Source organism: Octopus sinensis, linkage group LG14 (genome assembly GCF_006345805.1).
Source record: "Octopus sinensis linkage group LG14, ASM634580v1, whole genome shotgun sequence".
NCBI lineage: Eukaryota > Metazoa > Mollusca > Cephalopoda > Octopoda > Octopodidae > Octopus > Octopus sinensis.
The window spans coordinates 25,448,994-25,521,082 of record NC_043010.1 but is presented as its reverse complement, the minus strand read 5'-3'; the positions used below and the strand labels follow the sequence as shown (position 1 = coordinate 25,521,082).

General features: G+C 38.3%; 2 protein-coding genes across 2 annotated transcripts in view; one reads left to right on the top strand and one right to left on the bottom strand.

The window, feature by feature from the left end:
- LOC115219079 (MORN repeat-containing protein 4) overlaps window positions 1–2,238 on the top strand; it is a 42,029-nt gene extending 39,791 nt beyond the window's left edge. Inside the window, exon 4 of the mRNA XM_029789145.2 lies at window positions 1,463–2,238. Within this exon, the coding sequence (XP_029645005.1) occupies window positions 1,463–1,611 (149 nt within the window). The 3' untranslated portion in view covers window positions 1,612–2,238. The remainder of the gene's footprint in view (window positions 1–1,462) is intronic.
- A 19,392-nt stretch (window positions 2,239–21,630) lies between these two features.
- On the bottom strand, window positions 21,631–70,274 carry LOC115219050 (coiled-coil domain-containing protein R3HCC1L). The gene is made up of 11 exons (XM_036508751.1): window positions 70,257–70,274; window positions 66,465–66,577; window positions 50,847–50,993; window positions 48,041–48,223; window positions 45,196–46,912; window positions 32,750–32,840; window positions 31,173–31,254; window positions 29,509–29,579; window positions 26,223–26,318; window positions 24,856–24,996; window positions 21,631–22,420 (listed from the first exon to the last, which is right to left on the bottom strand). Exons 3-11 carry the CDS (start codon window positions 50,852–50,854, stop codon window positions 22,335–22,337), a joined length of 2,475 nt encoding a protein of 824 aa, XP_036364644.1. The 5' UTR covers window positions 50,855–50,993; window positions 66,465–66,577; window positions 70,257–70,274; the 3' UTR covers window positions 21,631–22,334.
- Window positions 70,275–72,089: the final 1,815 nt, after the last annotated feature.

Sequence of the window (72,089 nt, the reverse complement as noted above, 5' to 3'; positions counted from 1 at the left end):
CTACTCTTGTGTACTTCCAGTCCTACCTTGAGGAATCCGTAAAGGTGTTGGTGGTGGTTGTTGGTGGTAGAATCCGTAAAGGTGTTGGTGGTGAGGAGGAGCATGAAATGTGTTCATAATTTTGAAGGGTTTCAATATAAAATATATAAACTAATTACTTGTAATTAATCAGCTCCATGTAACCATTCAGTTACATATAATATCTGTGCAAGCGGTTGGGTATACCACATACGTGCATACCCTTCACATAGTTCTGAAGGAGATTTGCCTTGACACCGAATGTGACAAAGCTGCCCCTTTGATTTTACAGTTGTGTCTCATTTTTTGCTGGCTGAGTTGACTGGAGCAATGTGAAATAAAGTGGCTTGCTCAGGGACACAGTGTGCCACTGAGAATTGAACTCATGACCTTACGACTGTGAGCTGAACACCCTAACCACTCAGCCACACACACTTTCACTTGATTTCATAAGCATGTCCATAAGTGGCAGAAATATAGTGAATTTAAAAAGGTGTCCAAAGTTGTTAGAAAGATGGTGGATAATGTTGTTTGGTCATGTTCAAAACATAACTGGACAGAAATATAGTTTAATATAAAAATAAATATAAAAGTTAGCTATTTAATTAACTGTTTCGCAGTCTCCGCATTGCATTTCATTTGAAATATGACTGTGAAAGGGTTAAATCAATTATTATAAAACAGTTATAACTGAAGACAACCTCATCACTTGAACCTCAAAAAGAAAAATCTAATAACACTTTTGCGACCAACCTGCCTGAAACTGGCGCTGTGATTCTGACTTCTTGTTTTAAAGTCATATGAATTAGAATTTTATATTAAGTTCCAAACAATCACCAGCTTAATCATGACAATTATCTTAGTAAATTCTTCATTATTTTCAGAATTAATTGTAACAAAGCCAGTGTAGTTTGATAAAAATATAGTAACAAAAAACCGGCTCTAGCTTTTCATAAGTTTTGAATTAAAATCTTCCGCCAAACCTTAGTCACAATTTATTTTCCTAACATTAGCTCAATGATAACTAAGTTATTTTACTAAATTCTTTGTTATATTTCAAATAATTGCAAGAAATACAGAGCATCTCAACAGAAATATAGTATTAACTAAATTCTCCATTATTTTCATAATTAATTTAATCAGAGGTAGAATAGTTTAATAGAAATATGGTAACAAATGGTTTAAGATTTTTTTTTCACCTCATTTTTTTAAGAAGATACATTTTGAAATCCTTAGAATTGATATTTACTTTACAAACTAAGATATTGCTTTGCAATGAAACTTTAAAAATATGTTGAATCTGGAATCCCTTGGTGCATTCTTCAACAATTTTCTTTTAATATGGTTAAAAAGTAACCTAATGAAATTTCTAATATTTTTGGTCAAATAACTTCAGGAAAATTTTTGGAATTAAATTCTTTTTTTTTTCTTTTTTTTTTTCCAGGTTTAGTAACATATGCTGATGGAACTAATGGCTTTCCGAAAAAGGAAGGTATCTTTGATAGAAATGTATGCAAAATGATATGCGACAGTTCTGACCATGTAGAAAAAGCAAAGTCAATAGCTCAAGCTGCTCAGCATATCCGAGTATAAGAAATGTGCTTTAAAACGCAAGTGTTTTCATTGATAATGAGACCATTACTGCACAAATATGATAATGTCACTCTCTCATATTATTATTAGATGAGATTTCTGCACTATTCCACATCTGTTTTGTAGTTTTGCACTAACAGCAGTAATCTTTGAAGAAGAAAAAGAAGAAGACAAAGGAGAAGAAGACAAAGACGAAGAAGAAGAAGAAGCTTTAAAACTATCTAATGTACAAAAACTTTGGCGATCAAACAGTCTTCATAAAATCACAGACCACTTCCTTTAATGACCTATATTGTTATGCAACCGTAATATGCCATAAACTATATTAAATGTTTTTATAAGTCAATGCCATGTTCTCCTGTGTTAGCAGCGCTATTACATCTCTTGTTAAGATTATTTTTACTGATATTCTACAGAAATTATTGCCAGCATTACGAAACATTATAACAAAACTCAGTCTGGCTATAATTTCTGTAGAATATCTGTAACTTTCTTTAATGATTAGTAATGGGAAATATTTCTTTCACATCACTTTAACACATATATTTAGGATGATCTCAGGAACTTGTTTTGAGTAAAACTGACCATAATAAGGAAGTGTGAGGGTGGGAGTTGGGGGTAAAAAAAAAAACAGACATAATTTTGAAGTTTATGCAGGGTTTGACAAAAAAGAACCCTCCCAGATTTACCATTCTTGGGTGTGTAAAATGTGGGAGGTTTTGCCAGATTTTTACCAGTTTAAGTGTGTGTGTGTGTGTTTGTGCATGTGTGCGTGTATGTATATATATATATATATATATATATATATATATATATATATCCATACATGCATATACATATGCATATATATATATATACATACATATATACATACATACATATATATACATGCATATACATATGCATATATATATACATATACATACATATATACATGCATATACATATGCATATATATATACATATACATACATATATACATACATATATATATGTGTGTGTGTGTGTAAGTATGTATGTATATACTTCCAGATAAAGAGAAAAATAAAGACTACTTGGAGAGCTGTGTTAATATTATTTAGAGATAAAAATTCCATTTTTTAAAAATTTACAACATTTATTGAATATATTTCTACAAATTATTGGTATACCCAAAAAGAAAATAAATAAATAAATAAATAATGAATTTGGGATTGATAAATCAAAATGAGATTTTAGTTTTTGTGAAAATAAATTTTTATGAAAAAAAATCTTTACATTTTGTATCATTGTTGTTTGTTATTCTACTCTTTTACTTGTTTCAGTCATGTGACTGTGGCCATGTTGGAGCACCGCCTTTAGTCGAGCAAATCAATGCCAGGACTTATTCCTTGTAAGCCTAGTACTTATTTTGTTGGTCTCTTTTACTGAACTGCTAAGTAACGGGGATGTAAACACACCAGCATTGGTTGTCAAGCGATGTTGGGGGACAAACACAGACACACAAACATATACACACACACACACATACATACACACACACATATACATGATAGCTTCTTTCAGTTTCCGTCTACCAAATCCACTCACAAGGATTTGGTTGGTCTAAGGCTATAGTAGAAGACACTTGCCCAAGGTGCCACACAATGGGACTGAACCTGGAACCATGTGGTTTGTAAGCAAGCTACTTTATTTCATAAATATTTGCCATGAAGGCATTACAAAGAGGGGACGAACAAGAACAGACAAACATAAAAGGGTGAAGTAGCTGTAGAGATTAAATATTTACAATTTAAAATTTACAATAATTTAATAAATATGTTTATAACTTTTGACTTAAGCGTTGCTCATTACAAATGAAATTTGTAATGGCTTCTCTGAAGGATAGGCATCCGACCACCAGGGTAGACCCCTTGCTTTTTCTTTCCTATTTTTGGCTTCCACTTACCTGGTGCCAAACACTCCCAGCTTCCTCGCCACAGGCTCCCATCTTCTCATGAATCTGTCTCGTGACAGGTACCTTTTCTCCACCCGACACTATGCCTCTCAGATGTGTCTTCCATACTGTTTCTTTCAGTATGGCTACTACGCAGAAAAAGCAAGTCTTCCTTTCCCTGTTAAAGGAAGGAGGTGGCACAATCTCAATGATAGATTCAGCTGATAGCTGTACTCTTCCCATCGATGACAACAGTTGCTCTGCGAAAACTATCAGTCCCGTTAATTCCGGACACTCCACAAATGGGTGCAAGACGGTTTCCCTGTCCTGCCCGCACCTTGGACATGTTGGCAAGACGGCACTTCCGTGCCTTGACAGTTTATCAAAAACAAGTAACACCGCACGGAAGCACTGCCAAGCCAGAGATTTCTGGTAATTGTCCAGATACCCCGGCCCGAAAGTTCTCCAGAACAGGTTGATTAACTGATTTTCATCATAGACCAGGGTCTCCCCCAAGGCATCTTCGGACTTAACCTCCATTAACCCACTATAGAAATCTGCGGTGAAACTCTTGTTGCCGGCATTGCCCACCCGAGAGAGTAGCTGATGTGCCTGGCGGCACTCCAATTGTCAGTCCCCCAGCCTAGGTCTCTGCTTGATCCAATTACCAATGTCCGTTAAGGACGTTAATTGCGGAAGGTAGAACCGAACGTGCGGTGACCACACCTGCTCTCCATCCAGGTAATGCCAGAGGTGCTTCAACCTTAACGCGAATTTTCGCATCCTCAGCCAAGGCATCCCTAGCCCACCCTTTAGCGGTTTCTGGCAGCAGACAGAGCAATTCCCGAGTGGCTTTCCTCCCTTCCACAAAAAGTGGAAAAGGATTTTCTCCAACTTGTTCTGTCACAAATCAGGGCAAGGCACCACGGTCAGACGGTAGGTGATAACCGATGCTATAAACAACTGCACCACCTCCGCCTTTCCTAGCAAGGATAACGCCCACCCAGACCAGGTCTGGGTTAGAGCAGTCACCTTACTGGCCACCGCACTCCAATTTTTCTCTATCTGGAGGTCTGGCCCGAACCAGACTCCGAGCAGCTTAACAGGACCTTCTGTCCAACACCCCACGACGTTATTGGACAGCATCGGCTTGCCCCTCCAGGTGCCGAGCTGCAAACCAATTGACTTGTCCTTGTTAACCTTTGCTCCTGCCACCGCCTCGTAACATTTGATAGCCTCTTCTACTACTGGAAGCTGGCCCTTATCCGTCACGATGATGGAGATGTCGTCCGCATACGCCGTAGCTCCTCTTCCACACCATAGATCATGCGGTGCACCCCCTAGTGCCTCCAACTTTCGCAATAATGGCTCGAGAGCCAGTACATACAAAAGCGGGGACAGGGGACACCCCTGATGCACTGATCGTTCGATCCTGAAAAGAAACCATTTACTTTTACAACGGACTCAATGTCGCTGTACAACACAGCAATCCAACCACAGAAGGTCGGGCCCAGGCCAGCCTTCTCGAAGACCGCCGCCAAGTACCAATGGTCGACCCTATCGAAAGCCTTAGACTGCTCTAAATGTACCAGTGCCCCCCCCCCTGCACCAGAAAGCTTCCCCACCCTCTCTAAGGAGTAGCGTATAAAGTGGAGATTGTCGTGAATCGTCCTGCCCAGGATAGCACACATTTGCGCTTCCCCGACAAGTTTGTTGACGACCCTTGCCAACCTTTACGCTAGCACCTTGGCCAAAATCTTTAACTCTGTGCTCAGCAGACTTATGGGCCTGAAGTTCCCTATCTCATCCCCCTTGCTCGGGTCCTTCCTGATCAACGTCACCATCCCCTGGCTCGCAGACATGGGAATTCTCCCATTCTGCTGCCAGTTGGCGTAGACGCTGGCCAGCAGGTGCCCGGACAAGTCTGGCATAGTTTTGTAGAATTCATAAGGCAGACCATCGAGACCCAGTGACTTCTCCCCGGGGCATTCGCCCAGTACCTCGATTACCTCTGCGGCCGTGATTGGTCCTTCACAGCACTCAGCCTCTTATGCCAAGAGACGCGGGCCACCAGACAGGAAGTCCCTAAGGGCCTCACCATGATCCAGTGCCCTGCCACTCCCAAACAACTTGGCAAAGTGCTTGTGAATCACAACATTAATTCCCTCATGGCCCAATGCGCGCACTTTAGCCTGAACTCTGCAACCCTTCATGTTTGGCTTTGAGGTGATGGTCCAAGGCCGTTCTCGCTGCCAAAATGTGAGATGCAGAGCCCAACCGCAACACCTCCTCTAGGTCCTTAACTAGTTGTCCTTCTACTCTGGCCTTATCTAGTCTTAGCTGATGGCTAAATTTAATAGACTCAAAACGAATGGCTCTCTTCAGGGCGAACCACCATCGGTTATTAACCGCCACGCCGGTTAACGCCCTCTATACTAATTCCTCAAACCAGCTACGGTATGCCTCACAAGTCAAAATAGACTTGTTCAGCTTCCAGTAGCCAGATCCTCTCTTAACTGTACTATCTATGTCCAGTCTACACTTAACCATACTATGGTCAGTGTATGCTACTTGGACAAGCTGTGGACAGCTAAAACTAGACTTATCTCCAGTTCTTATCTAAATAGAACTTGAGCCTTCCGTCGGCACTCATCCAGGTCCACTCTGGGACGTTCAGATGGTCAAGTCTGAGTAGATCCACGAGACATGAGTTTACTTTCCTATAGATTGAGCCAATGCTATTGATGCACACATCAACAATAGCGTTATAGTCACCTAACACCACTAATGTCTTCGACGTCACGAGAAAGTTCTCTAGGCACCGATAAAAATCAGTTTGAAATCCCGATCAACCTGAAGGCCTTACTGCTGTATGTCACGTCAAGGACGACCAGCCCACCTTCTGGGTCTATATAGACTGTACTTGTCTGCAGAGCCAAGCCTTTTCGAACCAGTACTACTACACCCCCTCACCCTCCGGTCCAGCTAGGAGACATGATTTTCTCATAGTCATTCAGGAGGGGCGAGAAGGCTTGTAGACTGTCCAGCTTGGTCTCTGTAGCAACTATCACATGCATATCGTGTGATCTGAGGTCGTCGAGGAAACAAGCTTGCTTCCACTTCGAGCTCAGACCACGCACATTCAAACACCCAAGGTTAAGTGCAGTCATTTAAAGCAAAAGAAAAGCAAGGGTTCTACTTACTCTTTGTTTTTTTCCTTTATTGGTGATGCTGGGGCTGGCCTCACCACACGTGAGGCAGTCCTTTCCTTCTGCTCCTTCAAAAACTCCTTCAAATACCATGGAAGGTCCGGGATGTTCGTGATGGTTCTCGGATGCCTACCCTTCATTTCTTTATACAGTTTTCCAATATCCACACACATCTCTCTTCCGTGCCTTGTGGTGCTTTTTTAAAATGTCTGTAATATATTTATCCCTGGTATCAAACTTTGTTTCGTCTTTGTTCTTTTTTATTTTTTCTTCTGGGACAGTGGAGCGGTATCTTTTTTCTCTGTGGTGTGCTGTTTTTCTTCTTTTTACTTTGTGGGGGATATGGATGGGGAAGGTGCAAGTGTTCACTTTTTTCTAGGTGTCTTGAACTCCCCCTCGGTCACATCCATGGTGTCCTCCAGAGGAGTTGCTACTTCAGAGGGGGTGGGTGTATTTGTTTCTGTCGGGACCGGTGTGTGCATGGCCTGGGGTTTTTGAGTGTTTTGTTTGGGAGCGCGTGCCACAGATGGTGGGGTGGGGGTATTTGTTTCTGTGGGGACTATTTTGTGTGCGGGTTTGGGGTCTTGTTCTGTAGTTGAAGGGCCTGATGTCTGCGCACTTATTTTCTTTTTTTTTCCATATTTCACAGTCTACACGAATGTGGCCTTTTTTGCCACATTCGAAACACATGGGCTTTTTTGCCCTCTACTTGAATCTTGAGGGCAATATCTTCCCCCAGGAGCACTCTTTCTGGCAACATCTCAATGTCTTGTTGCATTCCTTGAATAATCGCAGAGATGCTCTGCCCTTGCCAATTTTGTTGGTCAGTGCATGTAATTTGGAGGAAGGGGATTTTGTCCATCCTGTTATACAACAAGGTGGCCATCACCTCACTTGCCTCAATTTCTGGTGGTACATCGTTTATTCGGATGCGTGCTGTTCTCCTTCCCCTGTATGTTGGGAGCAGCACCCCCTCCTTCGTTTTTAGAGGACTCACTGAGTGCTCTTGGGCTTTTTCAGCCATCTCGAATCTGGCCTCAATTGTTCCATATGCCCGGCCCCTTGCTATGTATTTTATATCTTTCCATATAGGGGCCAGGCATTTTTCTATTTTGCACTTTTCGAAGTGCTTGAATTTCTTCGATGATGGACAGTACGTTTTGTAAACGAGTGTCCTTCTCTTCAGATTTTCAACACTAGGGGAGGGTGAGATCTTTATATCCCCACCCTCCTCTTTCATTCTCTCAAAAAGCTCGGAGAGCTTCTCCGTTTCAGTTGTAATACTTTTTGAAAACACAGCGGCTACTGCTGCAAACTTTTCTGCTGGCTCATGCAGCTGGTTCTTTTCTTGAATTATTTCAACCGACATATTCGATCGAAATAAATGAAACACAATTTAATCCCAGAAAAAGGGAAACCTATAATTTTTTTCTTTTTTTTTTTCTTCCTTTTAACGAGGACAACAATTCAAATCCCACCCCTGCTGGGGGGTGAGACATAGCAACAAAGCCTGCAACGTTCGAAATTAATTTTTTTTTTTTTTCACACAATAATATAATCTAGAATCCCAAAAAACGGAAAGCCTATAATATTTTTTTCCTCACAACGAGGACAATAGTTCAAATCTCGCCCACGCTTGTGGCAGATGCCATAATAGAGCCTACAATGGCTAAAATTTAATTTTTTTCAGCAATAATAAATTGTCTATCCAAAAAAATGGGTAACCTATAATTTTTTTCCCTCTTAATGAGAATAACAATTCAAATGCCACCCCCACTGGTGGTGGGGGAGGGGAGCACAACAATAAAGCCTACAACGGCTTTCATAAGTTTAATATTAATAATATTAATAAGTTCAATATTAATAATTTCAATATTTCAACAATTACTTTCTCCTGTCACCAGGAAAAAGCACAAAAATTTTAAAGTTCAACAATGTTTAAAATTTCGAAAATATTCAACAATAGACAACAATTCCAATAGAAAAAGTTATCCACATGCAACAAAACGTTTGACTCACCGCCAAAAGAAGACATCCCTCTACGACAAATGTAAGCAGGCTACTTACCACACAGCCACTCCTATGCCTATTCTCTTTATTTTTCGTACTAAGTCAGTAATTTTGAGGGAGGGGTGAATTATTTACATTGACACAAGTATTTGACTGGTATTTTATCTACCCAAAACGGATGAAAAGTAAAGTTATCCTTGGTGGGATTTGAACTCAGAATGTAAAAAGCCAGAGGAAATTCCAGATGTGCTAACAATTCTGCTGGCATTTTGGAGCTTTATTGCCTGTCTCCAGGACCGGTTTGAGACAATGGAATTCTTTTTATATTTCTTTTCTTTTTGTTAATTTTTTTTTTTTAGCATGACTTAGCCAGAGGAGGGAAAATAGAGCCTTCTGACCACGCATCAGACTGATTGGCCACAGCTGGACAAGCCATGCCCCATCTTTCTCTCTCATGTCATGTCTTTGGTCATCGTAAGCAACAACAGATGGAGTACAATAACAGAAAATCTAATTGTCATCAATGTTTAGCGTCCACCTGTCCATGCTCTCGTGGGTTGCATGAATTTCATCAATGCAGATTTTCTACAGGTCAATATCTTACTCCTGCCAACCTTCTCCTCGTTTCCAAGCATGCCAATATTTCCCTGTGGCTATAATACATTTTCATGGAAAATCTGAAACAAATGCCACCGCTTGTATGACATTGATGCTTGTTTACAGCTATTGTGCAATGTCAAGGCAAGGGGACACATGTACATGTGTGTGTGTGTGTGTGTTCACTCTAGAGACACACACACACAATATATATATATATACTGTGAACTTCAATCTCCCAAGTCCACCCACATGGCTTCAGAAATGAACTTTTCAGCTACACAGCTATGCTTGTACCTAATCAGAAATCTATATTTAGAACATGACTAATAACAAAGTTGAAGAACTTGTGTAAATATTGACCATATTTTTTTTTTAAATAATTTGGTCTAATTTCTTAATTTTAATTGTTGTTGATTATCTTAATTGGATTAAATCATTGCTTGAATATAAATTATAATAAGACTCTAATGAAAGAAGAAATATTCTGAGAATTTGAGGAAGTTAAACTAGCTATAACTAGTTTAACTTGCATCTAAATTTGTCTTCAGCTAAGAAGTGTGCCAATGGCAATGAATGTGGTTAAGGTGGACTTGACCTGCCATGGCATAACACACACACACTTGCTCTTAAGCTCCTTCCTTCCTATGCATTTCTTTAATCACAATATGTAACAAGCTGCTGATCAAAAGCTATGTTACATACTGCTCTATAGTTAGGTCAACTGGTGGTCTCACTGTATCTTGATTCATTACCTAATGCCAGAGATTTTGCAGAGTTGTTTTTAATCCTTTCGTTACCGACTCTGTAGTACAAATGTTTTGCTTTCATAAGTTTTGAATTAAAATCTTCCACCAGACCTTTTAGTCACAATTTATGTTCCTAACACGAGCTGAATGACGACTAATTTATTTTACAAAATTCTTTGTTGTATTTAAAAATGCTCTCATTGATTCAAATACACAATAATAGAATTGTATTGACACCCAGCTCTATTACAAAATACATCAATTCACAACGCATGAATTGGTGTCAACTATTTCTCTCGCAACACCTAATATGAATAATAGTAATAATGATAATAATGAAACTATTGTATACAGTGCTCAGGTGCACCACAACTTGTCAAAAAGTGCGTATAAAGTATATGCAGTAATGTACAAATGTCTGGAAAGCGAACAGTGTATGAGTCAGATACATGCTTGCGTGTGTATGGAGGGGAGAAAATCAGGTGTAGTGTTGGCGAATCTCAGAAAGCATGGAAGTTTTGAAGGATGCAGTGCTCCGACAACTAACAACTGATGCCAGCAGTTTGTTCCATGCTTCAGCAACACTCAGCGTGAAAAAATGTTTCCGAAAGTCATGGGAGGTGTGCTGTTTTCTGACTTTGTAAATATGTCCACGGGTGTTAGACAGGTGGAGTTTGAAAAGGTGCTCAGAGTTATTGTTTGTAAGATGGTTAATCATTTTATGGGTGTCTGCCAAGTCAGCTGCCAGACGTCGGAGTTTCAATGTGTCCATGCCCAGGGAAGTAAGGCGTTCAGAATATGGCAAATGCCTGATGGAGGGTATTCTTTTGGTCGCACGTCGCTGAACGGCTTCCAGACAATTAATATCCTGGGCAAGATAGGGGTTCCAGACTGGTGATGCAAATTCCAGGTGAAGTCTTACCATAGCTATATAAAGCCGCAGATAGATAGCCAGAGAGCAGCTCACAAAGGACTTGGTGAGTGATGCCAAGACACCCTCAGCCTTCTTGGCAATTTTAGCGATGTGTTTTGTCCAATGCAAATCACCGTCGACAATAACACCCAGGTCACGTTCATACGAAGACTTTTTGAGATTAGTGTTGTGGAGGGAGTAGGTAGACGCTGGGTTTTTCCTCCCAAAATGCATGGTGGTACATTTGTCCATAGCCAGCTTGAGTTGCCAGTCCATGATCCACTGCTGCATTGTTTCCAGGTCTGATTGCAATAGAGATCTATAGTGTACAGGATCTGAAGTAATACATTTCTGTTACTGCTTTCAGGCACTGCTCTGCGGCAATACTGGGGCAGCATCATTAGTTTTTGTCAAACACATCGATCTCAGTGTTTGCCTGATACTCATTCTGTGAAATGGTTACATCCTGTTAGAGAGTTACCTCCCTTTACATCGGTAATTCACCAACAAAATATTCAATGAATTTCAACAATTACCTTCAGCCAAATTTAAGCGCAAAGCATTTACCAACCGGAGGCCATGGTAAAAGACAATCGTCCAATGTACCGTATAGAAGGAAAGAACACGACACCATATGGTTAGAGTCTGAACTTCTTAACCATACTGCTACGATAAGGTTTCCATTAATATGATCAAAGGCTGAAATATTAGAATTTCTATACTAACATTATCCACCATTTTTCCAACTATAGCCCTACTTTTTAAATTCAATGCATATCTCAACACTCGCGGACACACTTATAAAATCAAAATACAGTACAGCACTCTTGATTGATGGAAACATTTTTCCATGCTCAGACTGTCAGAGTGTGGAATACCCAAGTCATTTGGTAGCTGTCTTTCAACTGCATCTTTCAAAAATTCTATGCGTCTCAAAATTCGTCAATTCTCCAGCCTGACACGCTGATGTCTTCTTCCTTCATTATGGTTCCTTTATTGTTCACTTTTCTGTCTTGTGTTTTATCCCATGTGCTTCTGGCTTTCATTATTGTCTTTCTTCATTTGGCTTATATCGCTGCTTTCTGTTTCCTCCTTTAGCCTTTTCTGATGGGTTGTAGGAAATTAATAGCATTTGAGTGAGATGTGGTCCTTAAACCATCCAAGAAGGCATTAACTACAAATAAGGGCCACAGCAGGCTGTTATGAAATGTTCTGCATCTGCTAAAAGGCAAATTATTAAAATTTGTAAGCTAAAACAATTTTAAGTGCACTAAGGAGAGTTGGGTTCTGATGTTCTGGAGTTGGAGGTCTTTCTTTAGGAAAGAAGTGGAGAGAACTAGATTGTAAACTTGTAACTACTTCTTGAAGAGTAGAATTAAAAAAAGGCAGGCAGGTGGCCCTAAAGTTGAAGTATAACTGAGCACAGTATTCATTAAGTTCATATATATTCGATTAAAGGTTATGTTAACCTCGTGAAGGGATGGTTTCATTCAAAGAAATACTGGTTCAATATTTGGGGGGAACTAATTTCCTTAAAATAATAGGTATATATAAGCATGTAGTTTATATTCATATAAAAGAAGAAAAAGAAAATGAAGATTGGGAAGTTAATAATTGTTTATTATTAACAGCAAATTAATCATCATCCCTTACAGCTGTTTCAATTAATACTCAGTAAATATTAAATTTATATGACCTAAGCATAATATCGTCAGAGAGGAAGAGATACCCTTGAGTATTTATGTGTTTATGGATTCCTATAATGAATCCATAAACACATAAATACTCAAGGGTATCTCTTTCTCTCTGACGATATTATGCTCAGGTCATATAAATTTAATATTTCCTGAGTATTAATTGAAACAGCTGTAGGGTTTGATGATTAATTTGCTGTTAATAATAAACAATTATTAACTTCCCAATCTCCATTTTCTTTTTCTTCTTTTATATATATTCTTTTATTTGTTTCAGTCATTTCACTGTAGCCATGCTGGAGCACTGCCTTTAGTCGAGCAAATCGACGCCAGGACGTATTCTCTGTAAGCCTAGTACTTTTTCTGTCGGTCACTTTTGCCAAACTGCTAAGTTACAGGCACGTAAACACACCAGCATCGGTCGCCAAGTGATGGTGGGGGAACAAACACAGACACACAAACATATACACACACACACACACATATATATATATATATATATATATATGTATATATATATATATATATATATGATGGGCTTCTTTCACTTTCCATCTACCAAATCCACTCACAAGACTTTGGTTGGCCCGAAGTTATAGTAGAAGATACTTGCCCAAGGTGCCACACAGTGGGACTGAACCTGGAATCATGTGGCTGGTAAGCAAAGTACTTACCACACACCTATATATATAAATAACAGTTGGAGGACAGGTGTCAAATCATTACAGCCGTCTCTAACGAATTTTTTTTAATTCACAAAATTATTACATTATATCATTCTAAAAAAACATTTTCTTCAGATGAATAGATGAACTTTACAATCAAGGACATGTCCTTGATTGTAAAGTTTGCGATATAATGTACTCATGAATTAAAAAATTCATTAGAAACAGCCATAACTTGTCCTTCAATTGTTATTTATTTATTTTTAATCCACCCATCTCAGAACCTTCCCCTTGCCTGTTCTGAAGTACATTATGGGTTGTATATTTAATGTCTGAATAATTCAAGAGCAAATTAGATGCTCAGTTGGGACAAATTGACTGCATACATCTCCCGAATAGCATTCTGCCAGCGCTTCTATACCAAGGTTGGTATTCATCTAAAAATTGTTCTGTGTGCATTTTATTCTGACCTAACTAGGTGCCTTATTCAACTGAATCTTGTTTATATAGATATATATAAATACAAAATGGGACAAGAACGCAAAACATTCAGATGATACAAAAAACATGGACGGGTCATTCGAAGCCTTCAATCTTCAGTCAAGAACCGGATCATCCTCACAATTTCGGCTGATTTTTCTCATGTGTCAAACTAATACACTTCCTTGGTGTTCATACACCTGCCTTCATCTTTTGTTTTCCTATTAATATCAACTCTCCCTATATTTTATATGCCACTGGTTGCTCTTACATAAAAAAACCTTCCAGTATTTTGAACTTTACATTGTCTTCCTTTGTATACACACACACATGTATATATATGTATATCTCTTCTCTCTATATATAAATGGCAGTTTGTCTGTCTGTGTGTCTGTCAGGTTGTACCCTTACCCTGACCACGGCTTTGAACCGATTCTGATGAAACTTGACACACACATAGCCCAATGCCATAATTCAAAACTAACGCAGCGAAAATTTTGAAAAGTTCCCCCAGTTCTGAAAAAAATCGATAAATTTGACATGGGGTCGAGAATCTAAGCTTTTTATATGCAACACATTTTCTGTTGTAGTTTTCGCAACTTGCAATCGATTTTAAACCAAACTCATGGTGAAGCTTAATGTTACCCTAAGAAACTTAATTCTGACGTTAGTTTTCCATGCAATACCTTACCATCAGGAAAAAAATCGATAAAATCATGTCATTTTGGGAAATCGCGTTCAAATTCAAGATGACATATTTTCAACAATATCTTTCACAAATTGGCAGGAATTTTTTTTTAAATTCACAGCAGGCATCATGTCTGCTCCAAGGAGCTATATGGTCTTTTTTATTCCAATAGGATACTTTATTACTGGAAAAAATCGGTTAATTAAATCATATGTGGCACACATAGCAAACCGATTTGTGTATTAAACACAAACAACAGACTGTCTAGGAGACGCAACTCGACCTTTTTAACTCTTGGAACACGTGGGGTAAGTATCCCAAAATGTATAAAAATGTACAAAAACGGCAAAAGAGCGGGCAGCAATGTGAGTGACAACAACGAAAAAGTCAAAAGTGACCAAACTGAACAAACGAATGGAAAAGGTTTTTTGGTGCACACGACAGAAGCGGTTTATAATAAACCAAGAGTTTGCAAGTAGCGTACGTCAAAAATTTAAGGTAAAACGTTTGGGGTGGTAGTTATAAAGAAAGTATTCGAATAACTTGCGGCTGCAGCAGCTACGAGGGGCGTTCAATAAGTAATGCCCCTGACCCACTTCCCATAGCAGTAGAGCAACGAAACTTGGAACAGTTATTAGTCTTTTTCTACATAGGAACCACTCAGAGTTATGCATTTCTCCCATCGTTTGATGCAGCTCTGAAGACCGTTTTTGTAGAAAACCCCAGCTTGGTCCTCCAACCACGACGTGACTTCAGAAATCAAGGCTGCATCATCTGGGAAACGCTTTCCTTTCAAAAACAACTTCATGGCTGGGAAGAGGTGAAAATCAGAGGGTGCAAGGTTAGGAGAGTAGGGGGGATGGGGGATGAGTTCATAGCCACACGCCTGTGCTTCTGATCTGGCGACACGCGAGTTGTGGATCGGAGCGTTGTCCTGCAGGAGGAGGATGCCTTTGATCTTGCCCCACCTCTTGATTTTGATAGCTTCTCTTAATTTCCTCAAAAGTGAAGCATAATAGACTCCTGTAATTGTGGCACCCTTTGCCAGGAAATCTGTCTTCACTACTCCGTCCTGGTCTCAGAAGACTGTAAGCATGACCTTGCCAGCGGAGGGCTGCACCCTTGCCTTCTTTGGAGGAGGTGAGTCACGGTGCTTCCACTGCATTGACTGGGCTTTGGTCTCTGGATCATAGTGATGGACCCAGGTTTTATCCTATGCAATCAGTCTTTTGAAAAATTTTGACTCATCTTCTTGGCACATCTCCAAATTTATCCTCGAGCAATCGACGCGTTCTTGCTTCTGGAAAGGTGTGAGCAACCTGGGAATCCATCTGGCAGACACCTTTTGCATATGCAAATGGTCATGAATGATAGTTTCCACAGACCCGGTACTAATCTTGACCTGATGGTCTATTTGGCGAATAGTTATGCGTCGATCTTCCAAAATGGCAGCCTCAACTTGACAGACAGATGCCTCATCAATGGCAGAAGGGGGCGACCAGATCTGGGAGCTGTTTCCACAGAGTTCCGACCATGTTTGAATTCACGATGCCAGCGTTTTACAAGGTCATATGATGGAGCATCATCACCATAAGTTACTTTCATTTCATAAAAAGTCTCCCGTGGTGTGCGTCCTTTCAAATACAAAAACCGGATCACTGCTCGACACTCAACATGCTCCATTTCACACTTGACTCAGTTCAAACACCTGTAAATCGGAAGCCACAATTAGTTCAGAGCTGTAATTTGCCACTTAATCTATAGAGATATAAATAATTGCACATGCAAAATTTCAGCTAGATCAAACAACTGCAAGTGGGTCAGGGGCATTTCTTATTGAACGCCCCTCGTATTAGCAGAAGTTGGTGTTGGGGGTAAAGTCTCGAATGTAATTTCCTCCTGGTAGGAATTGGTTGGGTTGAATTATCGATAGCTGTTTGATAGTTATTTGGGAGTGAAGAGAAGACATTGCAACCTACACATGCACCTTCGTTCCCTAGAGGGAAAGGACTAGATTGGGATTAGTCGTTGCCTACTAGGGACTCTTACATACCCGGGCAACGCCAGGCTATGCTGCTAGTATATGTATATATGTGATTCATATCAGTATGCATAGACAGAGATTCTTTTAACACACCAACTTTTCCTTTAGCTTTCTCTCTCTGGTTACTGATGTCCTACCCCCTGTGTAAAGCCAATCATCTCATCCAACCCCTTCATTTTTCACATGTACTTCTCATTTCTTCTTCAGAGACCAACCTTTCAGAAACAGGTCAAATCAGGATTTGCCACTTGTTACAGTGTACAAGCAGTTTTATTTTCAAATTGTATTGTGAGATAAAAAGGACCATTCAAGTGTGGTCCATGCCAGCACCTACCTCCTGACTGGCCCTCATACCGGTGGCATGTAAAAAGCACCCACTACACTCTTGGAGTTGTTGGCATTAGGAAGGGCATCCAGTTGTAGAAACCTTGCCAGATCAGATTGGAGCCTGGTGCAGCCTTCTGGCTTGCCAGTCCTCAGTCAAACTATCCAACCCATGCCAGCATGGAAAGCAGACATTAAATGATGATGATGAAGATGTATTGTGTTCAGGTTAATTTAAGTAACTGTCTTCTCACCTGAAAACCCAAAGCTGGAAAATAATTCTTTTCTCAGGTATATAGGCCACACATTTGGAGGAGGCAGTATGGTGGATTTAATCAACTCCAGTATTAAATTACTATTTTATTTTATCACCCTTTGAAGGATGAAAGAGAAATTTCAACCCCTGCATGATTGAACCCTTTAGCATTTAAACTGGCCATTTCTGACCCAAATATTCTACTTGTTTTATGTCAAACTGACCAGACCATGTCATTCTAAAAATATATACAAACACATCATTGAAATTTCAAAGCTATGAGATAATGCTTGATTAATTCAAACAATGTGAATAAATAAGCATTACATTTGACAGGATATTCTGAATGCTAAAGGGTTAAATTCAGGAAGCTAGTAATGAGTTGTTTGGGATCTGTTAAAAATCACCAGAGTTAAAAAGAAAATGACACCATAATGAGAGAGAGAGAGAAAGAGAGACAGACACACACAAAGTGAAAGAGATAAGTAAAAATCTGTATTTCAAGATAGAGACAAACAAAAAATATTCAGAAGAATCTACAAACCTTTTATTGCAGAAATGAAGGCTGCAATGTGAGGGAAAATAAGGTGCACTTGGCTGAGTTTAGCTTATGTGTATGTGTGCGTGTGTATTTATGTATGTATGTATTATATGTGTGCATTGTGTGTACATTTTGTATGAGAGAAAGAAAAATGTCGCAAAGTGTCGCTATACATAAAGCCATTTCTGAGAGAGAGTATTGTGTGTATGTATGTGTGTATGTATATGTGTGTGTGTGTGTGTTTGAATGTGTTTGTATCTAGATCTGAAATAGAGTGTAATTTACAAATTGACTGCCATTAGGGAAAAAAACAACTTTTGGTGCTGGAGGTGGTGATGGCAACAGTGGTGTAAAAGTAGTGATGGAAGAAAAAAAAACAAATAATAATAATAATAATAATAATAATAATAATAATAATAATAATAATAATAAAGAAATTTTATACAAAATAGGAAATAAAAAAAACCAGAGTCCAGAGAAAATAGTGCTGGTCTACATTGAGAAAAAAAATCCTCCTATAATAGAAATGACATGCCATGAGGAGATGCAGATCAACTGAGGTTTCAAAGGAAGTTCTTCTTTAGAAAAGGAAATAGTGAAAAGTTTACAACAGTACTTTGGGAATAAGTTAGGCAGTCAGATTTTATTCTAAACAGTTTGAAATCTTGTTCTCCGAAGAAGAAGTTTGCTCAAACGTCAGTACTTATGTCTGCCTCTTTGGCATGTCAAGTTAATTTGAATTTGTGAACTTTATACAAAATAGAGTTTGGGCTGCAGTTTAGTTAAAGTAAAGTCAGCAGTGTCCAAGTTAAGATGGCTGCCATCTCAGAAGCAAATAGGAGAGAGTGAGAGAGAGAGAGAGAGAGGGAGAGAGGAGATGCAGAGTGGTCAATGTGGATTAAGATCATGTGGCAAAAGAAGAAGGGATTATAATGTAATGGATTTAGTGGTTGTATGTGTGTGTGAGTAGGGGTCGTTTTGGATTGGATGTGTGTGTGTATGTGTAAAAAGAAGGTTAGGATAAAGTAAGAAGGTATGTGAAAGTGGAGTTTGAGGGGAGAGAAATCAGGAGAGTGTTGTAAGGGGGAGTAAGCACATGAGCGTTGAATGTGAAGGAGGGGAAAGAACAGGAATGATGGGTGCAAAGGAGAGAGGAGAAAGAGAGAGGAAGGAGAGAGAGAGAGAGCAGCATGTGAGTATTGGAGTTTAGGAAAAGAATGAGTGCTGAGCAAGAAAGGAGAAAAAACAAAGCATGTGAGTATTGAGTGAGAGAGAAAAAGCATGATTGCTAAGTGGGAGGAAAACATGCTGAGATTGAGACAGTAGGAGAAAGAAAAAGAAAGTATATTTTGTGAGAGTAAGGTAGACAAATGCTGAATGTAAAGATGAAAGCAGGTGAGAGGGGCAAAAAAAATGGCATGCATACATAAAGAGGAAGAAGAAGAGGGGAGAGAAAGAGACAGAGATGGAAAGAAAGAGTAGGCTTGAGAGGCATGTGAATGCTTTAAGAGCCAGCGTTATAGTGAAATTTGAAATTTAGAAATATGTATTTTACATTTAGCAGTAAAAAGTCATTAACCACACATCTTTTGGTCAGGAGTTCCAGGGACTGAAGGAGAAAAAATGGATAAAAAAGGGCAAATACAGCATTCCTTGAGATCCAAACCGAATAATACTCGTTGGTACCCTATATAAATATATATACATACACATACTATATTTCGGGAAGTACCAACATCATCCATAATATTTTTTTTTCCTTTGTGTCTTTTAACAGAGTGGCTTCTTGTATATGTAAATGCTGCAATGTCACAAATAGTTTCAACAATACCAAATGTTTGGTTCGATGGTTTTTCTTTTGCATTTTTTCTTTGTTGATTGTTTGTTGGTTGGAAGTAAAAAAAAAGATAGAAAAAAAAAAGCCAAACAAAAGCTCCGAGCAATAAATAGCATATAGCAGTGGTCAGCAACATGCAATGTTGGCTGCAGTTTGGCCGGAGACGTTATACTGTCAGTATTACTAGCTGCCAGAAACAGAGATAGCCTTCGTCACAGGATACCGATTTGTTGTTGTTGTCTTCTTTATTTTTCTCAAGGACTCCTCACAGACGGAAAAACATGTCACACTTTCAATTGAAGTTGTTTTGCCTCGTCCATGAGTTATCTGTCCTTTCTCCCTCTGGATGGAAAATAAAAAAACATTGTGCCATTTCAAACAGTGGCTATGTGAAAGGATGGGGGGAGGGGGGAGGAAGGTGATGGTATGAGATCTGAGATCCTCCATGAGTGATACTGGCTCATAAGGGCCAGTATCCCAGTTGCTGTGATGCATCTATATTAACCCCAGGATGGGATGCTAGTCCGTTGCATGGTTACTCATTTTTGCCAGCTGAGTGGACTGGAGCAAAGTGAAATGAAGTGTTTTGCTCAAAAACACTGCTTCACCTTGTCCAGGAATTGAAACTACAAACTTACGATCATGAGTTCAACACCCCTAACCACTAAGCCTCCACATAAGGGTATGAAGTGGAGGTGAATTATGTGTGCTACATGTATGGAAGACCAAAAAAAGTAATGGGCAAACATGGTAATTGGAAACCCTTTTTTTCTTTTGTGTTATATTCATTTTCACATATTACCCTTTAAAAATGATGTATAAACATAAGCACAAGGCCAGAAACCTGAAGGAAAGGGATGAGTTAATAAACCCTAGTACATGACTGGTACTTTATTTTATCAACCTTGGAGGGATGAAAGGCAAAGTTGACCTTGGCGAGATTTGAACTCAGAATGTAAAGAGCCATAACTAAATACCACAAAGCATTTTGTTTGACACTAACAATTCTGAAATTCCACAACTTCTTAATAATGGTTTCAAAGTTTGGCACAAGGCCAGTAATTTCGGGGAAGGGAGTAAGTCGATTACATCAACCCCAGTGTTCCACTGGTACTTAATTTATCGACCCCCAAAGGGATGAAAAGCGAAGTTGACCTTGGCAGAATTTGAACTCAGAACGTAAAGAGACAAAATGCTCCTAAGCATTTTGCCCAGTGCAGTAATGATTCTACAAGCTTGCCACCTTAGTGATGATGATTGTGATGGAGATGATGATGATTTCTAACATGGGCACAAAGCCACAGCTTCCAGATGAAGGAACAGTTATAAATATAAATCTATTTAACTTCTGATTTTATGATGAAGGAATGTTCCTCCTTCATTCCAATCAACTTCTAGCAATGAAACTGCCAACTACACATGCACACGATATATAAACACAAATGCATATATCTTATATGCATGTATGTATGTATACACACACACACACATATATATAAATATATATTTCTTGACCTTTGGGATTCATAAAGTCAGTTGTCCACAGTTTCCATTAAGTGACCAAGATCACAACATCCCTCCTGAACAGGACACCAATCTATCATAGGGTTCAAGCCAGCAATTCTGAGGGGAGGGGTCATATCCATTACATCGACCCTCATACTTAACTAGGACTTTACCAACACCAAAAGGATGAAAGGCAAAGATAACTTCAGTAGATTCTTCCTTAATAACCCTTGGTTTGCATATATATATATATGCATACACACACACACACATATAAATACATACTGACCAAAGTCTTGTGAGTGGATTTGGTAGACGGAAACTGAAAGAAGCCCATCGTATATATGTGTATATATATGTGAGTGTGTCTTTGTGTCTGTGTTTGTCCTTCCAGCTATCGCTTGACAACCAAAGCTGGTGTCTCTGTAACTCAGCGGTTCAGTAAAATAGAATAAGTACTAGGCTTACAAAGAATAAGTCCTGAGGTCAATTTCTTTGGCTAAAAAACCCTTTAAAGCTGTGCTCCAGCATGACCACAGTCAAATGACAGAAACAAGCGAAAGAATAAAAGAAAAGAATATACATATTCATATCATATATATATTATATATATCCAGGCATATATACATATTACACACACACACATATATATATATAAAATATGGGTGTTTAGTTCACAGGTGATCTAAATGACTAGGTATGCTAGGTAAGTGCCGAAATGGGCTCCAAGGTTATAAGCCGAGATGGTAGTTATGGAGCTATTGTAGATTTCCGATATAGCAGATATATAATTGTTAAAGAGGACAACAAACATTAAGGCAAGGCAAACATCTCAAGTCCCTCCTATGGGATATTCTGGAATATCCCAGAAACAGCTGTAAGACTGAATTTTTTTCCAATAATAATAATGTATATGACTTGAGATGTTTGCCTTGCCTTAACACTTGTTGTCCTCTTTAACAATATGCATGCACTGCAGATGTTTTCATGGAGAGGGACTAGTGTAATCTAGTTGTCTCTGGCTTCAATTGGCTGTAGCCAAGCAATGCCAACGTTATTAAATCTATTTAGTTGAGAGGATGATGATGATGATGATGATGATGATGATGATGAGGGTGAAGCTTGAAGTCATGGTGGGGAGGATGGTGGAAAGAGAGAGAATTGGGTGGGTGAGAGGTGAGTGAAGGGAACAGAGAGACAGACATCTAGGTCTCAAACTAATAGTCAGTGAGTTCCAACTGTTTTGCCATGGTAGACACTGTGGACACAGCGATAAGGGTTTCCAGTGAGACAGTTTAATTATCACCAGTGTCCATGGCACACTTTCCTATGTTCCCATCCCAGATGGAATTCTTTGTCAGTCGGTCCTGCCGTTTCTTTTCTGAAAAACAAAAGAAAAAAGAAATCTATTTTTAACAATGACCGATATAGACATAGGTTGTTTGGTGGGTTGTTTCGAAAATTATGCTTTACACCAGTGCTACTCAAAATGGTGGTCCATGGACTGGTGCCAGTCTGTGAGCCATCAGCTGCCGGTATTTGGTGAGTTTCCAGAAAAGAAAGAAACATTATAAAATGCTTATGTAATATTGTATTGTTTGCATGCATGCATCCATCCATCCATACATACATCATGAATTAGCTGTTATTTTCTCAGATGCAGGCCGAAGTTTTGTCAGTGAACAGGTCTCGGTTTCAAAATGATGAAAATATTTTGACACACATTAAATTTAAATGTTGAAGTGAATCTAATGGTTTTTTGTGTGTTTTTAAATGGCTTATAAACACCTCCTGTGTTGCAATAGTTTTTGTTTCGGCATATGATCTCAGATTAAGTCATCTCCATAATTATATATATTGTTTCCAGTATATATTAATATTACTAAGAAATATTATGGTCCCTGGCACATTGGAAAAAAAAAATGCTGGTACGCCTGAGAAGCACTACTTTACACCATATAAAAAAAGAGACAGGGCAAGAAAGACAGAAAGAGAGAGAGGGGAGAGAGAGTCAACATAAGAGGTACAGGATTACAGGATGATTTTACTTGGAATGTTCTGAACAAGAGGCACTTTTTTAATGAAATTTTGCAGAGGCAGTCTTTCAGTCATGTAGATTGCAATTATGTGGATAAAATTTTAAGAAACAATAACATACATCATATTTTTATTGCAAATATATAAATGAGAAGTTTTTTTTATTTATTTTAAGGTAAAGAATATTTTCCTTTTGAAACATCCAACCTATGCCAGCATGGAAAAAGAACATTCAATAATGATCAATATTTTATCAGTTTGTATAAACACCAAGAAATTTGATAAAAGTTAAAATATATTTATTATATGTATGACATATTTCCTGATACTACTGTAGCAAAAGTACTCTCCAATCTGGAACCATCTTGTCCAGAATATATATCCATCTACTGGAAGCTTTCCAGACACATACAACAACAAGACGAATACCTTCTGTCAGTCACTTACCATATCTTGTAGATATTGTTTCTCAGGGCATTAACACACTAAAGTTTCAACATCTAGCAGCTCATTGCAGAATCCCACAAGATTATCCACCATCTTTCCAACAACAACTTCGGCTGCCTTTTTGAATGCCATATCTCTAACACTCACAAACATGCGATATAAAATCAAAGAACAGCATAGTACCATGACTTAATGGAAACATTTTTTCATGCTCAGAAAAGTCAAAGCATAGGATAAACAACTTGCATCAGTTGTCAGCTGTCAGGACACTACGTTCTTCAAAGATTTTATGCTCCCCAAAATTCATCAACACTACTCCTGATGGGCTTTTGTACACTTTCCTCTTTATTACTATTTCATTATTCACTGCTACTGTTTTTTTTTTCAGTTTTTATCCTGTTTACTATGTATGGACTTTCCACTAGCATTGCTGTCTTTCTTAACTTGGCATATGTCTGTTCTCTGTCTTTAACCTTTTCCAATGAATTGTAATGCATCTGTGCACTGTATACAATAAGCTTATTATTATATTTTGAAAGTAACCTGCCATATATGATGGATAACATTCTAGTTATTAAAATAATTTACAACAGCTTCTAATCATAAATGTTGGCACAATGTGTATTGACTTCAGGTTAAAATACACCATCAATTTACAATACATGGTGAAAATTTGGTAGAGTGTTAGAGCAATGAATGAAATGTCTAGCAATATTTATTCCAGTTTCTTACATTCTGGTCTACTTGGTCTACTTGGGGGGTAAAGTTAACTTGTCACCGTTTCATACTTGGCACCTTTTTGTGGAGTCTACGGTTACAAGCATTTGGACCAGGTTTTCCGTTCAAGGCTGCCTCTCTCCATCCTGCCCACTAATCTTGGCAGCCTTATAATGGATCATGGGGCTTACCTTCTCTCCTGACTAAAAAAAGAAAAGAAACAATGCAACTCTAAACAGCTTCAAACATTATGGTGAAATACACATTACCACTGATAAACTGTTGTGCCATGACCAAGACTACCTTGGTTGTCTCTGCTGTGTTCACAAATTGAGGCATTCAGAAGTAGACTTGATGAGGGAGAGAGTACAACATATCTAAACTGTGTCACTGCACTCCATACAATTTTCCACTGTATATGGGAATGCCAGTATGGTCTTTAGTCAGATGGGAGTATTGTATATCTCGAAAAATGGACATATTGATAGAACCTAATAGTCAAAGTGGCTACCTACATGCCACAGGTCCATCTTATCAAAATTCACAACAGGCTAATCAACAACACCAGCACTTACAATAATGCTCAACATTAACACTTTGCTTAGTGAAACCTACCTCTAGCTTCTTTTAGTTGCTGGCGTTCTTGATCTCGTTTCTGTTTAGAAATATGAGGTGTAAGACCAAGAGCTCCTGTAACCATCCGGCGAGCTGTAATAGCTGATGTTTCTGGCCTTGGTTTATAAGGCTGTAGAAACTCTGAAAAATAAACAAAAACAATAAACACTTAAACTGTGTTTGGGTTGGAATGTTTTATATATAATTCAATACTTCAGAAAAAAATACTATTCTTTCTGGATTTCTTTCCATTTGTACAGTATTTGTACAAAACCTAAACTAGGTCGATATTCACAACTACCATCTTTCTTTCCCATCACAGTTCAGTCTCCTCTCTTGCACACAATACCCGATTCCTCTTAAATCCAGAATTTTATCTCAGCTCATTTGTGCTTCATAGTTCATATACGCTAACACCCCACATCCAGCGTAATTGTTTGCCTCATTTCTTCCCAGTCATCTCATGACCTCTATATTTAGGACCCAAGTTTTGCTGCTGTGACAACACTGTATTTTGTGTACAAATTTTATGTAATCTACACTTGGCAGGGGAATCCCTTCATTGCCAACAAAGGTAACAGCTTCTTGAAATTCTTTTTTACTTGTTCTTACTCTGGCTAGTCAGCTTTTCAGGTGGCCCCTCTTCACTGCTAATTTGATCACCCAGAGAAGAGTTGCTACCAAGCACTTTTAGGGAAACCTCTTAACATTTGAAATAATATATTTTACAGGTCCTATTACTTGCTACTCCTGTGCCTCTTTCACACAAAAAGACTGTCCCCTCTGTCCACCTGCTTGTGATCTCATTAACCCTCATGTGGACCCATAATTTAGACTGGTTACACTGTATGAAATTCCTGCCAAGAAAAAACCAAAGTAAATAGTGTTTAAGGGGGAAGGGGTTGTAGGAGAGACATGGGTGAAAGAGATATGATAACGATTTAGAACATGAGTGGAGTAAGAGGATAGAATTTTAGAGAAAGGTGAATGGGTGGAAAGAGGAAAGAGGAGAGTGAAAGAGAGAGAGGACAGGAAAGAGTTAGAGGAGTAGAGAGGGGGCGAAGGAGTTGGAGGAAGAGAGAGAGATAGGGAGGGAGGGAGGGAAGGAAGACAGAAAAGGAGTAATAAACAAAAAGAGAGAAAGTGAAAAAGGAAGGAAAAGAATGGATGACAAGAGGATAAAATTGTAAAAAGTGGGATGGCACTAAAGAGACATGGTAATGAAAGGTCTCAGCTGTAATGCCTTTAATCACAGATTGGCTTATTCAGGGCTGACCTAGCACCAAACAATAAAACAACAGTAAGAGAACTAAAGATAAATTTACTACAGAACTGACTCAGAATTTAAGAATTGGTGCCAAACTTACCAGTACAACGTTTAGCTTTCTGTTTAGACTTTTTAGAAGCTTCTGACATTGGCCGTACTTTCAAAAGTGGGTGATTTTGGGCCAAAGCATCATTAGCTGAAAATAAAATCATATATAGAACATTATACAGATTGGAAGAGAAGAATTTATCAGTAATTTTGATCTGTACATTCCTAACTGTTTCCTGACCACATTCTTAGCTGTGTTTCAATTAATGAGCTATGAGGTAAAGTAACGAGCTCTTCATACATTATTAGATTGCTGTTTAGAAGGCACATGGTTCAATGGTTGGAGCATCGGGCTCAGAATCATGAGGTAGTGAGTTTGATTCCTGGACCGGGCTGTGTGTTGTGTTCTTGAGCAAGACCCTTTATTTCACATTGCTCCAGTTCACTCATCTGTAGAAATGAGTTGCGATGTTACTGGTGCCAAGCTGTATCAGTCTTTGCGTTTCTCTTGGATAATATTAGTGGCATAGAGAGGAGAGGTTGGTTTGTGTGGACGACTGCTGGTCTTCCATAAACAACCTTGCCCGGACTACTGCCTAAGAGGGGAGCTTTCTAGGTGCAATCCCATAGTCATTCACGACTGAAGGGAGTCTTTACACTTTAACCTTTACCCCAGGGTAGTAGAATGGCAGAATTATTAGTGTCTTAGACAAACTGCTTAATAGTCTATGTTGTGGCCTGTTCTGGTACCATGTAAAATGCACTTGCACTAGTACCACATATAAAGCACTGGTACCATGTAAACAGCACTCAGAACACTCTGTAAAATAGTTGGCATTAGGAAGGGCATCCAGCCATAGAAACCATGCCAAACTAGACAATAGGAGCCTGATGCAGCTCTCCAGCTCCTGTCAAACCATCTCACTCATGCCAGCATAGAAAGCAAATGATGATGATGATGTTGTGGCCCTTTACATTGGGAATTCAAATTCTCGCAAAGGCAACGTTGTCTTACATCCTTCCAAGATCAATAAAAATAAAGTACCAATCAGGTAACGGAGTTAAAATAACTGACTGATCTCCTACCACCAAGTTTCTGGTCTTGTATTTATGTTAGGAATTATTAAAGAATTATAATGAAGCTAGCGTTTGAACATAACAAAAAGGTTTTTACATAAAATTATGATTATAATTTTTAATATGATCCATTTAAAACAGGCATGGGCAACCATTTTCAAGAAGTGGACCACATGAGACATTGTTCATCATGAATTAAGCTACACTACTAAAAAAAAATTGAAGGTAATTTTTTGTGAGGTGTGCCATTCATAAAACAAACAACTTTTGTATGAAAGAACCTTAAATAAGTTAGTAAGAAAAGGGTTAAACTGGTTTGTTACACATAAAATGTTCTACAGAGCAAACATAAAACTGGGATAAATAGAAAGAAAGCTAGGGAAAACAGTAAATGTATTTATTTCTCTACGTCTGAAATTTTAAAATTTATTGTTGTTAGCCTCAGGAAAACAACCACTGGCTCATGGACACGACGTCTCAACAAAATACCTTTCCTGTTGCTACTACAGTTGCTACTGTTCCTCAAAACTGGCTGGTTTAATTAATTCCACCTTCACTCAGGCACTAGCAACTCATTCATCTCTTCTCACCACCAATGATATTATTATCCATATCCAGACCCCATTCAATCCACAACACCCAGTTCCTACCTTCCCTAAATGTTAGCCAATTTACTTAGGTTTTTTTAAAGTGATTTTAAAACCTGTCTGTTTTCCAACAGAAACCAAATTTTAGATGTGTATATATATATATATATATAGGTATAAAAATTATATATAAAGAAACAAGAACGTGAAATACACAAAGGGACGAACACAGAAAATGGACGGTTATTCAAAGCCTTTAATCTTCAGTCAGAAACCGGATCATCATAGCAAATTTTGGCTGATTAATCCTGATATTGCTCCGATGCAGCCAGCCCCAATGAAAAACTAAGCTGCGAGCATTAGATTTCTTGGAAAAAGGAACGAATGTAAACGAAACAAGGACAGAAAAACGGACGAAGCCACACGAATATAAATACAAAAAACAAAAATAAAAATAAAAACAAGAATGGTAATAACAGGATAACAGCAGGTGTCTTACGACTTTAGACAAATTTAACTTATCTAGCAGGCGTGTTTGGAAAAATTGCCTTTTCGGCAGCGTTCACCAATGGCTGGTTATTCAGCAGGTCACATGAGGGTAGAGAGAGAGAGAGAGAAAGAGAGAGAAGGAATTAAAGATGGTGGAAGAAACAGAGGGCACCAAGGATTGACCAGGTCACGTGAGAGTAGGGAGAGAGAGAGACAGAAGGAATTAAAGAGGATGGAAGGAAGAGGGGGGAAGAGACAGAGCGCGTCAAAGATGGCTTAGCAACAGAAGCAATGGCGCACAGCGAGAAAGGCAGAGAAACGTGGGAGAGTGGGGGAAGAGGGGGGACCAAAGAATCAAGGCGAGAAAGAGAAAGACAGAAAGTGAGGTATAGAAAAAGTTTTTAGAAGTCGTACAAATGGATAGAATGTAAGCATACATAAGGGAACAAGGTGTACGTACGCCGCAATAATATAGGTATAAAAATTATATATAAAGAAACAAGAACGTGAAATACACAAAGGGACGAACACAGAAAACGGACGGGTCATTCGAAGCCTTTAATCTTCAGTCAGAAACTGGATCATCATAGCAAATTTCAGCTGATTAATTCTGATATTGCTCCGACGCGGCCAGCCCCAATGAAAAACTAAGCTGCGAGCATTAGATTTCTTGGAAAAAGGAACGAATGTAAATGAAACAAGGACAAAAAAACGGACGAAGCCACACGAATATAAATACAAAAAACGAAAATAAAAATAAAAATAAAAACATACATACATATATATATATACACTGAATTGCTGAGAAAGCCAGTTATACTAGTTTGGTTATACATTACATCACATGGCACATGATGCAATCTAACAGATGCCAACATGGAAAAACTAGACTTTAAAAAGATGGTGACCATGATTGAAACAGCAGGGAAAGACCTGAATTGTATATAATCTTACTGTGAAAATTCTTTGGAGATTAAACCCCAAATTGATGAGAACATATATCATCAATTGATGATGTCACCCCTGACCCAGTAGAGCAAGCCAGGTGTTCATTGATTAAAGTGTAGACACCTTATAAACATTATTGTGTCACATACTGAAGAGAAGAAGGAGAAAGGGATGGAGGAAGGAATGAAGGAAGCTGTACAGACAGGCAATTAAACAGACATTGAATATAATACTTACCAGCAACAGGGCTATTAAAAATTGCTAAAGCATGAGTATCATCAACCCATTTGATATCAAAACCCCGTTCCCTGGGAAGCAGAAAAGACAAAATACAACATTAATTAATAGCATAATGATTAATTAATTTCGTTTTGGGATTTGGTTTGCAAGATTCTTTATGTGAGTTTGTGTGTTGAAGCATATTCTGTTGTGTCTGGGGAGAGTCATTCTCTTTTAGTACCTTATTATTTAACACACTCACCGGTAAAATTTCCACTTATTTCTTTTTTATTTTTCTAAAGTGTGTTAAATTATAAGGCACTAAAAGAGAATGACTCTCCCCAGACACAAAAGATTAATTATTTGTATGAAAAGAATGAATTGCATAATAAAATAGAGATTTCTATTTAAACTTTGTTTTTAAAAGAATATTATAAAAAAATATTATCTCAGAAATTCTTGTGAATTGTTTTCATTTACAAAATCTGAAGAATTTAATTTCAACTCCACAGTTGTACCTTTATCCTAATGTTCGGAGTTCCAGTTTCTAGTGATGAAAGATGTTAACAATTTAAAACCATATTTACATTCATTTTTATCCTTATCATCATTCATTTGCCCATTCTTAAATGGGTAGAATTGAATCTATTGAGGTAGATTTTTTTTTTACAACCAGATGCTCTTCCAGTTGCCAACCCTTAGTTGCTTCTAAGCAAGTTAATATTCTTCCATGATGGGACATGTTTTCACAGAAGATTGGAAATGAATGACATCATTTATATGAGAGTGACACTCATTTACAACTATCACCCCACCCCCATCCCGACACACAGGATTCTTTCAGTTTCCATCTACTAATGCCACTTGCCTGGGATGCCATGCAGTGGGCTTGAACCTGAGACTGTATGGTTGGGAAGCAAACTTCTTAACCATACAATCACAACTGCAATTTAGTACATGCGCACACACACACACACACACACACACACACACACACACACACACACACACACACACACACATATAGACAAAAAGCACACATATGTGGTTGATGCCAGTGCTGTCTAACTGCCCTTATGCTGGTGGCACGTAAAAAGCCCCCACTATATTCTTGGAGTAGTTTGGCCTTAGTAAGGGCATCCAGCTGTAGAAACCTTGCCAGATCAGATTGGAGCCTGGTGGAGCCTCCTGGTTTGCCAGTCCCCAGTCAAACCATCCAACCCATGCCAGCATAGAAAGTGGACGTTAAATGATGATGATGATGATGATGATAATGACAACGACGATACCAGATGTCTTTCAGTTTCTGTCAACAAAATTCCACAGTTTTGGCCAGTTCAGAGAATATTAAAAGACACATGCCCAAGGTGCTGTGCAGTGGGACTGAACCTGGAACCATGTGGTTGGCAAGTGAATTTCTTAACCACATAGCAACGTCTGTGCCAACAGAAAGCAGCTGTAAAATGGTGATATTGAACCCCATCAGACTATTGTATATAAGCCACAAACCGAGTAAGCCTCTATATATTACTTTGTTCACAGCATCTTAATATTAATACATCGTTTTAGTTTGCTGGGGCATTTTTCTTTGTTTTTTTGTTTTTATTTTAATAGCATTTGTAATTTTTCTTTTAACTTTCTCCCAAACAACAATAATCAAACTGAATTGAATGTATACTTACTTAAAATTTGAAAACACACTAATTATATCTCGGGTTTGTAGCTCAGAAGAGAAATCAAAAACTTCAAGTACGTGATCATAAGCTGGAATAACAAATATACAAACAGCAGAATAAATATGCAATAAAAAAAAAAGTGACAAAATAATTATGGTAATAGTTGCAATAAGGCAACAATTCATTTACAATAAGAGCAACAGAGCCAAAGATGGGACTTGAACCATGAAATCATTGCTTTTCAGGCATTATTCATTATACTACAAGGTGCCAGTCTCTCTCTCTCTCTCTCTCTCTCTCTCTCTCTCTTGTAAGTTTTTAACTGTATACCACCTTGGGCAAGTGTCTCCTATCATAGTTCCAGGTTGACCAAAGCCCTACAAGGGGATCTGGTAGACAGAAACTGAAAGATGCCTGTCATGTATGTAAGTGTGTGTGTGGTTGTGTGTGTCTGCATGCACACGTGTTTGTGTGTCCTTGTCTTGATGTCATGCAATAGTTGTAAATAAGTGCTATAAATATATAAGTGATGACATTTGTTTCCAGTTTTCCATGAAAACATGCAAGGCCACTGGAGAAATATTACCTTGTTTGGAAACAGGTGAGGGTTGAACAGAAAGGGTGTCTAACAAGAGAAAATCTGCCTCAACAAAGGAATGTTGAACAATGATTTTCTCTCTCTCTCTCTCATATGTATATATATATATATATATATATATATATATTATATATATATATATATATATATACATACATACATACATACATACATACATACATACACACATACATACATACACACCACAAAATCATTATAGAACATCGGGCTCACAATCATGAGGTAGTGAGTTTGATTCCCAGACTGGGTCTGTGTTGTGTTCTTGAGCAAGAACTTTATCTCACATTGTTCTAGTTCACTCAGCTGTAGAAATGAGTTGTGACAGCACTGGTACCAAGCTGTATCAGCCTTTGTCTTTCCCTTGGGTAACATCGGTGGTGTGGAGAAGGGAGGCTGGTATGGATGAGAGACTGCTGGTCTTCCACAAACAAACTTGCCCGGACTTGTGCCTCACAGGGGAACTTACTAGGTGCAATCCCATGGTCATTCATGATCGAAAGGTGCCTTTTATCATTTGGTATTCACTTTCCATGATGGCACTGGTAGAGCAGTTGGGTCAGATGACCACATCCTCCAATCTCACAATTTGGCATGATTCATGTAGCTGGTTGTATTTTTTCAAAGTTCAAACACTACAGGTTTCCATGCTACCATAGCCCTGTGATATCACTTTTTGTACTGTTGACAAATTTATTTACTTGGTTTTTGTTTTATATCTTACCTTTAGGTTATAAAATTCTAAACAGCTAACCACAAGCTTACTGCATTTCCAAGGGGTCTGTGCATCAAGCAGAATAAACACCACAAGGCACTTCTATTCAAGCATTAGTCTTCTCACCAGTGTGCATCATTCCACACATATTTACAACGGGCGAGTCTCAAGTTGACTAAGAAAAAAAGTGGAGTAAGGGAGGTAACTGCAACAGCATAAAGAAACGTTATCCATTCTGACTTAAATTCTTACCTTTGTAATCTAATTCGGTATCTTTTGGTTGAAAGTCCAAATAATTAATTTTATTTTTCTGAATTTGCACCTTCCCAATGTTGGTTGTCAACTGCAAAATACACGAATAGTCGTTATCATCATCATTATTATTATTATTATTGATTTGACTCCGGTTCGATCTTATTCCTGGTAGGATTTATGTGGGTAGCAGGTTACTACCTGTAACCTTTACGAGAGTTAGTAAAAAAGTAATGCAATTTTGTTTAGGACCGGTATAATTACCAACACAGGAACATGTATCATATATCAAAATGAAGCTGGTCCTCTGTGGATCACATCTGTATTTCTCAGCATGGTCACGTTTCTCTCAATAGCAATGTTCCACCATCGAATGAGAGCATGTATCCATGCCCCATAAAATTCTGTTGACTGTTATTTGAGCCACTTCTTCACTACAGTTTTCACTTCCTCGTCACTAGAACAATGTTTGCCTCTCAAACCCTCTTTCACGGGGCCGAAGAGATGATAGTCTAGTGACGAGGAAGTGAAAACTGTAGTGAAGTGGCTCAAAGAATTATACCTGTCCTAAACAAAATGGCATTACCTTTCGATTCACCCTCGTACAATGAAATCCTACACTCAAGAGAGACATTTATCCAATCCCAGGCAAAATCAAAATCAACAATGTCTCCATTGTGATTTCATAGCAAAATTTATACCTGGATTGAAATTACATTCATGCATACCTCACAAATAGATGCAGCTTCTTTTATTTTAATTTTTTTTTAATTCTTTCCTTCAAACACTCATACACCAAAATTGAGAGTAACCATTATTATTATTATTATTATTATTATTATTATTATTATTATCCAATGTTTCTATTATTATATATATATATATATATATATATTATTATTATTATTATTATTATTATATTATATTATTATTCTTCTATTCTAGAAGACAACTGGAGGTTTCTAAGGGACAACCTGCTGAGAGCCACTGACCAGATCTGTGGTTGGTGCAAAGTCCCCTCAAGACCCAAAATAACGTGGTGGTGGAACAATGTTGATGACAGGGCTATTAGACAAAAGAAACAGGCTTGGAAGGACTGGAAGAACGGTGGTAGCAGGGAAGTGTATCAGACTGCCAGAAGGGAAGCTAGGAGGCAGGTGTATTTAGCCAGAGGGGAAGCAGATAAGAAAAAATTTGCCAATGTTCTGCGCCATGAGGGCAAAAGACTTGAGGTATTTCGTGTTGCAAGACAGTGTGTGAGAGAGAATCGTGATGTGGTAGGAGAGAAATGTGTTCACATGGATGATGGTTCACTTGCGCTAAATGAGGATGCAAAGAGAGTGGTTTGGAGACGCCACTATGAAAGGTTGCTGGATAAAGAAAATGCATGGGATAAAGAGAGTCTGCTGAATGTCGACCCAACAGAGGGACCAGCTATCCATGTTGACAGTTTCTTAGTAGTCAAGGCAATTAGAAGCATGAAGACAGGGAAAGCCCCAGGCCCATCAGGAATTACTGCAGAGATGCTCAAAATATCTGGCAGTGTTGGCTATACCCTAGTCACTGGTATAGTTAACCAGGTGATACACGAAGGAGTCATACCCAATGACTGGTGTAGCAGCATCATAGTTAACTGCTACAAAGGTAAAGGTGACACCCTAGATACAAATAATTACAGAGGTATCAAGCTTTTGGATCAGGTAATGAAGGTTACGGAGGGGGTTATAGCCCAACTTATTAGGGAGAGAGTCAACTTGGATGAGATGCAGTTTGGTTTCATGCCAGGGAAAAGCACCACTGATGCCATATTTCTGGTAAGACAGCTGCAGGAGAAATATCTGGCCAAAGATAAGCCCCTGTACCTGGCTTTCGTTGACAAGGAGAAAGCCTTTGACAGAGTCCCCCGATCCCTTATCTGGTGGTCAATGAGGAAACTAGGGATAGATGAATGGTTAGTGACAGCTGTGCAAGCCATGTACAGGGACGCTGCTAGTAAGGTGAGGGTTGGCAACGAGTACACTGAAGAATTCAAGGTTGAGGTTGGGGTCCACCAGGGTTCAGTCCTCAGCCCCCACCTATTTATCATAGTCCTCCAGGTAATAACGGAGGAATTCCAGACGGGATGCCTCTGGGAGCTCCTCTATGCTGATGACCTTGCTCTAATCGCTGAGTCGCTATCAGAACTAGAGAAGTTTCAAGTGTGGAAACAAGGATTAGAATCGAAGGGCCTTAGAATCAACCAAAGTCCTAATAAATAGGAAGGCAGGCAAACCACAAATCCCTTCAGGTAGATGGCCCTGCTCGATCTGTAGTAGAGGTGTAGGTAGAAACTCTATAAGATGTACCCTGTGTAAGCTATGGACACATAAGAGGTGCAGTAATGTCAAAGGAAGGCTAACTGGGAAGATAGTTTTTGTATGTGGCAGATGCTCAGGAGCGATAAACACTGAAAATGCGCAGAGACCAACTTCCGCCACATTCCAAGGAGAAAAACTAGAAGTAGTTGATAACTTCCGTTATCTAGGTGACCAAATCAGTAGCGGAGGAGGGTGCACCGAAAGTGTAGCTGCTAGAATAAGAATACCTTGCGCAAAGTTCAGAGAGCTCTAACCTCTGCTGGTGACAAAGAGCCTCTCCCTCAGAGTAAAAGGTAGACTGTATGATGCATGTGTGTGAACAGCCATGCTACATGGCAGTGAAACATGGGCTGTGACTGCTGAAGATATGTGTAAGCTCGCAAGGAATGAAGCCAGTATGATCCGATGGATGTGTAATGTCAGTTAGCATACTCAACAGAGTGTAAGCACCTTGAGAGAAAAGTTGGACCTAAGAAGCATTAGATGTGGTGTGCAAGAGAGACGACTGTGCTGGTATGGTCATGTGGTGAGAATGGATGAGGATAGTTGTGTGAAAAAGTGCCACACCCTAGCCGTTAATGGAACCTGTGGGAGATGTAGACCCAAGAAGACCTGGGATGAAGTGGTGAAATGACCTTCGAACATTAGGCCTCACCAAGGAAATGACTAGCAACCGAGACATTTGGAAATATGCTGTGCTCGAGAAGACCCCGGCAAGCCAGATGAAACCATAACCCGTGGCCTATGCCAGGAGCATAACCAGCCCGCTTATGCGTAGCTTTTCCTTCTTTGGTCACTAAACTTTGCTTGCGAAGACCTGTTGAGGCAAGTGAAATCAAAATCAAATCAAATCAAAATCAATTCAATGACTGGCATCTGTGCTAGTGGGGTGCAAAGAGCGCCATACGAGTGTGATCATTGACAGAGAGGCTATTTGAGTATGATCGTTACCAGCGTCGCTTTACTGGCACTTATGCGTGTGCTAGTAGGGTGCCAAGAATACTATCCGAGTGGGATTGTTGTGATAGTTGCCAGAGCAGCCAACTGTCTTCCATACTCGTGGCATGTAAAAGGGTACCATTCGAGCGTGATCGTTACCAATGTCGCTTCACTGGCACCTGTGTCGGTGGCACGTGTAAAAAGATTCGAGCGAGGTCATTGCCAGTACCGCCTGACTGGCCCCCATGCAGGTGGCACGTAAAAAGCACCCACTACACTCTCAGAGTGGTTGGTGTTAGGAAGGGCATCCAGCTGTAGAAACTCTGTCAGATCAAGACTGGAGCCTGGTGCAGCCATCTGGTTGCCAGCCCTCAGTCAAAACCGTCCAACCCATGCTAGCATGGAAAACGGACGTTAAATGATGATGATGATGTTTGACTTTTGCTTTACATTTGTACAAGTTGGCTCCAAGTCTCACCCAGAGACCTCAAGAGACAACAGGTTGGAAGTTCATGTTGTTGTTATGCCTAGTGTGCCATACATTTGGTTTTGTATTTAGTGTTGTACTAGTGAATGTCTAAAAAACCATACGAAAATTGTTTGTTTTAAAACTTGAGATTACATAGAAAGTATTTTGTGTAGAATATGAGCAGTTCCCATGAGCACTATCTTTTGAATTTCTGCCATTTTTGAGTTTCCTGGTATCTGAGTTAGGTAGCAATCAGCCCCTTTTGTTATCATTCCCAGGGCACCAATGACAACAGGTATTGTTTTAGTCTTCAGGTTCCACATTTTGCTGATTTCTATTTCAAGATCTTTATATTTGCTCAGTTTTTGGTAGGACTTGACAGATACATTTATATCGATTGGGACAGTCATATCAATGAGGAGGCATGTTCTTTGTCTGAAGTCATTCAATATGATGTCTGGCCTATTTGCATCTATCTTTCTGTCAGTTTGAATGGTGAAGTTCCAGAGGAGTGAGATGTGGTCATTGGAGGTGGTTTGTGTTCCCACCAGTTTTTTTCATGGGGCAAATCCAGGTTTTTGCAAATTACCCAGTGAATATATTGTGCAGCTCTATCATGCCTGTTGAGATAGTCTGTAGGCACTAGAAGACTGAACTTGGAGACAACATAATCAATGGTTTCATTTTGTTGTTGACATACAAGACATGTTGGGCTACTGCCGTTTTTTAATATGTTGGCCTGGTAGTTCCTTGTTGGTAGGCATTGATCTTGAGCTGCCATGATAAACCCTTCTGTTTCAGATTTTAAGCCAGAGGCCATTAGCCATTGATGGGTCAGGGCTTTGTCAACATCTGCACTATTCGCTCTCTTTGGGTATTTGCCATAGAGAGGTTTTTCTTGCCATTTATCATTCAAAATATCTAAAGCAGCAGTTTTAGCACGGGTTTTCATGCACTTAGCTTTTTCTGTGCTTGTTTCTTCTATGTCTAATTCCGAAATTTGTTGTATTCGGAATTCACTTAGATATTCTTTTGCCTGTTTTGTTACTGAGTATGATGTTTTCTTGTTTTCATGTTTTGAGACCAGTTTTAACATCCAGTCCTCAGAGTTTTTCAGGTCGGTGTCTAGGCCAATTGTAGCAATCTTCATTGTTATTGCCAGTTGTAAAAGTCCACGGCCTCCCTCTTTTCTTGGCAGATAAAGTCATTCTATATCTGCCTTAGGGTGGTGCATTCTATGCATTGTCAACAGTTTTCATATTTTTCTGTCAAGATTGCATGTTTCAGTAATTGAACAGTTAACGATATTGAAACTGTAAGGCACGACTGGTATGGCTAAAGCATTGATTGCTTCGATCCTGTTTCTCGCATTCAACTCTGTCTTGAGTATTGCTCTTACTCTGCGATAACATTCTCTCCTGATCCTTTCCTTCATCACTGATTGCCTTATTCTGTCCCCTTCAATTACCCCTAGGTACTTGTAGTTTTCCGCTGGGTCTAACTCTTTTATGACATTCTGCTGGTCAAGGTTAACGTTAGATGTTTCTGTCATTTTTTCTTTGATAAAGGTAGCTTTTGCACATTTATCGAGGCCAAATTGCATTCTGATGTCATCACTGAATTGTTTAACAATCGCTAGTAAGCCCTTGAGTTGTTGGTCATTTTTTGCAAAGAGCTTTAAATCATCCATGTAAATGAGATGATTTATATTTTTATCCAACATTTTATATCCGTACTGTGCGTCATTGAGCAATTTTGAGACAGGCATTAAGGCTAAACAAAAGAGGAGTGGTGATAGTGAGTCACCCTGGAAAATGCCACATGAAATTTTTACATCACCAGCATTTAGAGATTCAATGTCACTGTTCTAAGTCAGTGTGGTTCTCCATGATCTCATACTTATAGACAAAAGGTTTCGCAGAGTAGGTGCTATTTTATACATTTCCAGGCATTTCTTAATCCAGCTATGTGGTAGGCTATCAAAAGCCTTTTTATAGTCTATCCAGGCTATTGACAAATTTTTGTGTCATTTGTGACAATCTTCTAAGATCATCTTATTGATGAGTAGCTGATCTTTACAACCATAGGATCCACGTTTACATCCTTTCTGTTCATTAGGGAATATGCTGCTGTCTGTTAAAAAACTATAGGTATATTCCGTCAGGACAGATGTTAGCGTTTTATACATAGTTGTTAAGCAGGTTATGGGTCTATAGTTTTTTGGTTCATTTGTTTCTTCACTTTTTGGAAGCAGGAATGTTAACCCATTAACTAGCCAAGGAGGCATCCTACTAGGGTGTTGCAAAACATCATTGTAAAGTTCTGTTAGCAGTTCATGGCTCTCTGGGAAGGCATTCAACCAGAAGTTAGGAATTTTATCCTTTCCTGGAGACTTCCATTTGCTTGACCTCCTGAGAGCAGATCTTATATCTTCTACCTTGACACCCTCCCACTTTTGCTCTTCTAAGGAGTCCAGTTCTGTAGATATTCTATCAATCCAGGGGGCCTTTTCGTTGTGTGTTTTTTCTTCTGCCCAAATTTTATTCCCAAATCCCTGCACTTCTTCTTTTGCTGGTACAGACTTTACAGTAACTGGTGTTTTCCCTATCATCCTGTAAAAATTTTTGGGGTTATTTTTTAACATGTTGTTGTCCTTGAAGAATCTAACACGATTTTCATACCTCGCTATGCGGGCAGCTTTAGCAGATACCTTTTGCTTGATGGTTTCTATGGTGGCATCAATATCAAGTATAGTTTTCATATTATATTTTTTCTTTAATTTTTTGCATTTTGTAGGTTTGGTAGTCTTGTCAACCTTAAGGTTTTTCAAATATTCAATGTCAGAGCTAAGTAGTTTAATTTGTTGTTGGATACGCTCTTGCCAAGAAGGCTTTTTGTGGGAATGTTGCCGTTTTCTAATCTTTTCACCAGATAGAATCGTTGACATTTTCACGGATGCATAGTACAGGTGGTTGAGATCTGTGATATCGACATCATTAGCTGAAATTATCTCCTTAAGTGCAAGGCGGATTTTACCAATTATTTTCCTGTTTTGGTTAGAGTTGCGGATTTTAGGGAGTGTATCATGTCCATTCATACTGGCTTCTTTAATTTTCAACCATTCAATCATGATTTGATTCTTCAGCTCATGTAGTTCTGTTGGGTCAATATTTGTGTGACTTTCTTCATCTATTTGATGTTCATCTGTCTTAGTGGTTATGATTGATTCAGTTAGTATTTCACTTTGCCTATCAGTTATACTAACTCTTTCAATCCTTACTGCGTTTTTATCAGCCCTGGGCTGGTCTATAATTATTTCCTCTGTCTTATCTTCTTTAGCTGCAGCTTCGTTCATTTTATACGTTACTGCTTGTCTAATTTGGTCAATTTATTATTATTATTATTATTATTATTATTTGCAAGTTTTCGACAGCTATGCAATACTACTAGGAAGTGAACCTGACGTGTACATAGCTTCATATCTTCAATTGTGGGGATTGTTTTTGTTGTTTCTGGTATTGCTTCTGGTGTTTTGCTTGTTTGTTGGGTAAAGTAGATGTGTTAGTTACCATGTTATGCTAATGTTTACACTGATTGAGCAAAATGGGTTTTAACAAAGCTGTGAGGGTGCGTGGCCTCATGGTTAGAGTGTTGCACTCACGACTGCGTGATCGTGGTTTTGAAACCACGATTCTCAGACCAAGAGATGAATTGTATTGTCGAGCAAAGCACTTCATCTCACGTCGCTCTGCAATCAGACATCGGATGTATACCACAAGCAATATTGATTTGTTGATGTAGGGAGAGAGCGGAATGTAACACACAAATCACCTGTGCAGGTTATTCTTGCAAGAAACAGCGGAACCTTCGTCTGTCGTCTATGATAGGAGAGTCCATGTCCAGTTATGACCACCTCAACTTCAGGGTAGAATCTATGACTACATTACCCACTCTGCCTTTTAAGATAACAGAATTATTTGAAGGAGATTTGGTAGCTATTTCTAGCAGGTGTTGTGCAAGATGATTTATAGTGAAAGCATGTGACTTAGTGGTTAGGGCATTTGGCTCACGATTGTAAGGTTGTGAGTTCAATTCCCGGCGACGTGTTGTGTCCTTGCACAAGACACTTTATTTCATGTTGCTCCAGTCCACTCAGCTGGCAAAAATGAGTAGTACTTGTGTTTCAAAGGGCCGGCCTTGTCACACTCTGTGTCACGCCAAATCTCCTTGAGAACTATGTTAGGGGTATACATCATCATCATATATAATATAATAATAATAATAATAATAATAATAATGAAATTATTGTATACAGTGCTCAGGTGCACCATAACTTGTCGAAAGTGCAGATAAAGTATATGCAGTAATGTACAAATGTCTGGAAAGTGAACAGTGTATGAGTCAGATAGAAGGGAGAAAATCAAGTGTAGTGTTGGTGAATCTCAGGAAGCATGGAAGTTTTGAAGGATGCAGTGTCTGTGGATTGCTCAGTCACTTGCGCGTTAATTTCACGAGCAAGCTGTTCTGTTGATCATATCAGATGGGACCCTCGTTGTCGTAGCCGACGGAGTGCTTCCTTCCTGTGTGAGATGTTTTATACATTAGGTGATTATGTAGAATGTGTAGTGCTATACTGAGTAAAATATGTGCTGTGTGAGTTGTGTAATAGTATTAGCGAGTGACTGTGCATGTTGGTAGTGATTGTCTTGTACAGGCCCTATACAGAGAGGTTGTCAGCAAGGTTAGGATTGGCAACAAATATAGTGAAGAATTCCGGGTAGAAGTAGGGGTACACCAAGGCTCATCCCTCAGTCCCCTTTTATTCATCATAGTCCTCCAGGCAATAACAGAAGAATTCAAAACAGGTTGCCCCTGGGAGCTCCTCTATGCTGATGACCTGGCTCTCATAGCAGAATCACAACCGGAACTAGAAAAGAAATTTCGGGTGTGGAAGCAAGGGTTTAAATCAAAGGGCCTTAGAGTAAATGTAGCAAAGACCAAAGTTATAGTAAGCAGAAAGGCAAACTCAGCACACACACCCTCCAGCAGGTGGCCCTGCTCAATCTGTAGGAAAGGTGTAGGTAGAAACTCCATAAGATGTACCCAGTGTAAGCTATGGACGCATAAGAGGTGCAGCAACATCAAAGGAAAATTAACTGATAAGATAGCTTTCATGTGCGGCAGATGCACAGGGACAATAGACACCACAGATACTCAGAAAACAGATTCCATCACACTCCAGGGGGAGAAACTAGAAGTAGTTGATAGTTTCCGCTACCTGGGTGACCAAGTTAGTAGTGGAGGTGGATGCTCAGAGAGTGTCACCACTAGAATACGAATAGCCTGGGCAAAGTTTAGAAAGCTCCTACCCCTACTGGCGACAAAGGGTCTCTCGCTCAGAGTGAAAGGTAGATTGTATGATGCATGTGTGCGAACTGCCATGCTTCACAGTAGTGAAACATGGGCTGTGACTGCAGAGGACATGCGTAGACTTGAAAGAAATGAAGCTAGCATGATCCGCTGGATGTGTAATGTCAGTGTGCGCGCACGACAGAGGGTAAGCACCGTGAGAGAAATGCTGGAAATAAGAAGCATCAGATGTGGTGTGCAAGAGCGACACTTGCAATGGTATGGTCATGTACTGCGGATGGATGAGGAGAGATGTGTGAAGAAGTGCCGCTCCCAAACAGTTGAAGGTATCAGGGGGAGAGGTAGACCCAGGAAGACATGGGATGAAGTAGTCAAGCATGACCTCAGAGCGTTGGGCCTCACAGAGGCAATGACAAAGGACTGAGATCTCTGGAGATATGCTGTGACTGCAAAGACCCGGGCTGCTTTCTGCACCACTTCCGCATAGCCCCTGCCCATTCAAAGTACCTTGGATTTCAGAACATCTCGCTGTGCTTGAGGGGACCTATTGAGTCAAGTACATGAACATCGAAATAAATATCAATGGAAATAGTAGTTGTGATACCTGTGCCGGTGGCACATAAAAAGCACCATCCAAACGTGGCCGACGCCAGCGCCGCCTCGACTGGCTTCTGTGCCGGTGGCACGTAAAAAGCACCATTCGAACGTGGCCGATGCCAGCGCCGCCTTGACTGGCTTCCGTGCCGGTGGCACGTTAAAAGCACCAACCGATCGTGGCCGCTACCAGACTCCCCTGGCACCTGTGCCGGCGGCATGTAAAAAGCACCCACTATACTCACGGAGTGGTTGGCGTTAGGAAGGGCATCTAGCTGTAGAAACACTGCCAGATCAGACTGGAGCCTGGTGCAGCCCCTGGCTTCCCAGACCCCGATCGAACCGTCCAACCCGTGCTAGCGCGGAAAACGGACGTTAAACGATGATGATAATGATGATGATGATGTGGTGAGTTGTGTTGTTGATTAAAGGTATCCCAGCTACGACCATCCTTTCTTTTTAGAAGTGCTTCTAGAACCACATTATCCAAATGTCCTTTATTTTCCAAGATAGTTTCAATTCATTGCATTGATCACCGTAATCTCTGTGCTATATATTTTCTTAATCTCGAAAGGAAAGAAGGCAAATTGGAAGACTTAGTGTAAAGGGACATAATTCAGGTGGGCCTAAATTCAAGATATTTTTTGATGCCTTCACCGTGTTCAATCCATCCTATACATATTCACAGGCGTGCGCGGTGGTGGTGGTGGTGGTGGTGGTGGTAGTAGTAGTAGTAGTAGTAGTAGTAGTAGTAGTAGTAGTAGTAATAATAATAAATGAATCCTGTAATAATTTCAAACCAAATGAACCACTTATTCATAGAATCAGTGTATGAGTGGCTGAGTATTCCTAAAGCACATGTACTCTTAATGTAAATCTTACACAATCGTTGTAACATAACATATATCAAGGTTAGACCTTTGAATTACAGGCTCAGGCCATCCAATAGGCTTTACATCGCAGTTTCTATCGACTCAATCTCATTTGCAAGAGTTGGCTCAACTTGAAACTAAATTCTAACAACAGATTTATTTCTACTGTAAATCACTTACCAGGAGGTAAATAAACATTAAGGATCATACACACAGGAAAGAAAAAAATATTAAAAACAATGAAAAACAAAAGTATAGAAACAGCAGAACAACGGATTGATAAAATCAGTGGAGCATGAAATATCAGCGTTGTCGTTAGGTGTCTGCCATAGATCGACATTGACTGATTTGTTCAACTGAAACAAAATAGCTTTGAATGGTGAGTGAGGCAGTTGGCATGGCCCCCACCTCTGACTGGCTCTTTGGACCTCCACACCAAGTACCTAGTGGTGTGCAAGAGTGCAATGAGCATGGTTCACATAGAGACCCCCCCCCAGTAACAGTTCATTTGCTCGTTGACGCCCAACCATTGTCTGATGGTACAGATCTTCTGTTTGGCTGCAATAACCGTCAATCCAGTGGTCATGAAATATATTCTTTTCTATTCTAGGCACAAAGCCTGAAGTTTTTAGGGAAGGAGCAAGTCGATTTTGATCCCAGTATGCAACTGGTACTTAATTTATCGACCCTGAAAGGATGAAAGGCAAAGTCGACCTTGGTGGAATTTGAACTCAGAACGTAGAGACGGGTGAAATGCCGCTAAGCATTTTGTCCAGCGTGCTAACGATTCTGCTAGCTGAAATATATTGCCTTGTTGCACAAAGTGCAGCAGAAAAATCTCTCATATTTTATATGACCATTGTTGTGACACTAGTGAAATTAGGCAGGTGGTAACAGTGTCTTCAGTTAGGTAATGTCCTGCTGTTTTTTTAGGGTTTTTTGTTTCTAATCACTATCATTGTTTGCATTAGTGCACACTGTATTTGCTTTTGAAATGATCATCAACCTGTAAAATGTGGGAGGTTAGGGGCATATACCTATATCTGGTATCTTGAGTGCAAATCCAATCCACATCAACTGTGCTCTTTTGCCTTCCATGGTTGATAAATAAAAATAAAATCCCAGACAAAATGGTTATATCACCTAAAACCCCTTGGTATAGCACCGGCAGGGCCATGTTCCTGTGACTAAAGTAATGTTAAAAGAAGGAAAAGTAAATCACAGACTTCGGCTTAAGGTAGGAAGGCTTGCATAGCAATCACATGATCTTGGATTCAGTCCCACTGTGCAGCACTTGGCTAAGTGTCTTCTGCTATAGCCTCAGGCCGACCAGTGCCATGTGGATGAATTTGGTTGACAGAAACTGTACACAGGCGGCAAGCTGGCAGAAACGTTAGAATGCTGGGCGAAATGCTTAGCGGTATTTCGTCTGCCGTTACGTTCTGAGTTCAAATTCCGCCGAGGTCGACTTTGCCTTTCATCCTTTCGGGGTCAATAAATTAAGTACCAGTTACACACTGCGGTCGATCTAATCGACTTAATCCCTTTGTCTGTCCTTGTTTGTCCCCTCTGTGTTTAACCCCTTGTGGGCAATAAAGAAATAAGAACCTGTACAGAAGCCTGTCATGTGTATCTGTATCTGTTCCGCCCATTCCACTGCTTGATAACCAGTGTTGGTTTGTTAACAACTCCACAACTTAGCAGTTCAGCAAAAGAGACTGATAGAATAAGTACCAGACTTAAAAAGATGAGTACTGAGGTTGATTTACTCAACTGAACCTGTCAAAGCAGTGCTCCAGCATGGCTGTAGTTCAGTGACTGAAACAACTAAAAGATGTAACTTACCTCTTCCAAAGCTTGAGGTTCCAAACAATCTCCATTGTCATCATATAATGCCTCCCATGACTCATCATCAACAACTGCTGTAGACGTAGCCATCTGTGGAGAAAACTTCTCTGTTTTGGCTGTACTCTCTGACGAACAAGTCGAATCATTACTAGGTGTAGTTGTGGTCTTAGTGCTGCTTTTGAATTTAGAATTCATATCACCATCGCACTGATCTAATTTTGAGGAAGAAGGAGAAGATCTGTCCAAAGAGCTCTCACCTCCTGAACCAGTACAATCACAGTTTGTTGAGCAAGATAGTTCTGACTCCTGTTGTTGATCAGTTGTAGAAAGCTCACAAGCATTGCTATAACTTTCATTTATGCTAGTTTTAGAAGAATTACAGTCATGCTGTGAACTGTTCATATTTTCTAGGTGAGATTGAGAAAGGTCTGCTTCTGTTTCTGAACTTTCTTCCGATTCTGTTTGGTCACATGAAGGAGCATGGACATTTTCAGAGTTCGTCGAGTCAGAATGTTGTTTTGTGCTTAGAGAATTTGCGTTCGGCAGAGTTCTCTCCCTTGTCACACTAGCTGAACTCTCATTCCATTGATTTGGAACAGTTTTTCCAGCAGATGACCGATGGTCTTCATCTCCTTGAGCCAAGGTGAACGGCTCAAGAGGTGTATTGTCTTTACTGGGGACAAACAACGCATTCGGCAATTTGATGTCAGAGTCAGAATCACACGTAGATTCTGGAGAAAACGCACTCGACAGATCGGTTTTTGTATTCTGTAGAGTGTTGGGTGTTGGGGAAACTTCTTTTGAGTATTTTCGAGCAGACATTGAAGTGCTGTGATTGTGATTCGAAGTTTCTTGGCTAATGCCATCCCTACGCGACACTTTGTTGATAATGGCTCTTGTTTCAGGAGATCGAGTTCTTTGGATAGCAACAGCAGCAGCACCAGCAGCAGGTCTGTGGAATGAACTGCTTTCTCTGTCGTGGTTGCCAGCAACCGATTGAGATTTCAACGACAAAGGTGACAGCGAGTCTTTATCTGAATAGCCAAAATCTGCTGATGAGGAATTACAATGATATTCATAACGTTTACCTTTGCCACTCTTATGAGAAACGTTATTGGAAAAATTACAAGGAACTCCTGAGTTAGTGTCCTTAATTCCAGGAGAAAACCCTTCTAAACCATGATGTGATCTTGATAACTGAAAATATATATCACAACCAGCATCCTGGCATCTTGCAGATCTATTCATATTATTAATATTATTACTATTATTCACTGACAAAGATTCTATGTCGTAATCTTTCGATATCCTGTCTAAAGGTGAGGTGGGTTCCCGACAGTCTGCAGGAGGAATGCTCTTTGAACTGACGTCAAAACCTCCTCCTCCACTCTGTAACTGCATTTGGCGCTTGGCACGTGGCACATAGATTTCCACTTCACGCCGATTTTTTTTCAGGTTACATCCGTTTTTGGAAGTGTTTTTACGAGCAGGCAGTGACGACTGGCCAGTGTTGCATAGACTTGATGACAGTTCATGTTGGTAGGGAGCTTGACCACTTCGTATATCATCTTCCTCCTCAGTAGAGTACTGCAGCTGCTGCTGTTGCTGCTGCTGTTGCTGCTGTTGATAGTTGTCAGTATCCTGGTAAAGCTGCTGTTTTATACGACGAGGTCTTGGTATATAGAGCTGCTGTTCAGGCTTTTTCTGCTTTGCTCTACAACAAGCAACAGACGGGAAAAAAATAAATAAAAAGCGTTTTAACGTAGTCATCAACATCATAATTACTGGATTCACATCTAAATGGACATATTGTCATCCACAAAGTATATAAAGTAATAAAGAAAGAAAAAAACGAAAGAAAGAGGAAAGTGAATCAGCAGAAAATAAGTTGAAAAACTGTTTAACGCAAGTTCTATGCCTCAGGCGCATGGCTGTGGTTAGAGCATCAGGCTCACAATCATGAGGTAGTGAGTTTAATTCCTAGACTGGGCTGTGTGTTGTGTTCTTGAGCAAGGCACTTTATTCCATGTTGCTCCAGTTCACTCAGCTGGAGAAATAAGTTGTGACTTCACTGGTGCCAAGCTGTATTGGCCCCTTTGCCTTTCCCTTGGATAACATCAGTGACATGGAGAGGGGAGGCTGGTATGCATGGGTGACTGCTGGTCTTCTATAAACAGCCATGCCTGGACTTGAATCTCAGAGAAGAATGTTCTAGATGCAAACTCACTGATGACCGAAGGGGGTTTTTACCTTTTCATAAATATATATATATATCAATCTAGTGGTTAGGTGTTGTACTCACAATCACTGGATTGTTAGTTTGATTTCCGGACTGAGCAGCACTTTGTATCCTTGAGCAAAACATTTCATTTCACATTGCTCCAGTCCACTCAGCTGTAAATGTTACAGACTGGCCTTCTGACCAGGGAGAATTTGACCTGCTTGCTTGGACAGCAGTGTGGCATCATTTGAAAGGTAAAATGATGCAAAGCGCATTGAGACTAGCATTGTGTCTGTTGTCTATGCTGGCATGGGTTGGACGGCTTGACCAGGGCCGGTAAGCTGGAAGGTTGCACCAGACTCCAGTCTGATCTGTCATGGTTTCTATGGCTGGATGTCCTTCCTAATGCCAACAACTCTCAGAGTGTGATAGATGCTTTTACATGCCACCAGCATGGGTGCCACACACACACACACACACATATATATTTACATATACATACATATGCATATATAGTTTTATACGTATAAGGCAATGTAATTATATGGACTCAAGAAAATTAAAAGTAAAATATTTGTGGAGGAAATCTCCAAACATAAGGAAAAAGTTTAAAAGTCTAACCTTGATGTATTTGTGGAGTCTGAACAGTATTTGATTTTCTCATCATCTTTCTGGTTCTTTAAGACAACTGGCAATGGTTCCTTGTTAAACACACTGCTGTTAACTGGATGTATTAAACGACCTCGACCACGTCCCCTAAGGGGACGACTTCCTGCAGATGATATTGGTTCACTGATACCATTCCTAAATTGAGGAATAAGAAAAACATCAATATTTGGTAATGTTTCTTTTTTTGTACTCAATAAAGATTTCGAGTACGGTTCGGGTTGTTGTTTCTCATCAAGTCGGTTCTGATGCTGCAGATCTATGATCAAATATTTTTCAGCTGTGACCTTCCTAATTTTAAAGATGACCAAGAATAGTTTAAGGAAATTTGTTTGCTATTTCTAGTAGGTCAAATAACACAGCTGAGTCTCTTTAACCCTTTAGCATTTATACCAGCCATATCCATTTCAAACTGGCCAGATCAGGCCTCTCACACCTGCCCTATAATATCAATCTAAAAATGAGTAATCACATCATTGAAATCTCAAAGCTAAGAGACAATGCATGCTTAATTCAAAACAATGCGAATATATAAACATTACATTTGACAGAATAATCTGAATGCTAAAAGGTTAATTGGCTCAATGGTTATTTAGCCACAGGTTAACTCTGATTAAGCAGACCTATGTCAAAAGCATTCCAGCCATGACCATCCTGTCTTTTTATTTATATTTTTCTCTTTCTGTTTTTTTTACATATATGATGGCAGTCTCTTTGTGTCTGAAGATCATGAGGAAGAGCAGCATGTCCTTAGTTGGCTATGCAAACTGATCCCTGACACTGCAGGGCTTTTTCTTCCTGCCTGTGGTTAATGGTTTTCAAGTGAGAGTCAGTCCACACAAGCTGATCCCACTCTTTAGACTTGGAGGTCTGACCACAGTGGTCCAGTTGGCTAAAACAGCCGCAGTGACCAGCAAGCTGTAGGCCATTACATTGTAATGGCCTTGTCCAAGGTGGATTACTTTACAGGGCTGGAGTTGCTTGCCAGGAAAGGTATCAAAAAGGGGCACCAGACCACCTGAGGGACTCAACTCCTTGATCTGCTGTTGAGGTTGACTCCCAAAGCCTTTTTCTTTCCCAAAGCACTCACAAGGCAGTGCGGGTTTGTACTCGGAGTTTCTTCCATAACATAACTATGAGTTAATTAACTTAGAAATACAGTGTAATTAAAGACACTGAATTGATATTATCATCAAACAAGTTCCCTGAATCTATCCTGACAAATTCAATGGATTTGGGACTTGCCACTAAATTACCCAAACTAAGCAACACATAAAAACACTACTGCAATAATGGTCAGCAGCAGCAAATAGGCAGAACTATAATAGCACTGGGACAAAATGCCTTGTATTATTTGCTTTAGTCCTTTACATTTTGACTTCAAATCTCTTCAAGGCAAACTTTGTCTGTCATCATCTGAGATTCAATAAATTACACTATCAGTGCAAGAAGGTGGATTGGTAGAATTGTTAGAGAACTGGCCATACAAACTTTGCAGTATTTGCTCAGGTACCCAGGCTGGTGCACTTAGCTTTTAAAACAATATCCAAAGGAAGGGCAACAGGGAAACCACCTTAGTGATCCTGCTTGAAAATTCCATGGCAAGCATATAGCAGTTGTCAAGGCAAATGACCTAGTGGTTAGGGTGTCAGACTCATGACTGTAAAGTCATGGGTTCATTCCCTGTACCAGGTAGCACATTGAGTCATTCAGCAATGCACTCCAGTCTACTCAGCTAAAAATTAGTAGCAACTGAGTACTGGTGCAGCCCTCTCTCCCCCCCACCCCAGCTGTCATACTTTTAATGTTCTGCTGAGTCAACAGCAAAAGGCTGAGAGTGTGTCTGCTTAGGAGTATATAAGAACAGAAAACAATGAACAACAGCACGGTACAAGTGACCAGGTCACATTCACTTGTGAGTGACAGCTATGCTTTTTATTCTTGTTTTACATGTCTGCAACAAAGATTTTGTATATTTATAAAAAAAAAAGAACAGAAGCAACCAAACAAACAGGCAACCAGATCAGCCAAGATGTTGGTGGGTCATATTTTAGACACAGAAATTACTTAATGTCCACAATCAGGACACTCAATACTTAGAATAATCCAGTCCATCCCTGCTGTAAATAGGGGCTGTAGGATACAAAACAGTACCTTATAAGATACAACAACAACAACATTGTAAAATCAAAGTCCTTCATTAGCCGGAAATCAATATTTGTTCTAACTGAGAAGAATTTTTGATGTTTTGAGAAAAAGGATTTTAATTTCAAAGTTACTGCAAAATATTCAAATTTTCATGCAGCCCATTAAGCAATACCTCGAGAATACACAAAACATAAACACAAAAGTGAACAATAGAAGACCTACCTACATTCAAATACACACACACACACACATATATATATAGGCATGTGTGTTTATGCATGTATGTTTGTTTGCATGTATATGTGTATGCATAAACCATAATGAGCTTATTGTACACAGAGTTCAGATGCACTTCAGTTTGTCAGAAAGGGGTAAAAAAAGGGGACAGAAAGCAGATATATAAGTTAAGTACAGAAAGGCAGCAATGAAAACCAAAAAGTACATGCACAGTACAAAGAATAAAACACAAAAATTCAGAGGAATGAATAGTAAAAGAGTCATAAAGAGTAAAGGGTGCAGAAACATGCCAGGAGTGGAGTTGGTGAATTTCAGCAAGAAACGGTAAAATATTAGTCAATATGTAAAGAAATAAAGAAGAAATTGAATGACTTACTGCAGCATGGCGTCTGAACGACAAACAACAGTACGACGTTGATTATCGGAGCCAATTGAGAAACTGTGGAGCTGGTCAAAATCAGCTTCGACAGTTTTGTGTATTAACAGGCGATAATAACTGTTGAATGGAGGGAACAAGAGGACCCTGCAAACAGAAAAAAATGAATTACTAGGGTTTCATTTCATTGCTATAAAAAGTACTACACAACATATCCATATTGTTGTAGCCAATATCATAAGAGAAAACTAATGTAAATATTATGTCTATAGAGACATCATATATACACATAAACACACACACACACCACACACACACACACACACATAATTATTAATCTCAATATATATTATTTATATATTAGTTTATATATATATACTTTATTAACAAAGACATCACAAAAACTGTTACTCAGAGTTTCATGTTCCTGTTTGTCGGGAAAACTGTCTGACAAACGGGAATGTGAAACTCTGAGTAACAGTTTTTGTGATGTCTTTGCAGCTTTATTAATAAAGCATATTACTCTACCTCTGGTATTCAAGTACTATTTTTTTCCAGCTTGTTTCACATTCATGTGCTTACTCTGGTGTAAATAAATAAATAAATAAATATAAATATATATATATATAATATATATATATATATAATATATATATATATGTATCATCATCATCATTTAACGTCTGTTTTCCATGCTGGAATATATATATTATACAATATTACATTCCTATGTATATTATATTATATTATATTATATTATATTATATTGTGTGTGTGTATACTCTTGCATGGAAACAAATGAAGGTCAGCAAGAGGAAGGGCAAATCTATAGATATGTTCAATAATATATTATACCAGTAAAATAGATAAAATAAAATCCATGGAAACCAAGAGCAGTCTACATTGGCAAGATTTGTATCATTTGGAAAAAGCAACAGAAAGATTATCGTGAAATTGCTATGGAGGGCGTTTCAGACAGTCCTTCTTGGGGTAAAGTTGACAGGAGGGAAATAAATGAAAAACAGCAGAGTTTTACATACTCATGTTTGAGAAATTGGTTGCAACTGATGGGGAACGCAAAACAACATGAGCTTTATATGTAAATAGGAAATAGTAGGAGGGGAAGAGTTTAAAAAAATAAAAGTTTAAAAAACATAATAAACAATAAGAGTTAAAAGAAAAATCTTATGAGCTGTTTAAAAAAAGAAACTACTGAAGTTTTAAAAAATATAGAAAAAATGGGAAATGTCAAGAAAAAACACAACAAATTATGACAATGTAAAATGATGGATGAGAAGGTTGAGGCACTGGACTACTAACCACAAGTTCATAAGTTCAAATCTTAAAAGGTATTAAATGTTGAAGATGAGTTGTTAATATAATTACACTTTTTTTATTCACTAATATCTATTTTTTGTTCTTTTATTTGTTTCAGTCATTTGACTGAGGCCATGCTGGAGCACCACCTTTAGTCAAACGAATCAACCCTAGAACTTATTCTTTGTAAGTCTAGTACTTATTCTATCAGTCTCTTTTGCTGTACTGGTAAGTTACGGGGACGTAAACACACCAGCATCAGTTGTCTAGCAATTGTTGGGGGGGAGAAACATAGACATGCAAACATACACACACACATGTATATGACAGGCTTCTTTCAGTTTCCGTCTACCAAATTCACTCACAAGGCTTTGGTCTGTCTGAGGCTATAGAAGACACTTGTCCAAGGTGTCATGCAGAGGGACTGAACCCGGAACAATGCCACACCTGAACCTATAGCCATGCCTAACGAGTTGTTATTTTTGTTTTGTAACAGAGTACAAAACACCACAGTGGCCTTCTTTTTCAGGCTAATAACCTTTCCCACAAGAAGTCAACTTGCCGAGGAAGGATCATCATCGTCACCACCGCCACCACCACCATCATCATCAGTCTAACATTCACATTTCCATGCTTGTCTAAGTTGGGTAGACTTTCTATGACTGGATGCCCTTCCTATTATTGATCCTCAGCTGTTCGCAGACATATTTTCATGGGAAACTGGAAATGAATGACATTGCTTGAATGATAGTGACACTCATTTATACCTTTCAGGTGATGCTGAGGCAAGGAGGCAAACACACACACACACATATGGGCATATATATATATATAAATACACACACAGAGTGCGGTGAATATATTGTCATCTAAATTACACAAAAATGAAAATAACACTGACATTTCATTTTTACAGATATATTTACCAAAATTACATAAAAATATCTTGAAATACTAAAGAGTAAGTTTATTCAATAAAATCACCATTGGTTTCAACCGTGGCTTTCAGATAACTTTGGAATCTTCTGCAACTCTTCTGGACAGGCTCTTTATTTAAGTTGGTGAATGCTGCCATAATCCTTGCCTTCAGTTCATCTTTGGTGTTATAAGGAGGTTTTTTTTGGTCTCTCACTCAACTGCACCCTACACATAATACTACTTCAGGCACTTGATCTAGGCCTCCATGTTGAGTCCAAGGTTGTGTGGGAAGATGAATGGAGACATGATGTCACCATCACTAGTGACGACTCCAAACACCATGATGTTGACTGGATGTTTGATTTTTACTACTCTCAGTACATGGCCTCAGATTGATACCCAAACACTCTGAAATGTTCATACTGGAGACCCTAGTGCAAATGCCAAGCAGTACAGCATGTTGTTTCCAAATTTCTGGCAGAGTGAATTGCATCACAGTGCTGTTTCTCTCAGGTGATACCCAACTGACCCTACTATACTGTGTAGTTAACAAAATCAAAAACAAATCATGTACATGTGCAAAATGCAGTCATGCTGGAGCACTACCTTTAGTTGAGCAAATCAACCTCAGGACTTATTCTTTGTAAGCCTAGTACTTATATTATTGGTCTCTTTTGCTGAACTGCTAAGTTATGAGGATGTAAACACACCAACACCAGTTGTCAAGCGATGGTGGGAGGACCAACACAGACACACAAACACATACACACACACATATATACATATATATATATATATAATATATATATATATATATATATATATATATATATATAATGGGCTTCTTTCAGTTTCCATCTACCAAATCCACTCACAAGGCTTTAGTCAGCTCGAGGCTATAGTAGAAGACATTTGCCCAAGGTGCCACACAATGGGACTAAACCCAGAATGATGTGGTTGGTAAGTAAGCTTCTTACTACACAGCCACTCCAGCACCTATATATATATATATATTTATATATAGAGGGCATTATACATACATGCCAGATGGCATTATACATACATGCCACACGCTAAGAGGGACAATTAGTCATTTCTACCAAAAATATTACTAATCCCACCGAATGCAATTTTTCAAAGTAAGACATTTAAAAAATATAGACCTGTATCACCGTGATTTCATACTTACGTATTCATACGTATTCATACGTAAGTATGAAATCACGGTGATACAGGTCTATATTTTTTAAATGTCTTACTTTGAAAAATTGCATTCGGTGGGATTAGTAATATTTTTGGTAGAAATGACTAATTGTCCCTCTTAGCGTGTGGCATGTATGTATAATGCCATCTGGCATGTATGTATAATGCCCTCTATATATAAATTAATATGTTCAATAAGAAATAATTATTTTCGAAATTTTTTCTCTTATGAGGTTTTCACGCTATCTACCTGACAATTTCTTGTTAAGTTTTCCTTATTAAGTAGTTGTCCTTAATTGCTAAATATATATATATATATATATATATGACGAAGATCTTTCAGTGGTTGTCTACTAAATTTATTCACAAGGCTTTGGTCAGCACAGAGCTTTAGTAGAAAACTCTTGCCTAAAATGCCATGCAGTGGGACGGAACTCAAAACCATGTGGATGGGATATGAACTCCTTAACCACACAGTCATGCTGTACCAGTGTGTAGGGTAAAATTAACAACCAGATGAAAAGTTATAATCTTAACATGTGATTGTGCTGGTTGTGCTCCTGAATGAAGCAGATGCAACTGTCTCTACTTGCATACTTTCATTCAGTTTGAACTGACTAATGAAACCAGAATGCACTTCCTATTTCACAGCTGGTGGGGAGACAGGCATCCAATGATAAAAGATATTACATGAATATTCTTTTAATTCTTCTATTTGCTTCAGTCATTGAACTGCAGCCATGCTGGAGCATCACCTTGAACGGTTTTAGTCAAACAAATTTTATTTCTTTTTAAGTTTGGTACTTATCCTATCAGTCTTCTTTGGTCTGAAAAATTGTATTTCTATGCTGTAAAATATGGTATTACAGAATATCTAAACAAGATTTTGGGAACTAAATATAACCACATGATTGGCATACAGACTGAAGAGACTGAAGAATATTTTTGAAAATTAGGGCAGTTAAAAGATGGTATTTGCTGCTCCTTCACTCAATATTCCCTTTGTCTTCAGCTCACATACAAAATCCCTCCCCCACCCCCAGGTGGTGGCAGTAATGCCCACTTTGAGAAGCTTTACTTTTAAACTGAACTTCTAAACTTCTAAGTTACAAGGACATACACAAATGAACACCATAATTTACATTATTTACATTTGACGGATATTCGTCCTCATCTTGTTTGTTATTAACACAACGTTTGGACTTATATGAGGTGTCTTGGGGAAATTTCAAATCTGGGTGTTATTATTATTATTCAGGTCACTGCCTGGAACTGTACTTGGAATCTTAGGGTTAGTAGCCTGCACTTTTAACCACTATGCCATATGCTCATGGGCAATAATGGAGTGAATTTTAGGGCCTATAAATCTAATATTTTCCTATCCTTCCTTAATACTGGTTCCCATATGCTACTCATATCTGGACTTGGTCTGCTTAGGAGGTTGTTGTGTTCTATCATATGTGCTGCTTCTTTTAGTTTTCTTATTTTCCTGTGGTATTCTCTGCCTATTATTTTAACTTCATCCCACAGGGGGAGGTGGTCGCCATTTTTCCATACGTGATCAGCTATACCCGATTTATCAATATCTCCTCGTGTCACAGCTATGCAATGTTCATCTACCCTTATTTTGAGGGGGTGGCATATGGCGTTGTAGTTAAGAGTGGCATATGGCATAGGGGTTAAGAGTACGGGCTACTAACCACAAAATTCTGAGTTTGATTCCAAGCAGTGACCTGAATAATAATATTAATAATAATAACATCGAAAAATACCTTAGGAATGAGAACCCAGGTTTTAAATTTCCCTAAGACACCTGATGAAGACTGGAGGGTATAATCAGCCAAAATGTTGTGTTAGTAACAAACAAGATGAGGACAAATATCCATCAAATGTAAATAATGTACATAATTCCTCACCTCTTAAATATAGAACTGAAATGAACACCAGCTGTCAAGCACTGTGGAGTCTAAGAAAAAGACATGCATACACACACACACATGATAGGATTCCACACAGTCTCCATCTTCCAAACTCACTCACAAGGCATTGGTTGGCCTGGGTTATAGTAGATGACAATTGCCCAAGGTGCCACACAGTAAGATTTCTCAACTGCACAACTATGCTTTCAAAAAACATTTCAGCCACAGAAATACTGAAAAAAGGGACGTAAAATGTATGAGTCCAGAATTTGAGGAACGAGAAATAAATAAAACATTTGAAAAGAATAAAGGAACATTATCCTTCCAATGAAATACATGGCTTGTATGCTCCAATTAATCATGAAAATATTCAAGAATTTGGAATCAGGAATAACTTTTTCAATAAGTAGTTACAGGTCAGCCTTGATTAAGTAAACAAGACTTATGATCAAGGACATTCCAGTCATGACCATCATATCTTTTTCATGTGCCAGGATAACATTACCATTGTGTCCTTGTTTTTGAAAAACAGTTAGGTGTGAAATGGAGAGTATCTGTCTGCTAGTTCTAGCAGCAGAAGAGATCATGTCAAGTAAAGCTTCTCAAAGTGGGCATTACTGCCACCACCTGGGGGTGGGGGAGAGATTTTGTATGTGAGCTGGAAACAAAGTGAACAGTGAGGGAAGGAGCAGCAAATAACTACTTTTAACTGCCCTAATTTTCAAAAATATTCTTCAGTCTCTTCAATCTGTATGCTAATCATATGGTTATATTTAGTTCCCAAAATCTTGTTTGGATATTCTGTAATACCATATTTTACAGCATACAAATTGAATTTTTCAGACCAAAATTCACAGCCAAAAGAAGGTAGGTCAACATATACATCAAAATAACTTTGAAGGACCAAAAATTCCAAGTGAAATGCTGCCAGATTTGAAAAGATAATCTTTGAATGTTTACACTACATGTTTACACCATGTGCTATGTCAACTTGTGTGCTGGAAAATATGGTATATTGATTAAATAACTTCTGTACCAGTGGAATTTTTTTAGTGGTGATCAAGTTGGCAGCAATTCTTTGTTGTGTATTCAATTTTATTGAATCGAAGCATGGTGTTGAAAAAACGTTAGGAGGTAATAATTAAAAAAGTTTGAGAAGCAGGATCTAGTGATACTAGGTCTGTACCGGTTTCCTGAGAGAGATTGTCTTTGCTCAGAATGGCATTTAGCTGGTCTGTAACATGGCAATGAAAATGATGTGACACACACATCATTTCCTCTCGCCTGGCCCCGTGCCGGTGACACGTAAAAGCACCGTCCGTTCGTGGCCGTTTGCCAGCTCTGTCTGGCCCCGTGTCGGTGGCACGTAAAAGCACCATCCGTTCGTGGCCGTTTGCCAGCTCTGTCTGGCCCCGTGTCGGTGGCACGTAAAAGCACCATCCGTCCGTGTCCGTTTCCAGCCTCGGCTGGCCCCCGTGCCGGTGACACGTAAAAGCACCGTCCGTTCGTGGCCGTTCGCCAGCTCTGTCTGGCACCTGTGCAGGTGGCACGTAAAAAACACCCACTACACTCGTGGAGTGGTTGGCGTTAGGAAGGGCATCCAGCCGTAGAAACACTGCCAGATCTGACTGGGCCTGACGAAGCCTTCCAGCTTCACAGACCCCAGTTGACCCGTCCAACCCATGCTAGCATGGAAAGCGGATGCTAAACAATGATGATGATGATGATGAATATGAGTAATAGAAATGTTGTTTTGACATCCCATATTATACATTAACGATGTGACTTATGTGCGGATAGTCTTTTAATGGTGATCACACTGTTGGTAACAAATTTTGTGGTGTATTTAATTTTGTTGACTCATAGCAGGGCGATTTTGAAAAAGTGTTAGTAAAAGGAAGGAGGCAAAAGTGTTAGTGAAAGGAAAAAGGTAATAACTAAAAAGCATTTGAGAAGTGCTGCTGTAGAAGTGGTTCCTTCACTTGATTGGACTATTAACCTGGTGTTTGGAATATAGCAAAAGGTTTCTTTTATTCGTTTCAGTTTGCAGCCATGCTGGAGTACCACCTTGAAATTTTAATTGACACCCACCACCACCACCAAGTACTTACTCTATTACCTAGTTTTTGAGCTGGTACTTATTCTATTGGTTTCTTTTGCCAAACTGTTAAGTCACAGGGATGTAAACACAGAAACACCAGTTGTTAAGCAGTAGTGAAACACACACACACACACACTCATGTATATATACAATGGGCTTCTTTCAGTTTACCAGATCCACTCACAAAGCTTTGGTTGACTCGAGGTCATAGTAGAAGACACTTGCCCAAAGTACAAAACAGTGGGAGGAACTCGGCACCATGTGGTTGGGAAGCAAGCTTATTACCACACAGCCATGTCTGCACTTAGGCTCTTAGATAAAACAATGGTGGAAGGTCTTAATTACTTTTGATGGCTTTAAAAGAGGTTTTGTATCAAAGAACCAGATTACAGAGGTGGGTTAGTATTCAAAGGGTTAAGCTGGAAAAGATATACACGTGGAAATAAATATTAAGAGTAAAACTGACAAAATCCCTCCAGATTTATATACATAAATCCTTAGAGATCCATAATGTTAACCTAAAACATGGCCGTTAAATGAGGCACAGGAGTGGCTGTGTGGTAAGTAGCTTGCTTACCAACCACATGGTTCTGGGTTCATTCCCACTGTGTGGCACATTGGGCAAGTGTCTTCTACTATAGCCTCGGGCCAACCAAAGACTTGTGAGTGGATTTGGTAGACAGAAACTGAAAGAAGCCTGTTGTATATATGTGTATATATATGTATGTGTGTATATGTTTGTGTGTCTGTGTTTGCCCCCCCCCCCAACATTGCTTGACAACCGATGGCGGTGTGTTTACGTCCCCGTAACTTAGCGGTTTTGCAAAAGAGACCAATAGAATAAGTACTAGGCTTACAAAAAATAAGTTCTGGGGTCGATTTACTCGACTAAAGGCGGTGATCCAGCATGGCCACAGTCAAATGACTGAAACAAGCAAAAGATAAAAGATATATATATATATATATATATATATGTTTATATATATATATATGATTTTACTAAATGCTTCCAAATTCTTGAATATTTTTTAAATTACCAAAATCAATTGGAACACACAGGTAGTGTATCTCATTAGAAATATAGTCACAAAAGAGTTAAAGCTAATTTTAAATTTGATTTATCTCCCACTCCCATCTCAGGACCCTACAGATATTCACCCCCACCCCAAAAAAAATAAACACACACACACACATTACCTCATTTAATGAACCTTTATGCTTTTTGCATGTTCAAATTCCTATGCTGATGTCAACCTACAAATAATGGCTATTATTTACATGGACTACAGCCTTCAGGGTGGTACCCCATCATAACTACAGTACAGTTGATGGAAACCAGTAAAGGAACAGGGTGAAATCTAATTCCAAAGAAATCAATGAGGATTATAGCAAGCGTTAATAAAAAGTAGAACTTGTAGAATGATGCTAAATTCAATTGCTGGCTGGAATGAAAAGTGTAACAATTGGGGCTTTTGCCAAACAGAGAAACACATACACACATAAAAAAATAAAAAGTTGTTTGCTCAGCTGATGAGGGTCAATGAATGGACAGACAGATTTTTGGAAAATATGAACAGCTTGGCAAGTTTAGAATGGTCAATGTTTTCAGTTCGATAACAACTGCATGTTACTAGCTAGAGGGAACATCCATAAAAGAACAAGAAGGTTATTGAACAGAGATATGTGTAAGCATGCAAGTGTGTTCTCACATAAACATGAGTATAAATAAGCAGGCATGCATCAGTACATATGCAAGAGTAATACACTGAATAAAAAAGATAATGATCTCAGTTGTTTAACAGGCCAACAATCAATAAAACATAACTAAAACTGATAGAGGAAAAGCTAATTGGGAGATGTCCAGTTAGCTGGAGAGTGTCTGTGAGAACCCAGAAAAATATTACATACCACTACTTCATTACACAAAAGTCAGTGTTTAAAGATGGGAAAATTAATTATCAGGTTTGCTATATCTAAATACATAGCAGATATACATGTACATATCTGTGTTTACATAAATATTTATATATATATATATATATATATATATATATATATATATATATATATTATAAACATACAGAACTGTATATATTAGCATTAGAATATTGTTTATATAAAAATCTATATCTGCATACTTTCATATCTGCCTCTATTATTATTATTATCAAAGTTATATATATTTATAGGGAGAATTCACAAAAAAAAAACAAAAAACAAAAGACAAAGACAGGTGGTTTAGACAACAAACAGATGTATTAGTTTAACACTCGGGATGTAAAAAAGTCTTTAACGTTTCGAGCCTACACTCTTCCACAAAAAGGAACACAGAAAGAAACAAGGGGAGAAAATAAAGAATGTGTAGTGGCTAGCGATCTATCATGGCGAATGCCGGACAGAAAGGTCACACAGGAGAGCTAGGAAGAAGGGGAAATAATAAAGTAGTGGTGAAATACGTTACTTATCTTATTGAAGAAAATATTTTAACTGAATTTTAAACGTAAGTCCTATGTATTAAGTTTAAAGATTTAGTTAACAGAAGATATGTTAAGATATTTCGTGTTTTTATTATAAGATATATTATTGAATTTTGTTCGATTTTTATTGAAAAATTACGTATTTTTATATATATTTATATTTTCTTACAAGATAATATGTGTATATTTATTTATTTAATTATTTTATTGTTTTTATCTTGGACCTGAAGAGTGACTATATTTAAATTGAATTGATTTTACTGTTATCAGTTTAAATATAGCCATTATATACTATTTATTTATTATTTTGTACTTTACTTAAATATAGGTATATGTTTTATAGTATATTTAATTTTTTTATATATTGTAATTATATCATTGTTGAATTGCTACATGGTGGTTCTTCTCTAATCTATATACATATCTCTTATATAAAATCCGTTCTGTCTGCCTGTGTCTTCTTAGATCTCAGGCAACCTCCATCCGATTGCACTCAAATTTGATATGTAGATACCGACAGTGTCAGGGCATGTATAAGTCTTGAAAAAATTACAAAAATTGATTCCAGGTGAGAATGCAATCAATAAAGCCGTTTTTGTCCTGCTTTTCTTCCGTCAACCTTTACATAACTGCACCTTCCATTTTTTGTTGTTTTTGTACTGCTTAAAAGCACATTTCTTTTGTGCCAAGCTTACTATTTAAATCATGTTTGTGTTCTCCCAGTCAACAGCCTTATCATTACTGGTACTTTAAACTCTTCGGTTGCATATTTGAGTGAATAAAATCGTTTTATTTAGAATAGAAAAAAAGTCTATCTTTATTTCACCTTTTGCTGGTGTCTCAAATTTAGGTTAAATCAGTGTTTCTCAAAGGGGAGGCCTATGGGACGATCAGACAAGTTGTTTTGAGAAAATTTGGTTTAAACGTTTGACAACTCAGCACTGTCCATTGGACGGGAGGGGGGCGTTTTGCTCGTACATATATATAAATACACATGTACACACACACACACACACACACATATATATATAAACATATACATATATAAATAAACATATATAAATATACATAAATACATATATCTATACATATATATATATATGCAAACCCATACATACATATATAGGTATACATATACACACATGACCATCTATCTGCATATGTATATGTGCAAGTTAGGAAGTTAGGACTGGTGGGGGCTAGGAAATGTGGCAGGCTTGTTGCAATCAATATTTAGATTAGGGCAATAATAGATTGGTAGAATCACTACAGTATTTCATTGCATCACTTTATGTTCTCCATTCAAATTTCACCAATGCCAATTCTGTCTTTCATTTTACACAAGGTCGATAAGATGAAAAGAAACAGGAAGGATGAGCCATACACTGGGTCAATGGAACTAACCAAGCCTTGCCCCACAAACTTATTATCTTGTGTCAGAGTCAGAAATCAGCATCGACATTTGAAGTGCAGGTATGGCTGAATGGCAAGGAAGTTCACTAAGTAACTCTGGGGTTTAGGGTTCCATCGCATTGTGTGGCACCTTGGCTAATCTGACATTAAACAACATTTATGGCCTTGAGCCAATGTGAGAAATCAAATCAATATTGTGCTAGACTCCAAAGACAGTGAAGTGGTACAAACATAAAGATGGCAGACTATCAGACTAAACATCATATATTCTTTTCTACTCCAGGCATAAGGCCCAAAATTTTGGAGAAGGGTGCCAGTCAATTAGATTGACCCTTGTACACAACTGGTACTTAATTTACTGACCCTGAAAGGATGAAAGACAAAGTCAACCTCAGCAGAATTTGAACTCAGAATGTAAAGACAGATGAAATATCGCGGAGCATTTCGACCGGTGTGATAACGTTTCTGTCAGATTGCCGCCTTCCTAAACATCATACATTACAATATCCAGTTCCATATATTTTCATATAAGTTCATATTCGTCAGGGACTGATTTTGCTCTTTTTATCTTCCCCTTACATTTGATGCACAAGTACGGCTGAATGGCAAAGAATTTCATTCAGTGACTATGGGGTTTAGGGTTCCATCATATAGTGTGGCACCTTGGTTAATCTGACAACATTTGTGGCTTTGAGCCAATGTGAGAAATCAAATCAATATCATGCTAGACTCCAAAGACAGTGGAGTAGTAGAGACATAAAGATGGCAGACTATTAGACTGAACAACATATAATATTACAATATCCAGTTCCATATATTCTCATATAAGTTCATATTCCTCAGGGACTGATTTTGCACTTTTTTATTTTTCCCTTACATTTTACATTATTGCTCCTCTGGGAATGAGGGATTAATATAAATACTATTAATTAGTAAATAAATATACTGGAATCTATTCAGTAGACGATACTTTTGTTCCTACAAATATTGGCTGTGTATCTCAAAAAGAAATCAATATTTTGCTTTGATCTATGAATATTAGTAGACAGCGAAGAATAAATTAGGTTCAGACAGTGGAGAGGCTTTAGGGTGTCTGCTTTAAGGTTTTCTATTCCAAGCTCACATCCTGCCATGGTTTTTGATGTTGCTTCCTATCACGATAGTCAAAAGAGTAAATGCTAGTAATTAAATACTAAGGTAGATTCAATTAAGTAAATGCCTACCTTTACAAAACTTATCATTCTGGCTTTCAAATAAAATGATACATAATAATTATAATTGCAGCATGGAAGATGTTTATAAACCATTTAAAAACACACAAAAACTGTTAGATTCACTTCAACATTTAAATTTAATCTTTTACTCTTTTACTTGTTTCAGTCATTTAACTGCGACCATGCTGAAGAACCGCCTTTAGTCAAGCAAATCAACCCCAGGACTTATTCTTTGTAAGCCTAGTACTTATTCTATTGGTCTCTTTTGCCGAACTGCTAAGTTACGGGGACGTAAACACACCAGCATCAGTTATCAAGCGATGGTTGGGAGACAAACACAGATACACACACACACACACACACACACATATATACGACAGGCTTCTTTCAGTTTCTGTCTACCAAATCTACTCACAAGGCTTTGGTCGGCCCAAGGCTATAGTAGAAGACACTTGCCCAAGGTACCACGCAGTGGGACTGAACCCAGAACGATGTGGTTGGTAAGCAAGCTACTTACCACACAACCACTCCTGCACCTGTCAAAATATTTTTGTCACTTTGAAATGCAGCATGGAATTTTGTCAGTGAACAGGTCGCAGTTTCAAAGCGATGAAAATATTTTGACAAATTAAATTTAAATGTTGAAGTAAATCCAACGGTTTTTATGTGTTTTTAAATGGCTTATAAACACTTTCTACGCTGCAATTGTTTTTGTTTCAGCACAATCTCAGATCCGGTCACTTGCTATGCAAGTACATCTCCATAATAATAATAATTTTCTATTTTCCTTTCTTTTTTCCCTTTCTCTTCTATCACATAACTTGATTTTGTGAATGAACAATCTGGTATGTTTATTTTAATGGCTTACCAATGTATACAGTGAGCTTCTTTGCCCCAGGTGTTTTGGGAAGACACTCAGCAAGAAATAGAAACAAAACTGAAAGAAGGAAAATAATAATAATCCTTTCTACTATAGGCACAAGGCCTGAAATTGGGGTGGGGGGGCTAGTTGATTACATTGCCTCTAGTATTTGACTGGTACTTATTTTAGAGGACCCAAAGCAAGCTGATCTTGTTGGAATTTGAAATCAGAACATAACGGGTCGGAAAAAATACAGCTATGTTTTTTGTCTGATGCGCTAACAGTCTGCTAATTAATCATAATAATCCTTTCTATTAAAGCCACAAGGCCTGAAATTTTGGGGGAGAGGACTAGTTGATTACATTAACCCCAGTGTTTCATTGGTACTTATTCTATTAACCCTAAAAGGATGAAAGGCAAAGTCAACCTTGGAGGAATTTGAACTCAGAATATAAAGATGGATGAAATGCTGCTAAGCATATTGCCTGGCATGCTAATGATTCTGCCAGTCTGCTGCCTTATTTATAATAATAATAATAACAAGAGCATTCAGAGAGTGTAAACTTCCAAGACAACACCAATGTCCTCTCACTGATTAGCCAGAGATGATTTTTAAAATGAGAATATCTGAAATAACTCGACTATTCTCACAAATGAGAATACTAAAAATGAACTTGACCACTCTCAAAAATTAAGTAAAAAAACTGAAAGAAAATCCAGAATCCTTGTCTGGTACCTGATCAATCCCAAAACCTAATCAGTTCGTGCCAATCACGAGGCCAAACTTTCCTGAAAGTTTCGTCCAAATCCATCCAGCGGCTCTTGAAATATCTTATCCATGGACAAACAAACAAACTCAACTGAAAACAATACCTCCACTTTCACCAAGCCAGGGATAATAATAATAATAATAATAATAATAATAATAATAATAATAATAATCCTTTCTATTAAAGGCAGAAGGCTTGAAATTTTGAGGAAGGGGATAAGTCAATTAAATTCATAACTGGTGCTTATTTGGTTGATCCTAAAAGTCAACTTCAGCAGAATTTGAACTCAGAGCGTAAAAACAGATGAAATGCCGCTAAGCTTTTTGCCCAGTGTGCTAATGATTCTGCCAGATCACCAACTTATAATAATAACAACAACAACAACAATAACAACAACAATAACAATAATAATAACAATAGTAATAACAATAATAATAATAATAATAATAATAATAAAGAGCTTGTTGTATATGGTACTCAGGTACACTACAATTTATTGGAAAAGAGTAAAAGAGAAGAAAGACAACGACAATAAGTGATGTGAAGAAAGACAGCAATGAAAGCTAGATGTACATGCATAGTATACATGATAAAGAATAAAAACAGAAAATTGAACAGTAAAAGAGCCATAAAGAGGAGGAAAAGGCACATTGGCACTTCAGGTATAGTTGTAATGACTTTGACAATATCAGCTAGTCTGGAATCTAGTTGTACAGGGTGATATGTAGCATAGCCCTTCTGTTGAGCTATCCTCGAGACTTACAGGTCAGTGGTTTGTGTCCATGGTTACAGCTTCCTATCCATAATCAAGCTATTTAACAATCTAATCAAGTCCACTAATATTTTAAAAGATACCCCAAAGTGTGTAACCCCAAATCAGCTCTGATCAAGCAGACTATGGTATGTAGGCAGTCTGTCAAATGATTAGGTATGACCCAAAGACCTACAGCCCTACATATATACCCCGCCTCTGGAAAGTTTTGAGTTTTGGCACAAGACCAGAAATTTTACAGGAGGGGATAAGTCGATTACATTAACCCCAATTGGTATGATATTTTATCGACCTTGAAAGGGTGAAAGGCAAAGTTGATCTCAGTGGAATTACATGTGAGAACACAAAGAGCTGGAAGAAATACCACAGAACATTTTGCTCACCACCTTACTTCCACTTGGAAGGTGAGAAAGACACTGCATAGTTCAGTTCTGCTACAAATAGAAACTATATCTCCCTAAAATCAGACACCTAGCAATCTTAAAATAGGAAGGGCATATTGATTCATGTAGATCTCAATATACTGACTGGCAAAGAATATGACAGGACGGTTATAGAAGGAACAGTTCTGATATCTAGTCTGCTGAATCAGAGTTGACAAGTGGTCCAAGAAGAACAACAACAAATATAGACAATTGTAGCTTTGTCTTACCTCTCTTTCACTGCATTTGTGGCATAGTTGGTAAGCTCCTCAATCACAAGGGATACAAACTTACTATCAGACTCAGAAAGATAACGGTTGTCTACGTAAATAGCCAGGCTGTACTGCAAGAGACAAACAGAAAGACAGATAAATAAACACACACACACACACACACACACACACACACACATCATCATCATCATTTTAATATCTACTTTTCCATTATTTCATCTGCCGTTACATTCTGGGGGTCAATATAATCGACTTAATCCCCTTGTCTGTCCCCTCTATGTTTAGCCCCCTATGGGCAATAAAGAAATAGTTATCTACTTTTCCATGCTTGTATAGGTCAGACAGAATTTGTTAAGACCTTCCTGCCATTAAACCTCAACAGATTCTAAGCAAGCTAACATTTCCCCATGGCCCGATATGTCTTCATGGAAGACTGGAAATAAATGACACTGCTTCTGTGAAGCTAATGCTCATTTACAACCATCACATGATGTCATGACAAGAGTTCACACACTCACATGTATGTACATACGTATGTACATACATATGACAGGCTTCTTTCAGTTTCTTATTTCTTTATTGCCCACAAGGAGCTAAACACAGAGAGGACAAACAAGGACAGACAAACGAATTAAGTCGATTATATTGACCCCAGTGTGTAACTGGTACTTATTTAATTGACCTCAAAAGGATGAAAGGCAAAGTTGACCTTGGCGGAATTTGAACTCAGAACGTAACAGCAGACGAAATACCACTATGTTTCTGTCAGCTCACTGCCTTTTTTTATTTTTTATTTTCTTTTATGCTTAGGTTTCTCAAGAGGTCACCCATCTAAGTACTCACTAGGCTTGACATTGCTTAACTTTGGTGATTGGATGAGAATTGGTGCTTTCAACGTGATATGGCCGAGAGCTTCTTTCGGTTTCTGTCTATCAAAACAACTTACAAGGCTTCAATCAGCCTGTGGTTATAGTTGACAATACTTGTCCAAGATATACACAGTGGGACTGAACCTGAAACCACATGGTTGGGAAGCAAGCTTCTTAACCACACGCCTATGCCTACACCTATCACACACACTGAGTAGATTTCAACAACATATAGGACTTACAAATCTGATTTCCTTTATATATTCAAGTATCTTTCATTCTATTCCCAATATTTTCACAGCTCCAAGTAATTCGATTAATTTTAATTTATTACAGAGGATTCTCACTAAGAAATCCCTGGATTTTAGATGAGTTACAGTGTGTACAATGAAACATGTATGCACCTGTTTATATGTATATCTAAACTATGGCTGCCATTGAAAGTCAAGGATAATTTGGTATCAGCAGGTCCCATGCTTTTGATAATGGTTTGATGTACCCATGTAGTTGTGAGCAGATACGCACTGTCTTGGATTTCCCACCCTTAATCCAGTACAGCATACAGGATGTGACTGTGGAAGGAAGAGAGGACCAGAACAGCACTGGACCCACCTCAAAAGAATGAAACACAAAGCTGACCTTGATGAAGATCTTTTTAAACCTTGAGAACAAAGAACTAGGACAAATATTGCAACACATTCTATTTGACATGAGTAACTCTGCCAGTCAACCCAATTTGTGTGTGTGTGTGTGCACATGCTTGCATGCATGCCTGTGTGCACATGTATGCATATGTGTTGATTTAGAACAAGGTTTTGATAAAAGTGCATGTGAATTAAAGCAGTAGTGTCAAACATCTGGTGTCTAACTCAATTTTAGAGAAACAAAAAAATGATTATCCTTTTTTAATTATAAAATATTTTCAGTAAAATATACACTGACATAAGCAACCACCTTCTCTACAACTCAACTCAGTCAAGGAATCTTTTTCTTTGTCTTGCAAAGTTACTTGACAACCTCACTGGTGCCAGTGTCACAGGAAGAAAAAGCACCTCGTACACTGTGTAAAGAGACTGACTTTAGAATGGGTATTTGGTCGTAGAAATCATGCCAAACCAGACATTAGATAATGATGCAGTCTTCCAGCTTGTTGGGTTTGATCAAACTGTTCAACCCAAGCCAGCATGGAGATGCCCATTAAATGACAACAATGAAAATGATGATGATGATGACAATACAAATGATATTGCTAGCATGTGTTCAGAGTTAGAACCTAGCTAGAATTTTGATTAACACCAATTTCACTAGGTCAAATGAGGGCACTTTAGGAAACCTTTTATTTCAACAAATAGAAAAGAAGCTTATGAATTCATTTATTAAAAATCTACCAATTTCTCTTCATTTTATGTATCCTCACAAAGCCAAATTTTTTATTGTTTCTTTTTTCCTTCTTCAGTTTTACATGTGTTCATCTTAATGGATTCTAGTAATATAAACAATATTGAATTGTTTTGTAGCTAAAACATTGCAAGTTTTTTTATCAAGCATCAATCTTGTCAAGAACTTGATTGCATCCATTGGGACAATTTCTGTCTCCATACTCATTCAAAGGTCTCTTAACTAAAGGACTGTAAAATATACAATGTGGATGAACAATTCCCATATGTCTCTGCACACAAACTTTGCTACTAACACCTCATATTCTTTCTTTTCTTTATTATAAATAAACTTGTCATGATGTATATTGATGCCTTTATCTATTTACTTTGTCATACAATGTGACTAAAGTCATTTTATGAACAATTATCCCTATCAGGCCTGAGAGATCTAGTTTATGCAACAACCCAGCCCACAAAATCAAATGAGTTTGACACCCCTGAACTAAAACATAGACTAAAAATGGGAGATAAGAGACAGAGGCAGATAATCAGAAGAAAAACCATTTCTGACTTAAGTCAAGACCCAATTACAAAACTAAGATTTAAATTTTTCCCAAATAATTGCCTTTTGAAGCTTGTATGACTGAATATTGTTAATAATTCATGAGGTACATGCAGAACAGTAAGAGTTCAAACAATAACATAACCATTTATTGTTAATACATTTGGGCAGATTTGAACGTGAATATCTGATTGTTGTTTTTCATCATCAGAGAACACCACCTTCCTTTAGCTGATAAATGATAATAACAAACACAATTCACCAGTGGGGTGTACTCAGGTCAGTGAGAATACAAACATTAATATATCTATCCTTGAACTTGAAACCTGATCTTACCGCTTGCAGTAGAATTGACTCAGCACCTAAAGGCCAGATTGTGATGTTAAACCAGGCAATGGATTGTCTGCTACCCAGGAACAGGTAGAGTCCATCAGAAGGGTTTCTGCAATATTTACCATTTAACCCAATTTCCTTCTCAAGACTTGGCGTTATGTTTTTTTCTTTTTTCCTCCACCAGCCTTGAAGGTGCTGTGAAAAAGATCACAGGACAGTGCTTACCTTCCTATTCTGATGAAGCCATGTATAGAAAAAAAAATCAATACAGTTATTAGCTTTGTGCCACAAGAGTTCAAGGGCACCTCAGTAGGAGGACATGTCTGGAGTCTGGAGTATTCCTCTTTTCTCTACTATTTTTGATAAGAACTAGACTGATATTTGGGAACAAATCAATATTCACTTCATGGAATCTATCGACTCAACAAGCTTTAGGTTAGTTCATGGCATTGTGAATATGATCATCAGACTATGCCTGCTTTTTTTTTTTTAATTAAAATGATTTTAAAAAATAAACCAGCAAACACAGCAAGTACCTTTGTGAAGTTTTTGTTAAATTAGACAAAAGCTATTGACACAGACTGGAGCTATTGACCAGAGAGAATGCTTCTCAAACTTGGCATGTGAGTAACATAATTAAACTCACCTGATCAGGTTGTTTCAGAAATATGAATTAACCACTCTATATATGAGGTAGGAATCTGGTGGGTCGTTTTCAAATGGAACAAAGTCTGAATATCTCCTTGTACCAGTTCTTTCTAAACTGTCAACAGCAAAACTGCAATTTGCACCTGACTACTTTGACAAGAAATGGTGGTGGAGAGGGTGAACATACAAAACTGTTTTGTTCACTTGATTCATTACTCAATAAATGAGACTGAGTCTGTCTAGAAACTCTGGTTCAGCATTTTCTATTAGTTGTGTTCTTGAAATATATAGATTGGTAGATATTCAATACATTATTACTCATTTTTCATTTCCACAGACAAAGTTTAAAACCTATGACTGGAATTCAAGAAACAAACTGCTCCAAGTACAGAATTTGTTTCCGATCATCTACTTTTCATATGTAAAACAGCGAACAATATGAGAACCATAAGGGCAGGATGTGCTCGTAGAATTTAATATTAATCTTCTTCAGTATATTTAACAAAAATCAGGTCTCTCTCTCTCTTTTTCTGTCCGCCCGTCCGTGTGTGTGTGTGTGTGCGTGTACGTGCGCGCGTGTGAGACAGTTATAGACCTTGTTGATCCATTTTAAATTTGACTGCGTAAAAACGGCAGTCACAGTTACCTTTGGAATAAAAAAATTAAAGATAACTGTTATATTTAATATGACTATAAATAACCATGATAATCCACACAGATTATTTTATAGATCTTCTGGTCCATTTTAAAATTTGACTACGTCAAAATACCATGTCACAGTATAATAAAAATATATAAATAACGATATACTAGCGAGACTAACCATACAGATATTTTTTGTAAAGATTTCTTGGATAATAATTGCGATGGTGACGAAAATTAACGATTACGATATAATGACAAACAACGAGGTTGTATGGAACGGTGACTGTATTTTAATTAAAGAGGAGTCAACGCCTTCCACTTTGGTCAACAACATCGTCACAGTTTCTGGGGAACAATTAAACACGAATAAGATAACAAATGCACCTATCCTTCCGTCGTGCAATATAGATTTGTTGAGAGGTAATTAAAAGACAAACACTCAACACCATGCATCCCGGAAATAATCAATAAACCAGACGACATATCAATACATACACACAAAAATGCGTGCATGCTCTCATTCATTGGTTTCTACCTTGGTTCGCGCACCATACGACGAACAAGCAGCAAAAAGAAAAATAATAAATAAATAAATAAATAATAAAAATAAAAAGTATTATGTATTAATCATTGAGATCTTTAAAAAAAATCGATATTGACTGACATGTAAACTGACACTTAACACATACACACACGCATACATAGATGCATATATACACATACAAACGTGTATATGCATATAAGCACACGTAAACATACACATATATAGACACATGTACATACACACACAATGTTGGTGTATGTATATTTGTACATGTATATGTGCGTGTATAATTTCCCTCTTTTTTTCTAATTGCAAAGATGATGCGTTAAAATTCATTTGATTAAATTCAATCGATATGAAATTAAGATAAACAAGACTGTTCTGTAAAAACTAGACATCACACACACACACAGAACTGTGCATATGCTTGTGTGTGTAAATAACGTTAAATGCGTAAATGAGCTGGAATTTAAGTTTCAAGTTCAAGTTTCGTCGCTGGAAGCAGAGCAAAGGAATAATCATATCCTGGATAGGATGCCAGACTATCGAAGTGAACATTCAGAGATTTGGTATCTATCTATTCTTGCCTAAGTGGATTAGGATTAAATAGAATAATATGGGTTTTTTTAAAATTATAATCCC

Bases quoted from the DNA above. Each gene is read 5' to 3' on its own strand.
- LOC115219050 (XM_036508751.1), bottom strand. The intron at 46,913-48,040 runs GTTAGACTTTTA...TGCTTGTTGTAG, and splicing joins GACTCCACAAATACATCAAG to AGCAAAGCAGAAAAAGCCTG. The intron at 24,997-26,222 runs GTAAGTTTGGCA...TTTATTTTTCAG, and splicing joins GAAAGCTAAACGTTGTACTG to AGTTTCTACAGCCTTATAAA.